General features: G+C 38.5%; 2 protein-coding genes across 2 annotated transcripts; both read right to left on the reverse strand.

Annotated features, from left to right (window-relative positions):
* Positions 1-18,899: 18,899 nt before the first annotated feature.
* On the reverse strand, positions 18,900-25,979 carry VIP (vasoactive intestinal peptide). Its single transcript, XM_061378514.1, has 6 exons — positions 25,671-25,979; positions 25,106-25,227; positions 23,464-23,604; positions 21,390-21,509; positions 20,644-20,752; positions 18,900-19,178 (listed from the first exon to the last, which is right to left on the reverse strand). Exons 2-6 carry the CDS (start codon positions 25,216-25,218, stop codon positions 19,170-19,172), a joined length of 492 nt encoding a protein of 163 aa, XP_061234498.1. The 5' UTR covers positions 25,219-25,227; positions 25,671-25,979; the 3' UTR covers positions 18,900-19,169.
* Positions 25,980-38,537: 12,558 nt separating this feature from the next.
* On the reverse strand, positions 38,538-62,572 carry MYCT1 (MYC target 1). The gene is made up of 2 exons (XM_061378518.1): positions 62,323-62,572; positions 38,538-41,964 (listed from the first exon to the last, which is right to left on the reverse strand). The coding sequence occupies exons 1-2, from the start codon at positions 62,570-62,572 to the stop codon at positions 41,432-41,434; spliced, it is 783 nt and encodes a 260-aa protein (XP_061234502.1). The 3' UTR covers positions 38,538-41,431.
* Between the last annotated feature and the right edge of the window lie 9,517 nt (positions 62,573-72,089).

Below are 72,089 nucleotides of genomic sequence, written 5' to 3' on the forward strand. Positions count from 1 at the left end.
CTAGCTTCTTGGAGTTGTCACATTCAGGTGAGGCATCTTCTCAAGGCCATGTATGTCACGTTCTTGATGCTGTTAACATCAGTAGCCAAAGCTTGCACTAACTTCAGAGGGACGTGATCTTGCCACATCTTCTGAAGAGGAAGGAGAAATGGACTGGAAGGAGGACTGGGAAGAGGCCTGGAAATGGCCAGTCTTGGTGTGGAAAGCAAAGCTCCAGCCAAACAGCATTTAAAAATTTATAATTAAAAAAATGTCAAGAAAAGATAAAGCTACAAATGCAATAAAATAATCAAAGGAAATAAATACTGCATTAGCAAAAATTTGATCCTATATCATTTAAATACACAAGCAGAAAGCAAATCAAGTATTCTGTGCAGCCACTGAGGGATATACAGAAAGTGGGAAGTTAGTTAATGACGTTAGTATTGCTCTGAGCTTGAATAAATTCTTTGCTTTCGTCTTCATGAAATAGGCCAAAAGTCAGATTCTGAGGATTGGGATATTTTCCCAAGTGGGAGGGAAGGGAATGGAAGTGTTGAAAGACTGTGAGTACATCAAAGCAGAAAGGCAGTTAGATATAAGTTCACACAGAACTAGATACAGATAAATTGCATCCCAGATTATATATTTTTTTTTAACCTAACAAGACGTAGAAAGATGTAGAGATTTTCAGTTAAGAAAGTATAATATATTTAGGAATCAAGAGCACAGAAATTCAAGAACAAAATCACGTCTGTCATTATATTGAAGCTTTTTTGTTTGACAATTTCTTTATTTATTTTCTCAGTGGGACATAAGAGAAAGCCTCTGCTACGAGGCTCAGTGAGGTGAGTTATATATTGATGAAGGAATGAGAGACAGTAAGCATTGATCTGAAACCGCCACTGTGGCGTTTTTAAAAGTAGTTTGCAAACTTTGTGCGGTCTCAGGTATTAGTTACTGTTAAAGTTAGCTTGTTAATATCTTATAACTGGATGAAATTTACCTGAGTTAGATACATTGCTGTAGAATAATGACAAAAGATAATCCACAGATATCCTATTATGATGATTTCAAAGGAAATTTATATCTTTTTAGCTCACTTAAGTGTATGAGTTAAACAGCATTTGCTAAGTTGGCCCATCCTATGCAAAATATTACTTTTTTCTTTATAAACCAAAGCCAGGGAGAACAGATAAAGGGAGAGAGTTAAAAAAAGTGTGGTTCCCCAGATAACATGAGCCGGTATACTACCCAATGGACTATACTGATGGAAAGAAGCCGTAGGAAACTGAGCACCTACTGAGCACCTTTGCATGTGAGGAAGTTGAAGTAGCCAAAACTTAGTATTGAGGAATCTAATTTTTCATTGTGAATATCATGTACACTTGGTATTTCAATCCACTGAGCTTTGATTAGATGACTGCAATCCTTTCTGCTCATGGTTTTTCTGTAACAGTTACAAGTCATCTTTAGACATGGAAAGCAGTCCATGTTCTCTTAATATGAACTGAGTGTATGAGCACTAAGTGATCTATTCTTCCAGATTAGTTGTTAAATTCAGTATTCTAATAAGTGGATGTTACCTTGCATTTCAAGTCATGCTGCAGCCATCAATTCCAAGGAATCAGCATTTTGCAGCTTGTTTTTGTCTTTTGTTCCAGCTAGAGGAGTGGAGCTGAGTAACAGGATGCCTCTCTGGTGTGTTAACACCAAGCACTGCTCTACAGGACCTGTCCACTTGTAACTCTAGTTTAAGCAGTAAGGGAGCTGGGTTTTTTCAGTGGACATTTTTCATCTTTTAACATATTGTAAATGTAAAAGGCTGGTTCCCAGCAACTACAACAATGAACTGGCAGCTGAGGATATTGGATTCAGTTTCTGGCTTTGTGGGATGTTAGATATGTCACTTATATTCTCTACTGCTTAGTTCCTCTTCTGTGAGATGATTTTAATGATACTAGCTCTGCTTCCCAAGAGTGCTGTGGTTGAGATGTTATGAATATCTTTAAAGTCCTCTGAGATCCTTACCAATGCACTGTAATATCAACATAAAATATTATTAGATTTGAGAAACAATGAGTATCCAAATAGTTACTAATCACAAGATTAATAGTGTATAAAATTTTATGTTGCCTGTTAGCAGTTTACATGTCAAATAACATGGTTTTATACCCATACCTGCCTAGAGAAAGAGAGGTTTTGACGGAAGACATTTTTTCCACTCTATTTTTATGTACCATGTCTAAAACATTTCAAATAAGAAGTGTCTGTTCCTTTCAGAGATCTCAATAGTCATCAGTGATTTTATTTTTAATAAGTAACGTATTATTCATCACTGAGGTGGTGACCAAAATAACGCGCATCTCCCACTCAGGCAAATTTTATGAAAAGTGAATTTCAAGCTTCTCACAAAACCCCATGTCAATTAAAGCCTTCTTACTACTTTCTCAGGAAAGGCTGTCCAGTACAGTTTTCACTGTTTCCAGATTTAAAATGCAAGTGATCGTGCAGTTTTCCTGAAATTCTCAGCTTGAGTCTGACTCCAGATTGGCCAAAAGTCATTGCCATCTGATGGCCACCCAGTGGAGTGTTGACGATGTTTTGATTGCCATGGTCTTGTCCTTCTGACTTCAGAAATGTAACTGTCGCACTTGTGTTAAATCCTCACTCCTAATAGTCTTCCAGCAGAAGTGCGAGAGTTACGAGCACTCAAAGAAAGAAAACTAATGTTTAAATTTATGAATTAAATAAAGCCTTCCTGTGGAAGGTATGCTGCTAGATGGGTACTGAAAGACTTCTGCCTCCACTGCTGCTCTTTGGTTGAAAAAACAAGGCTTCCAGCACCTATACATGGAAATGACTGTCCAAGACTTGCCGGCAGTGAATGACACTCCCCATTTATAGTAGGACACTCAACAGTGCATCCGCAATGCCTGTGTTTGCTAACCAAGGCATTTCCTATTCTAGACCATGGCAATTCATGAGGGTATCTCAAGGGCTAGAACACTTTTCTGAACACTGTCAGGATTTATTTTCTTCATTTTTATTATATTCCAGAATATAAATGACTGTATAATGCCCTTTATTACAAAACTGAATGAGTCTGCATTTTAATTCAAAACAGGTGAAATAAATATAAAGCCTTTTCAGCAGTACCCAGAATCTGTGTTCCTCCCATATTCATTCATTTTTTGTTCTTTGTCTGGCATCGTGAAATTTTTATTACCCTGTTTATAACAAAGCATTTTTAATATGAGAGCCCAAGAGCATTAATTTTCCCTGGCCATTGACTGAACACATACATCCCTCTGGTTAGCACAGTTTGCTAGAAATCTGAGCTTGAATATGCTCTGTCAGTATCTGAGGACTCCTAAGTGCTCACACCCCTAGGTTGCTAGGGCAAAGGGGAAATTCCACCTCTTTGGTATGTCAAAATAAAAACTGGGATGCTGATGTGTAGGTGAGTTCAGATAACAGCCCTGGCTCAACACACACAGATGCAATGGGCAGCAGCATGTCTGCTTTGTAGATATTTATGAGACATAAGCACCAAATTTGTTCTGACTCAAGGGGCTGCTGTACTCTTACTGCAGCAGAACTTCAGACATTTGAGGGAATGTAAAATCTGAATTACTTTAGGGTTTTTTTAGGTTTTTTCAGGGTCAGAAAAGAGTGGAAATGACTTTTTTTCTCTTTTGGCTTTTTTAAAGACTACCATCTTACACGTACTTTCTGGCTTGGATATCAATGAGGTTTTGGGATTTAGGCATAAATTTAAAAATTAGTGAATTAATACAGTGGGCTGAGTATTTGCCAACATTGTTTTGGTTTCATCCAGTGTTAACTGTCTTATGATTAGTCTTTTGAATTCTTACACAAGATTTATTTAATATTTATTGATTTTACTTTTACTTCCTATATTGAATAATTAATTAGATATAATGCATAATTATTATATATTGTTGTGGTTTAAGCCCAGCTGTTAAGTCAGAACCAGGCAGCTGCTCGCTCACTCTCCCCACTTCTTCCTCTCCCTGCTCCTGGAGGGATGGGGAAGAGAATCAAAAGAATGTAACTCCCACAGGTTAAGATAAGAACAGTCCAGTAACTAAGGTATAACACAAACCACTACTGCTACCACCAATAATAATAATGATCAGGGAAATAACAGGGGAAAAGAATACAACTGCTCACCACCCATTGACTGATACCCACGCCTACCTGAGCAGTTCCCTTATGGGTAGCTTCCCCCAGTTTATATACTGGCATGACGTGTTGTGGTATGGAATATCCCTTTGATTAGTTTGGGTCAGGTGTCCTGTCTCTGCTTCCTCTCACCTTCACATCTTCCCTGGCAGAGCATGAAACTCAGAAAGTCCTTGGTCAGAGTAAACATTATTGAGCAACAATTAAAACCGTTGCTGTTATCAGCGTTGTTCCCAGGCTGAAAGTCAAAAACACAGCACTGCATCAGCTACTAGGAAGGAGAAAAATGACTGCTGCTGCTGAACCCAGGACATATATGTATACAACTATTCTTGCTGTTGACCATTTTAAATTTAAAATATTTTACCCTCACTGTATCTATTCCCTTACTTGTCTTCCTCTGTTATGATGGAAAAAAATTATTTTAGCATGTTTTCAGGAAGACCATCATCTTGCATTAGAATGTCAGTGCCTGTTGATAATTTCCTTGTTTATTTTTAATTAATATTATCAGTCATTCAGCATATGACACTCAGAGTAAATGTTAAATCTCTGGCAGAAAAAAATCCGATTGGCACTTTATGTGCCACAATAAAAAAGCACACAACAGTTGGTGTTGTTCAGGAAAAGGATCGTGTTGCTGGGAAATGGAGCTTGATGATCAACTATCCTGACATTGCAAACTACTTGAGAGTCACTGGGCTTATAACACTACCTCAGAAAGCTGAAAACAAAGTACTTCTAACAGGCACTTTGTAGGGAGAACAGCATCATCCATGTTGACCTGGCTCCAAGCAAACCTCTGTACCTGCTGCCCAGCTCCATCTTCCTGCAGTGAGTGACCCAGATCCCTTGCATCTCTTTACCACAGCTTCTCAAGTAGGACTCAAGTAGCCATTGTTCAGGATCAGCTGATGAGTTACAAGCTATACTTTGGCCTTTCCTGAAAGAGATCATCAAACCATAGAATGGCAAGAAGGGACTTCAAAGATCATCTAGTTCCAACCAGCCTGCCATGGGCAGGGACACGTTGTTCAAGTGACGTCAGTCTTTAAAATAGAACTTTATTTTTATTAAGAATCTAGCAGTATTATAATCCACTTAATTATAATCATTATTATCAGCTAATGTAACTAAAGGTGATAAAGTCCACTCAATGATTATTATTACTATTATGACCTGTAATTTTTTTCAGGAAATACAGTTAACAGTGAGGAGTATCTATCATGAATGTGTAAAAGAAAGACGTAGGATTAGCATGACTAACCTAGACTGCCTCTCTGTGTTGATTTTGTCACTGTACGTTGCCTCTCTGTTTTTCAAAAACGTATAAAAATATCTGTGGAAAATAATAAAAGCATGCCCTGCCAAACACATTTACCAGATTACAGGTTGTTGAGATCCTGCACTGCTGAAGATAGGATGTTAGTAACACTATAAAGCCCTGGCAGGGTCCTAAAAAATGCTTTACCCCTGCCACTGTCCCTGCCTTGGCAATGAGCACACCCCCTTGCAACATGTGATCAGTCTAAGAACCAGTTTACAACCAGCTCACTAATCTTTTGTAGTAAGTGTCACCAGCCACCACAAACAATAGTGTTTGATTGAGATGTCTTCTCTTTTGAAGGAATTAAATTGCAGTTTTGTCTTCCATAAAATAAGGCTTACTTGTTTGTGATTAAGATACGTTATACATCATAAATCATTTCCTTGTTTACATGCCTATATATATGATGTGCTTAGCCAACATTCAGATAAACAGATTTCTTTCAAAAAAAAAATCTCGTGCTTTGAGGTCATATCTTCCTACATTGTTTTCTGGCAAGTTGGATTAACAATAACCTTACGCGTGAGTGTAAAGTTTAATAAGATTCACTTCCATGTTACCTGTTAATGACTAGCAGGCAATGCTTAGAGAAAAATTTTATTTCCATGAAAATAATCCTTATAGCTTTCCTGTGCAAATACAGCTTATGACAGAGAAGATACTAGAGGATGTACAGTTACAAAATGGAGGTCTAATGATATTAAATAGCATTGCAACAAGCTATTTTTGGGTTTTCTTAATACTGACCATGACTTAGAGCAAAATAGTTTTGCATATCTTACCATTTATGTAAGATGTTACAGTAACCCCTCTTAAGGGTTTTGCTGTGGTAGACACCAACCAAATTTGAACTATTCATCATTTTATAAATAAGCAAAAGTAAGAGCTTATGAAACCTCTTATTCTAGGAATAAGTAGTATGGAGGGTTGAACAGATGATCTTTAAAGATCCCTTCCAACCCAAATTAGTCTATAATTCTAGGTTTCTATGTCTCTATGAATGGAAGGCCATTTTTATACTAAAGTAATAATGGTCTTTATTGTTAAAACACAAAAGGTTCACACACCTAAAACATATACAAGAAAACCTTACATTAACTATAAATTCCAGGGGAGATTTATACACTTAAATATCTCAGTTGTTATGAAACTGAAAGAGAAGACATTTCAATGTATTAAAAATAAATTCTTTTTACCCAGGTGAAACTGACACAGATTCCCATATAAAATGTTCAGCTATCAATAGTAATGCTCCTATTTTTCTTTGACTTTTTAATATACCTTTCACTTATAGTGTAAACACCAGCAGCATGCTGAATGTATAACAATTAGTTATGAATAATGTAATGATTTTTTACAACATTTTTATTTTATACATTTTAACATTTTTAAAATAGACTAATAAAAATTTATTTCAAGTTTTATAAAATATGGATACAATCTAAAATCCTGAAGCTGTGGAAGCTATGAAAAGTGTCAAACCCATTACTCCTGGTCATGAAGTGCATATAGTATAAATTCAATATTTGCCTATGTTATGTTTAGTTCACCAGTGCACAACTGCAGTTTCACACAATTGTAATTCCTGTGAAATCATTGGTGTTAAACTGGCATAAAATTGGAGTACCAAAGTTTTGATTGCAATAATGTATTGAGACAAGGAGAAAATAAAGATAGAATAAGTGCTAGGAAACCTCCTGTGGCAAGGCCAAAGTCTTAAGGAAAACTAATCAGGCACAGTCAGAAACAACTGGTTTTGATAGATTGTAAACAGTAAAAGTCATGATTTCTCTCTGAAAGTCATCTGACACCTTCATTACTGCTATTGCTTATTTAATCCCTCTCAATCAAGAAGCAAATGCAGCTTTATTAGGCAGCTCATGCAAGTTTCCTTTTTTCTCTGTATTTTTCACCAGTACTTGCCAATTAACACTGTGCATCAACAACCTGCATTTGTAGCAGCTGCTGAGATAAAAATATATTCAGATAGTAGGACAGTATCCAGAAACATGCTCCTTCTAGGAACATGACCAAGTAAAGTTACTATTATAAAATATATTTTGAGCTACAGCTATATGATACCTGAAGGGAAATGTTTATTTGTAGACTTCCTATAATTGTCCAGCTTAATGATGTTTAAACTCTATATTTCATTCTGTAAGTTCCTGGTCCTCCTCTACAGAAATTCAGCTAAGCAAATATCTCAGGTTTGAACCCCACGCATCTTACAAAATACTTAATTTTAATCTTGATTTATGTCATATTGGTTAACTCATCTGCAGAATCTTGGTAGCAGAACTGCTGCAAGCAGAGCAGGCTGAGGAATTAAGGTAAGCCAGGTTTGTAAGGAGAAATAATACCTTTTAATAGATCAACTCTTACACTTTACATAGAAAAGCATTCAGGCTGAAGCTTTTCTTTATGTATGAACCAGAAATATCTCAAAAACTTTCAGGATCATGTAAATGGATTTTGTGAGACTACAGAATTACTGGATTCTGGCCACAGAGATTTGACAATTTTCGAAGACATCATTTCCACAGACATAACAGCTGTAGTTGTAGCTTTATTTAGCTATATGTCTGTAACGTGTTTATTTCCTTTCCAGTGCTGAGCCAGATGTCAAGTGGAAGGCTTGAAGGACATTTTTACTGTTGCTTGCTTGCTTGCTTGCTTGCTTGAAACTTTTTCTGTCTTTCCTCTTCCAGTATGCTGATGCAGGTAAGAACACATTTGTATTACATAAAAAATACCAGTGAAATCTGAATAGATGACTGTAGTTAGCAAGACTGGTTGATGCATTCAATTATCAAAGGAAAATATCATCAGTGTCTTTCACTATGATCGTACATTTTAACCTTTTAAATATTTTCATTGAGAATATTATAAAAATCCTTCAAATTACATGCTATATGTTGTAAGAGAAAATAAATGTATCTTCTTTGCTTTGTTAGTTCACCTTCTTTCTAGGCTGACTGAAGAAAGGTAGATATATTCTCCATAGAACTGAAATGTGTTCCTTAATCTGTCTTTGCACTAAGTAAAATCCATTGACCTGCATTTGGAGATTAATGGGATAGTCTCAGATGGCTTCTTGCACTGAAATTCTAGTAAATAAGTTTGTCCGATTAAAGCTTTTTCTACAAAAAATTGTCATGGCATAGATAATATTATATGGTCAAACTGAGCGGTAATAATTTCTTCTGTGCCTTTAAAGGGAACAGCTCTTGTACTTTAAGATCTCAAAGGAGGCAAGCAGTCCTTCTGATCCAAGTCAGTCTCCATTAAACTCTTGTAATGTACGCTAATGCAGTGCTCCTAAGGGAATGCCATGATGATATTTATCGTCAGCCCGCCTGTTAAGAAAATTCTTGCCAAGCAGGAGAGGAGTCATCTGTATGCGTGGTTGAGCAGCATTTTTATGCTAGCAGATATTGGAAGGCTCTGAGAAGATTCAGATTCAATAGGAATCAAATCTGAGAAAAACACCTGAGGAAAGGGCATTTGGGGTTTTTTCTTTAGTTTGGGGACTTAACTTGACATTTAAAGTAATAAAACCATCTGTAAAATCACACTTTGTCCAGGAGTGCCATTATAACAAGTTGAACTCTTCCAGACTGGATGAAATAACAAGTTAATTGTGATCTTAATAGATTTCCCAGGTGCTTGCTGTCATCAGGCCTACCTTTTTAGCCATCCTCATTGATCATTAATTACATTTCCTCTTTTAATTTCTCTATTTCTTTCCTACTCCTTGAAGAGTATAGAAACCAGTGCAACTAATCACCTCTGAATTATGCATTGAATTATCCCAGATGGTTGGGATATTTCTCTAGGTCAAGAGGCCATTTTAAATACAGAATAATTTCTCATCTTGTGGTAGGGTCTTACTGTGAACCTCAGTACATCCAGAGGCTGTGTTTAAGAGCTACATTCTAATCTAACTAACATGTCCTAAATCCAAAACTACTGTAAGTTAGAAAACAATTTGAGATGACTGACTCACCTGATAATTTTTTTCTTTCCTATTAAATGTACTGAATCCCTCTGAGAGCTCTATCAAATGGACTTCAATTAACTTACTACCCCAACTGCTATGATTAAATGCTATTTGGATATTATTTTTCTTGTACCATGTCATATTATGACATAAGCTTCCAGTTTAAAGGTGTTACTTGGAACAGTGTATAATTCATATATGGTGTGATTGCAATGAAGTTGTGGTATGCAAATGGAATGCAATTAGAAGCAGAATGTGCAGCTAAAGCTGGTGTCTGTTTTCTTTAATATACTAATTCAATACAGTCGTTTAGGAAATGATTCAGGAAAAGCACTCTACAGAAGACTCTCAGCATATCAAAATTGCACATTTGGATCCTGATATGCAGTATTTTTTGTTGTCTTGAATGGGATTCAGTTCAGGTTTTCTCCTTATATGGGCCTTTTTTGGCTTACCCCTAGAATCAGTGGTCTATTCCATCTTCGTATCTATTCCTATTTCCTATGCATCAGAGTTTATTTGGGTTCACAAGAACAATATCATATGTAATCAGGATATATTTTCAGTTTTTGAAAATCTATAGAGCCAGTCATATATTCTTTATCAACAAGTAACTGTGACCTTGTAGGGACTTATAAAGTACACAGAGAATCTAGACCTCAATTGTTGCATTCCTTCCTCTGGAAGAGGAAGAGAAGAAAAAAAAACAGAAAAAAATGTACTATTCCTTTTAGAGGGATTTTCTGAACAGTAATGTGAGATGAACTCTAATGCTATAACGATACAGTGATACAGTGAATCTGAAGGTAGCAGAAAACAAAGTTTAGATTAATCATGTTTATGCTTTATGCTGCAAGGTTTTCATCTGATTGTCATTTCCACTGGAAAGTCTAAGACTTGTCAAGAGTTAGAAAAACAGCTGTGTATGCCAGCGTGTGGGAATATACATGTGTGTATTGTTATGTGCATTGCTAATTTAATAAGCACGCAACAAAGCACATTTTCCCAATGTATGGGATTTATCATGCAACACTGAAAATGGTAATGTGTTCCATTTCTCTACCTAAAAATGCAGACTTCCTTAGTTTTGAGTGATATTTTATATGTATGATTTTTCACTTTCTCTAGAAGTATTTTGTAACCCAAAACATTGATTATTCTCCACATCTTTGCATTTGCTGATAGTTTTAGAAAAGTAAAGCCAATGAAGCTGTAAGATTGTCAGCCATCTAAGTTTTTCTGTATCTGTAAATTTACGCAAAAAACCCAGCCACAATGAAACTCAGAGACTGCTAAATAGCAAACATCCATAATGAAAGCTTTACTATTTGGTAATATGGGACTCTCTTATATGTTGAATTGGAATATAGCACCCTGATCCCTTGGCTGTCCAACACCTAGTCTTTGCTATCACGGGAAAACCATATCAAATTACCAGATTCATAAAAGGACTAAATTTATGAAGTACTGCCTTAAAATTCAGTAAGGAACATACTTCCAAAATTTCAGATCTATGTTATCTAGAAACTTCATCTAATTTCTCACCTAAATTATTCTTTGTTAATTTACAGAAATTGTCTCCCACAAGCATTATCCATTTTATTTGAACTGCTTTCCTTCTACTATGTGTTTATCCCTGATGGAATAAAAAAGAAAGGAACAAAATTATGGAAGGAAATTATGGGGAAAACTTGTATCAGCTTTAAGCTATTCTTTTATTTCAAAGTTGTATTTAAACAAAAAATAAATAAAAAGAAAAATCCAATTCAATACACTACTCCTTTTTAAATATATATACATTGTGTACTTAGTATAGGACTATAATGCTCAATGAACAAATATAGAAGTGGAAGGTTTAGTTACATCATGCAGTTATGGGCACAGTTACTTATGCCTGTAAGATTAAGGAAATCTTTTGAAGATCTCCACAACTAAAAGAAATTTAACCACGAATATGAAGTGTCAAGAAGCACATGAAATCATAATCTTCATAACAATTATATGAACCTCTGCACATTTTTGTTTACATAAGTAGCAACAATGTCCTCCATCCAAGATGTGGGTACATTGATTACATGGCTGAAGAAGGGGCCACATTTGTTCAACATCAGAGAAGTACCACAAGCCTTGACAAGCTGTGGAGGCTGTGCTTAATTCTGTAAGCCACAATAATTCAGAGAAGTCATGGATATGTTGGGTCCTTCATCAAAACAGAAAGATAATGGTGTATTTGGAAAGTAGTTTGCTTGCAATACATTCTCTCCAAATATTTTCTAGACTGGAGATGAGTGGTTCATTAATTAAACAAATTGTCTCCAACCAAATCAAATTATTTGGGACACTCTTCAAAATCCAGTCTTTTGGAGCTTGTTTGCTGGAAGTCAATACTAACAAAAGGCAAATAAGATTGAAAACATTCATTTGCCTGGGTTACAGTTACCAGATTTAAGAAGTCTAAATAAATTTTTAAATGTGTGTTTGAATAGCTCATCTTAAAGCTTTCTTCCACTACAAAGTAGAGTTAGAACATAAACTCTTTTCCCATTTATTTTTATTTGGGTTTATTTTGTTTACTTGTGCAAAACATTAACAGTATGTTCCAGTTTAAGCTCCTATCTAAGCTGCAGAATACAAAGGGAAAATTCAGCTAGACAAGCTGTCCTTGGTAACTAATATTTACACAATTTGGTAAAAATTATTGTCTGAAATAAATTCTTTAATCAGTACATTTCTGAAAAGCTGTAATAGAAGAAAATAAAAAATAGAAGAAAAATAAAATAGGAATTATTTTTCCATCTTAAATGCATTTACGAATTAAAAAAAGAAAAAAAGGTTGCGCAACTTTTGAGCTGAAAATCTCTGAAAATTAGACGAGGCCAAGCCTCTGCTTCTGAAGGTGATACTATAGAAACCGGGGAAAAACAAACAAACAAACAAACAAACAAAAAACAAGAAAAAAACCCCTCCAAATGTTTTACAGTTCTTAAATTATCAAATTTGATTTGATAAAAGGGCTTGGCTTGCTTTTATTTTTTTCAGCAGCAGATTCTCCCACAATCAATAATACTCTACAAAGTTATTTCTTTCTTGTAACGGCAAACTTGTACCTTTATTTTATGCAGGCAAGTTACAATGAGATGCTCTTTGAAATTCCTTTGTTTGTGTCCAGTAGTACAAAGAAGACCAAAATAATAGTGGATGCTTATGGAAATCCACCATGTAAAGAAGTCCTCAATTGATACAGAGCCAGCTAAAAAGAAAGCTCTTTAAGCCTAAGTGTGTGTTGTGGGCTGAATTTGGAAGACTAGTTTTTGAGCCTGACAGAGCTCCTCTATCATTGCACAGCTCTTACAAAGTATAATCAAACAACCTAGATTATAGGAGCCTAAAATCTGCTTTAAATTTTACCAGACCCAGTGTAAAAGTCCTTGAAACCATAATCTTTTTCACTGTGGTCTACTGTTGTAGCTACAGAGAAAAGCTGGGAAGGTTCTCCATTCATTTCTTCACTTTTTAATCAAAGATAATTTAATAATTCATACATATTGGAATTATGTAGCATGCTGACTTTATGCTGAAGTTTATCATTCAGCAAACATAAAATTAGTACAAAACACAGTATGTATTTGAAGCAGAATTTCTGATACATTTCTCTTAGGGAATTCTTAAATGGTAACGTAATTAGAAATATGAAATAAAATATTTATGTGGATTAGTCTTTTACAGAGAAAAGCTGTCTATTGGCCATGCACTTATTTATTAATCAGATCCTGCAAACATGTTTATAAAGAATAGCTAAGAAAAAGTCCCACTGAAATTTCATTCTGACTTTACCAGGTGAAGTTCTGTTTGTTCCATCGCCAAAAAGCAATCTAATTATCTCACATATGATTCTAGAACCCTTCAGAACGTTTTAAATGTGAAAAGCTATTCAACTGGTTTAAGGTGAAGGAAATGAAATTTTGAATTGGCCTTTCTTTGGGAAAAATACATTTAAATGGAGTCTGAAAGTTACAAAATGTGTAATGACTAATTAAATTTGATCTTTACAGAATCAAGACCCTTGTCTATGAAAGAAGGGTACATTAAGCACTTGTATTCTCAGCTGTACTGACCAGAGAACAAATCATAAACCAAAGAGTGATGACCCAAGTAGTACACTCTACTGGATTTCTTTATTCTTGCACAGCATTAGACTAATGATCCAAAAGGTAATTCCTGTTGTAATACTTTAGCTATGGATGAAAGGAGACCGTCAGCCCCTCCTCATCACTGGCACTACATTTAAGCATAATATTTTAATATACATGACATAAACACATTAATGAGTGCTTTGCATGGCTCTCTTCCTTCTTCCTTTTGAAGAATTAGCTCTGGTGACAGGTCAGTTAGTAACCTATGCCAGTAATTACTCACACAATAAGTCAAAGGACATATAGCTCTCTTTATCCTAATCTCCTCAATAACCTGCTAGGCTTTTGCTGTAAATTGGCCTTCATTTCCCTTCCTTACCCTGGCAAAAGCCAGCAAAGGGACAGGGGTGCTGCTGCAGTCAGCTGGCTTCCAAGTATTGCACATGAAAGAAAGGCAGCATGAGGGGTTCATTTGTCATCTCCCTCAATTGCAGGATTAAGGAAATTGGATTAAAAAATACAGCCTATAGCCATGTAAAAGGATGTATCCAGAGATCTAGGTGAAACTACCTAATAACTTAGGCATCTGCCTGTTTAAGAATCCAGTTTTCCTTTACATGCATTTCAAATGGGACTGAATGGCTCTCCCTCCACCCACCTCAAAAACAGTATCGTATTTCAAGTGCTTGGTAACTCTGCTTCCTCATCTTTTGTAAATTCAGAAATGTTTAAGAAGCAATAAAAAAAAAAAAATCCAGACTGAAAAAACCAGCTTTTCCAATGCTTTCTAAACAGAGGCCCTCAAAATCACTCTTCCAAAACAACAGCAATAAAGAAGAGATGTTCAGAGTAATTTAGTAATTTCAAAGCTGCATCTGGTAAACTCTAATTTAGGAGTCTTAAACCCACTCTGGAACCTGACCCCTCCGGACATGGTGCTCCAGAACCATGAATGGAGATTCATTTACAATATAAGACAAGACAGACTTTATTTCTTTAGCCTAACAAAGCAAAGGCTGGAGGGAAATGCAATCTATAAATAGACCTAGGAATGCAACTTCCTGGGAAGAATAATAGTATTCTTACAATGAGGGCACTGGCATGGTCACAAGTGGTTGATAAGTTGTCTGTCGCACACTTGACAGTGACTGGCTGCCAGTTAAATCAATGTTCTAAATAAGTACAGCCACTAGATCCAGAAGCTGCCATGCAGCAGCAGAATTAAGGGATAAAGAACCCAGCTCTGCTCCTGGTAGAATTTGTTAATGAATTGACTTGTGTGATGTGAGGTCATCTTACAGTAAGAGATGACTCCTTTCTTCTCAAAGCAGGAGTCTTTGATCTATAGAAAACAAAAAGCCACATATAAATTAGGTTTAACACCAGGTACTTTTTTGGAAGACACAATCTTCACCTGCTTTATCTCAATATTTACCAGTTCTTTCTTTTTTAGTCCATGTTTCACTTCTCAAGGTCAGAGCTCTGGCACCAGCTTTGTGATGCCAAGCACAATGCAATGCTCCAGAGGGAAATCACTAGACAGGACTGAGGCCATCAGCACCAAACTTGGAATTTTTCAAACACTTCTTACTTTCTTTCCAAGATTCAGACTTTCTGCATGAATTATATATCCTTAGATTTGTCATAAAAGGTCTTCCTAGAATACAGCAGTTTGCTTTCTATGCTCCCTAATAAGAAGCAAAATTGGTTGCTTAGAACTGGGTTGGGTTGTTGGTGTGGTTGTTTTGGGTTTGTGGTTTTTTGTGGGTTTTTTTTTTTGTGTGTGGTTGTGTTTGTTTGTGTGTCAAATGGGAAATCTCCAGTAGGAAGTCAGGGGCTGTATGTGAGCAGGACAGGTTGCTCCTGCAAATCTGCTTGTGCCAGGTTTTCTGCAGTATTCATTTCCATAACCAAGGCTGGCAGTTATTAGATTGCTGCACCATAAATCTAAGGTCTACTGCAATTGTTCCTCTCACAAACATAGGTACACATTCATACACTACCTCTGTAAGCCAAGGGTGAGAGTATTAACAAATAGAGGGTAAGCTTGTGGTAAGTGGAGGAGGGAGAGAAAAAACAAAGAAAATAAAAGAAGTAGTGGAAAGGATTGGTAGTATCACAAGAGGCAATGGACAGCCTTTTCTAGCTACCTTAATACCTTGCAAGCAAATAAATGACTCATGTACACAAATATGTCTTACCAAAACGTCTGTCTTTGGGAAGAGTTCAATACCCTTATACATGAAGTTACACCAATGTTTTGGATCAAAGTTATCCATTTTCATATTTTTAACCAAAAATTTTATCTCAGACTTTTATGTGGAACAAATACTCATAGCCCATCAAAGCTATTAAAAATATCAGAGGAGCTGTTAGGGTTTTATTTATTTTTAATGTATTTTTAGCAGCTGTAATTTTAAAATGTTTTGTCAACTTTTGTATTTCTCATGGTTTTATACACAATCCTGCGGGTTGCTCTTGAGTGGGTAATGATTGTACACATGCACGAAAGCATGCAAAACCTCTCTGTGCTTTCAATACCAGAAAATATCATCTTCTAGTGCCGATAAAGATGCATTTCAAAGTGGTTCTGACCCTTACATTAACAGCTCCATGAGGTAGGTCTGAAAAGCAAACCCCATTCAATAAAACAAAAAAATAATATGTTCTAGCCTCTACGATGGCAGGTGTACCTATCCTGTGTTAGAAGTGAAATTCTGGGGAAACATGATGAAATATTTTTTAAACATATATCCCAATAACCCTCCACAGTTCTATTCCTTCCTTCTGAGTGGTTGTATTCTCTCTGCCAGCAATGCTTTTCTAAATCTCACAAGTATTTTTTTCCTCCTAGCAGTCCTCTTGACATTCTCTTCAGGTCTGCCCCTTTCATTCACCTAATTAATACACTGATTCCACTCTTATGACATTTTGCAGGTGGATTATAAGATTGGCGACATGTCAAGGCTCATTGACAGACTAAAAATTTGTCTCACTGCGTGAACATTGCAATTTCCTCTTCAAATTTATAATTTAACCTTGCTATAACCACTTGCCTGTGGAGATGAGGTGAAGAATGCTTCATCTTCCACAATTAACTAGTTTCAGTGTATTAACTGGTCTGTATCTCCTATAGAATGTCAAAAGTTGCTATGACAAGTTAAAAGCCATCTTTTAACACAAATATTGTCATGTATGTTATTCTGGAGGTTACCATCTCCTTTCACTACTGTATTTTGTTAAACCGTACATAAATTCGGCATGCCATTTACACTGTACTTACTAACTGTCTGAGGAAGCTACCAAAGTATTAGTTATTACATTGAAGTTGTTAAATATTTATTTTATATGTATGATTTCCTAATAAACATCCTTTTTTTCCAGTAATGCATTCCATCTCCTTTGTAACAGAAAATACATCTTCTAAGGTTCTGTGGTTTTGTCTGGAGATTAAGATATTGGGGAGAATAAACATTAAACATGGGAGACAAGTTCTTCTATCAGGTTTCTTACTGGTAAATTGGAAATAAATTAAAGCAAAAGCAAATTTAGGGAAAAAAATCTGGAACCGTGGAGTCCAAAGTTTGATCAGTCTAATTTTTGTTACTTTCAAGTGAGTGAATGAACAGTATGTATATTTAAACAAAATGTTCTGTGTATGAAGATTGTGTGCAGCTTTGTTTCTGGTAAATTTTTTTTTTCACCTTTTTTAAAGATTATTTATCACAGAAATTACAACAAAGTTCCAAATACACTGAAGAAAATTTATGATTAAGTAGTGTGACATCAGTGCGATTGTATCCTTCAAGTATTTTCAAAGCCACTTCTGCACTTAGATTTTCATAAGATAGGAAGTAAGCATGGACCACTTCTCAAAAGAAGACTTCAAAATTATGTCTAAATTTTGTGACCATTCATTAGTTTAGGCTAAAATAAATTCTGCCAAGGCTAGATAGAAATAGCGATTATAGCATCTGATCTGTGTAAGATGGTTTTCTTTTGACATGCAGTTACCAATATTCAAAAAAAACAAAAAACAAAAAAAAAGCAGATCTGAAGCCTACATATTTATGAGAACTAGTCTCCATAAATCTCATATTTTATCGTGTTTGAAGCTTCCTTCTAAATGAGAACAGTAAACTTGTAACTGAAACTTGTAAATCAGTTTTATCACTGTCTATGTGTGCATATGTATGATGTATAAATATACTTGAAAATCCAAATTGAACTTCTAAGTAGGTCTGATAAGTTTTTCTACTTCCATCTCTTTCTAGGAGGTGGGAGGAGAGTCATGGGAGTATTATGCCTGGTATTATGCATTAATATACATTTCTTATGTTCTGCATGCACACTTTCCTTACCATAATGGTCTTTAAAACAGTAATTCTTTAGAACATGATCCAATCGGTTAAATCTACAGTTTTAATAAAATACAACCAGATTCTGACTCAGAGCAACAGTGAATGAGCTGCAAATTTCCAGTTGCATACTTAGCTACAAAGATATAAATCTAAATGGGGACTGAAGGCTTACTTGCTTGTCTTTCTTACAGAACACAGTATATACCTCAGTTAAAAAATACTATCTTCTTCTACTACTACAGCAGAAACAGCACTTATTGGGACCTCTGCTGCTCCAGATACGTGTAGCACTGATTCAAACCAATACTAGTCTGACATGATAATAAAATTAATTATTACCTGCACATTCTGTAAATTACATTCATTCTGAAAAAAAATAGTAAAGTGTCTTCAGATTTGTTTTGTGTAGAAGGAATAGTTTCATTATCAAAGCTACAGACAACTAAATGTAGAATAACTGGTGACTTTAGGATCAAACGAATCAAGGGACAGCATTCTTCGTGTGCTTCACCATCTCCAGAGCATCCAAAACACAACTCAAAAGGAAGGATACATTTCCGGTCTTAATGTAATTGGTATATTGTAAGACATCAAAAATGTGGACAGGAGGGAAAGATGCTGTCGGAAGTCAAATAACTTTTACCACTTTTTCATATTCTCAAGTTGCATTGTAAACTGCTAGAAAAGCATTCCATTTTGCTTGGCAATGACTTGCAGAGACTTTTGTAATGCTGCTTTACATACTTTGCCTATTACTTTCCCCATGTGTTTACACTTGTTTATGAAGCTATCTGGAAATGTATCCCTATCATCATATGGGCTTATCTGGTTGTACCACACCTAAAATAAGCCATTAAATTAGTAATGATGAGCTCATTTCAGCTGCACACTCATTTTCAAATGAATTTATTGAAGGATTTACAGCATATGGACTCACAGACTTCTCATGAGTTAAACTGGCATCCATATGTACAGCTTTCAGTAGAGAACTCTAGTATTTACAATGTAAATATCAACTTTTATTACATAAGAAACAAATATATCACAACTTTCACTTCACAACATATTTGTTCTGGTTTGATGACTAAAGTCATCTCTTTGAAATACTATGTGGAACTCAAAAATAGCTTGTTCTTGTCATAGACTTTACCAGGTGTCCTTCAGAGGTCCTGAAAAGCAAAGGAGAATTATGTTTTAAAAAACATTTTGTAAGCAGTTGCATTGTGAGAAGTATAAAAGCAGATAGAGGACAAGAATAAGCCTTGATCTAATACATTTGCTGCACTTGGGACTAACGGGCGTGAGATGGAGCTATTCACTAGACTTTGGTGGGCATTACAGCTATCAGACAAGGCTGCAGGATGAGGAAAAAATGTTGAAGGATTAGGCAAATATGTTCCTACAGCACAGAATAGCTAAATTTGAAAACAATTGTATCCTTGAAATGGATACTCAAATTCAGGTTGGTTGATACACACACCACATCGGCAAGAGGGCACTGGGACAAAATGACTGGTAATAGTCAATACTGGGTAAGTGATTTACCTCCAGGGAGATCTGGATCATCACTACAGCCCATAAGAAAGGAAAAGACTGAAAATATGGCCAGGAAAACACCTGTGACAGCACCACTACACTCTCTCACTTGGTCAGTGCCAGAAGTTTTAGAAGGTGCAAATACTGCACCAGAAGCAAGTATTTTTGCAACAATCTTCTCTAGAAAGAACATTTATTTCCAGAACCCCATCACTTACAAATTATTTTGTTCCTTAAGGTATAAGCAGTTCATGTTCCTTCTAATTTTTAGGAACTTTGGAGGAACTGCCATGTTTGTGAAAAAGAAAACATTTCCTTTCAGACTTGGAAGGAAATAGCAGTTTGGAGAAACACCTTTTATCTCCCCTCTTCCCCAGATGCTATCTTCAAGAGTAGCCTTCTTTCTTACTTGTAGCTGAGACACAGCGGAGTGTCAAAAAAATAGCCTGTCATCGATTTCATAATACGCTTTTCAGAAAAATAAGCCCGATTCACTTCTACATTACCCTTTCAGGTACATTTTGGTAAAACAAAGTAACGTATTTGTGAATGACATTTAGAAAAATAGTAGTAGCTAAATGGAAAGCAGTAACTGCAGTATTTGCTTGTCAGACGATCCCTCGCAACACACCTAAGATTGGAGTCAAGTGCTTTCTTAATGTTTAGGGCTCATGTTGCTGATCCTCTTAGTTTTAGGGGCAACTCCCTTCCAATAAAATAGATTATTTTTTTTTTAATTAAAAGGAATATCCTTGATTTTGTTCTCTGAAGAAATAATAATCTTTGTAATTAAAAATGAGTCAATTCTGGTTTTATGCTGCAGTGCACACAAGTTGAAACCCCCAAGTGAGTTAAGTGCATTATTAACAGTGCCATTTAATTAGGAATTTTCAATAACAGTAACCATGGGATAACTTAATGTTATTAGAATGATTATTATATTCAGACACAATTCCTACGGAAACATGTAGCGTTTCATGGAACGTGGCTCTTTCCTAGATGATTCCACTTTTCTGATAGGCCACATTTCATGTACGCATAGTCTCATTTTATGGGTCAAGCCAAGTAATAGCAAGAGGACAGAAAATCTGGGCATACCAGCGGGAGGTGGCTCAGCAGCTCATCTACAGAATCGTAGCTTTCTGAAAAGGAAGGTTCAAGAAGTTCTGCTTCGTCTCGAAGTTTAGAAGGGTTTAGCTCTTCTTGGCTGTTGCGGGTCAAAAATAAGATTTATTGCTCTCAGAAGAAAAAGCAGTGTAGCTATTGCACATTTTGTTACACTTGTACCAAAGTGTTATACATCACATGAAATAGCATGTTTAATGGATGAAGACGTGATGTTTAAAAGCAGTTTTCTAAAGGAGTGAGTAGACAAACAGAATATAAGGTCAATAAAAACATATGCTGACATGTCCCACCTATACACTAGGACATACGTATTTTCTCAGACTTCTAAATTTGCATTTTATGCATTTACTGTCAGACAATTTTACAACAAATACTACATTTTCTTCATAAAATTGTTGTTCATGTTCTGCAGCTCAGTCTTTTCCTTAAGAGTCTTTTTTTATAACTAAAACCATTTCAAGAATCTGTCAGAAGCTTTTTAAAATTGCCAGATGCTGTCTCCTCTTTATTCTTTTATTCTAATCTGATTGTAGCGTCTGTTGCAGTCTAGAAGAAAATGCTGTCTGTATCTGAAAACCATGTTATCAATTGTTACAAAGTCATTAATGTTCATTGCCTGTTATTTGTCCTCTCTGTATCTATACATGGGCATAAATCTTTTCTGTCCTAATACCATACAAGTATGGAAAGAATATATATCTGCTTTCTTGTAGTACCTTCTTTTTCCAGTTAAAACTGAATTTAAGTATTTCTTCACAGCCATTTGCTTTCGAAAGCGGCTGTAGTTGTCAGTGAAGACAGCATCAGAATGGCGTTTGACAGGACTGTCCTGGGAGCTGGCAATGCAACAATTACAAAGAAAAAATTAATAGACAATATCCATTTAAAAGAAGATACAATTATATTAGTGAAACAAACTTTATAATGTTGATTAGCTAAGTAAATTCAAAATTTCATTTCGGCTTTAATTTCCAACTGTGACCTTGTATCTATCTTCTTTTGAAAAGAAGCCACTGCTTCTACTGCTAACTACATTTTTTAGTAACAAGAATGAAATTCTAAGGATCAGTATTCAGTCTTTTTAGGAACAACTTCCACTGAATTTGTTCTCCTGCTCAACTCTGCCATGCTCCATGCAATTAGGATCCATATTCAATGATTTCCTGAGTCCCCATCTGAGAGATTCTGTAGGCTGAGTATGGATTTTATGACTCCCTCCTGTCCTCATAGCCCAGCTTAGTCTTTTCAATAATCTGACTTTGTTTTTCAGGTGCAGACTGGCTTAAGTCACAGTAAGTTCTCACTGTTCGTACTAAACTCAGTGAGAATACAGCCTGCCTCTCAGTAAAAGTGTAGCATCACAAACATGCTACAGACATTTGTTTTAAGGAGGTATCAAGTGATAAAACACACCTTGTGAAATCTAAACTTGGAGGACTATTTTTCATGCACGATCTTGAAAAGCCTTGTTGTGTTCTGCTTTAAATGATCTGTATTAGCTTACAGTGTATGAGAACACTCTGTGTTCTGGAACAAAGGCAGCATTGACATAAATACAGGACCTAATTTTCACTTAGGTTTTGAGCATATGAAGTAGGCGCTCAAAGGAACGGTCATGTTGGGTCAGACCAAAGTATTCAACTATTCCTTTCCCAAAAGACCCCAGTAACCGCTGCTTAGGGATGTGAAAACAGGGAACTAAGTATGCAGTGATCCTTCCCAGCATCCTATCGTCCCAACAAAGATCCTGGTCTGGAAGCTGCATGCAGTACCCTTATCTATGGATTTGCCTCATTCTTTTTTGAATCTTTCTGTAATACAGATCTTTCAAACATCTGGCAATATGTTCTTCAGTGGGAGAAAGAAAAGATTATTCTTGTTTTCGCTGTAAACCAAACGTTTCTTAATTTTATTGAGCATTCCCCTGTTGTTATGTAAGTAGTGAGTAATCAGTCATTTTGCATTTACTTTTGCCATTCATCTGCCAAGCTAGTAAAAACATCACCAGAAGAAAAAATTAGCAAATTGGTGTGATAATCATTATAACATTGCCAGTATTTATCATTACTGTTATGTGCAGTGTCTGTCACTCTACCCCTCACAGCTGTATCAGGAATAAATAGCAATATACGCATTTAGTAACAAATACCACTAAGATCTTATATAGGATTTTCTGCTCCCCCATCATTATATCAGTTTGTGTTTCATTATCTCTAAATCACAAAACTGAAAGCTTATGTACAGAAGGGTAAAAAATTGCCAGTGAAGCCAGCTAGGACAAAAATCTACCTAATGTAAGTGTCACCTCACCTAACTCGTTTTCTAATAAGCGAATGCAGATATCTCTTCACAGCAAGTTTAGCCAAAAGATGGCTGTAGACACTGGTGAAAATTCCATCAGCATGCCTTGTATTTCTGAAATGGACAATAAATAAACTCTACAATACAACCTGCGTTCATATCATTTTGATAACGTTCATTTTGTAAACATACTGCTTTCCTTATCTATTGTACACATTGAATTAAGCTAATTTCATAAAACAGCTTCCGGATTTTCACAATATACTTTCTAGCTCTTCCTGGCAAGTGAGTGAATTCATCATGCCAGAATGGCAATGCAATCAGCATTTCTGCAGACATTCCTACTGCAACCAGAGGCCATGTGCTTTTTTTCTTTTTTCTATAATTGATTCTTCCTTTCCTATTTCTCAGTTTGAAAATGTGACCAATCTTTTGACGTAATTCAAGTAGTGTGTCATCATTTGTATTTATAGCAATAAAGAAACTCACCTATCAATAATTCTAGACAGATCAAAATAGAATTTCTCGTTTTCAGGTAGTGTGTTCTGCAAAATGTCTGATTCAGACTTTAATGACCCGTGGGCATGGTTAGGTTCACTGGCTCCATCAAATGGCATTCTGTTTCCCAATCTGTTGGAGAAGGAAACCATGTCAAGTACAGTTAGCTGGGGATGTGCAACACTTCACTGCAGCTTACATTCTGGTTTGTGTCAAAATGCACATCTACCTACTTTAACCTGTGAGGCATTTTAAAGTAGTCTCAGGTATAATCCATGCTCAGTGGCAATTAGCATAACAGATCCTTCCTTCTAATGCATATTTTCTAGACATACGTTGTTGGTGCACATAATTTATTCCAGTGAACAATGCATAACCTATGGCAATTAGAGCTCAAGTGACAACTATATTTTGTATAAACAATGGATGGAATTACCAGCCTCCACCCATGCAAAGTGAAAACCGTCCCTAGAAAGTACTTACCTTCCAATTAAGACTTAAAACATGCATTGATATGCAGTATGAAGCAGTATTAGCCCATCTCTAGAGAAAGTAAATACATCCTCAAGAACTTCAAACTAAATATGAAGTACAGTTATGTATCTTTACATGCGTGATTTTATTCTTTCATGTTTAAATTAATTTGCTAATTGCAAGTTAAAAAAGGTTCACATTTAACCTCTTAATCATGGCAATTGCTCTCTATAAACTGATTTACAGTTATTTCCTATTTTCATAACCTGCTCTTTCTTATGGTTTGTCAAGTTGCTGTTACTGCGTAGCAGTAGTTTGGTATCAGATGTTTCCTCTAGCTGCTCTTATGTTCAGTGGCAGACAACAAGCTCCCACTACTACAGTAAACCCCTGCATGTGATACGCAAAAGTCATTCTAAAACCAGGACAGGCTACTGTCCCTGTAATGTTAGCCATTAGTCATTATAGCTATTAGCACTACTTATGTATCTGAGGCATGTAAGACTTCTGCCTGGTAAAAAAGAAAAGTAAAGTTGTGTAAAATAAGCCAACTCAAGTCACTTTTTGCAAACCAGTGACCATGCTGTTCTGCTATACTGTTTTCCACTGGTCTTTTTACACTTTATGTTCCTCTTGCCTAAATGTAAAATGCACATTTCTGCCATCTGACTTAATTTAGTTCAACAGTTAATAACATCTTCAACAATTCAAATCATGCAGAAGCACAAAAACTACACATCAGTCCATACGGACCACTGCCCCTCGTTTATGATGAAGAATTTTTAGCATTCATATTAGTCGGAGGTAAAGAACCTTTCCCGCAAGAAAAGCCCGGGATGTTTAGATGGACGTGCACCATCTCCTGCAGCATATTTCGACGCACATCCTCTGCCATTGCGTGTCTCGGGGCTTTTAAAAACCGGGTTCGGCGTGCACCGGCCGGGTTGGTCAGGGGCGATCCATCCCGATCTGGGGCGCGGAGACGCGCACCCGAGAGAGCACCCCAACAGGGACCGCCGCGCCGCGCTGTGTGCTGCCTGGGAAATCGGCGCAGTGGAAGACTGGTGCTCCCCCACAGCCCCCTCGACCTCCCCTGCGGAGGGCAAGCCGCGGCGGTGCTCGGAGCGGAGCAGTACGCGAAGCGGAGCGCGGCCCTTACCGAGGGACGGGAGGGAAGGCGGCTCCTCGCGGGGGCAGAGCCCGCGCCCGCCAGCAGAGGGCGCTAAGGAGGGCGAGGGCGAGAAGAAGCGGGGAGGTGCCGCGGTGCTCCATGACTGCCACCTGCGGAGGGAAGAGCGCAGCCGTCACCCACCGACCCGCCCGCCACCACTGGCCCTGCGCGGGGCACCGGCACTGCGCCTCGGGCCGCCGAACAACCAACCCGGTCCCTGCCCTTGCCCCGGGAGGTGCCGCCAGCAGCGGAGTGCCCGTGGAGGGGGAGCTGCAGCTGACAGGGAGAGCTGGCACCCCCGGAGGCGACCCCCGGCCGGGCGCTGGGGGCAGCAGCAAGCGGGGCTTAGAGACCTTAAAACATACATTAATTTTTTAGCGGTCAAAAGGAAGCGTCCCTCCCCGGCTGCCTTGGCGGTCAGACCCGCTTTCGGCGACTCGACGGCCGAGGCTCCTTCCCTGCAGGTCCAGGAGAGGAGAAAAGGCGCGGCGGACAGGGACACCTTCCCCGTCCGCTAGGAAGTTGCCGCTGCGGCGGAGAGAAAGTTACTCACGGAGCCGCGAGTCTGTCGATGGGGCTGGCTGGGCGAGCTCGGAGCAGAGCGGAGCGGAGCGCTGTTGGGGGCCTGCGCCCTGCCCCGCTGCGGGGCTGAGCTGCTCTGGGGCGTCGGCGGCAGCAAGTGGCGGATGAGGAGGAGGAGGAAGCAGAGGAGAGCTCCGTCTCGCCACACGCTCTGAGCTGCCCACCGTGCTGCCGCGTTTTATAGCGTTTACACGTTTCTGCTTCCGAAGAAGCAATCACGTTACTGTGGAGACGTCACCCTTCCCAAGGGGACGGTCGCTTTGGTTAGGACAGTCAGAGACTTATATTTAACTCATGAACAGCCGCGCACTCTACTTCCCCACTCCACCCCCCCCCTACCCACCCACCCCCCCCCGCCCCCCGACATTATTTGATTTATATTAATGAGTTAGTTTTGCTGGTAGCAAGGTCCTGTTGGCAGCGTGATTCCGCCTGGCAAAGCATTAGAGCAGGCAGCTGGCGGGGGCTCCAGGGTCTCCCCGCACCGAGCACCCTGTCTGCATCTGCGGCGGCCTCGAGGGGACGTGCCTGCACCCAAGGCCCATTCGCTCTGGCCCCCAGTGTTTCTCTGTGGATCTCCCTCCTCGGCCCCACGGTTGCTCTCCCTAGCTCTTAGCCGGTGTAGACATACCGACCCGGTCCCTCGCTGCCCCTGCACAAGCTCGTCCCTGTCAGTGGCTTCTGCCTGGGGAGCGTCGTCTTATGGGCCACCCCTCGCAGAAGCCGCAGGGGCTGCGCAGCAGGGACAGTTGTGTTAAACCCCAAATCTTTCTACGGGCTTTAGCTTGACGTTAACAGGCGGCAGGGTGTTTACCAGTCTCTGTTTTTTCGTTTAACGTGTGTGTGTTCATGGGAAAAGAAATTGGCCCCACATCCAAGCAGCGCTTGGTGCATCCAAGCACCGTCGGTGCTTGTAGCCGCTCCGCTGATCCCAGCGCCGGCACCCGCTGTGCTAGCGCGCAAGGGAGAGCGGCTGGACAGCTTATTGAGCCCCCGTGAGCGGGAAGGAAGGCAGTATTCCTGCTAAGGTATCTCTAGCCCACATCTAGGGGCCGGAGTCACTGCCCCAACAAGGAACAATCAAATAGTTTCAAGCCTTCGATTTTCTCCTTTGAGTCCCCTGTCTCAAGAGAGGTCTGGGGGCAGCAGTGAAAGAAACGCGGGGAAAGTGGGAGGGGGACCCACGGGCTGGCCGGCAGGGCAGAGCCGTTCAGTGTTGCATCGTGTCTGTTCAGTGCCTGCCCAAATACCTGCCAAAGGAATTTCTGGCAGCAGGAATTTCAGCTAAAGAGGTCATTATCCTCTTTTCTTTCCTTCTTTTTATTTTTTTATTATTTTTCTTTTCTCTCTCCCTCCCCCCCCCCCCTTTGAGCTTCTATGCCTCTAATCCTCCTACTCAGTAAGTAACGATTGTACCAAACCCATATAGATGATTTCACCATTTCTTCTTACTTCTAATAAGTTTCTGCGATGCTTAATCACATTTTCTAATTCAGTTACATAAAAATTAAGTGAATTAGATTAAAAAATGCCTGGAAATTTGTTTCTCGGATGACAGCTGTGACTAAAACCAGAGTTCCTGCGGTAGACTAATTTCAGGAAATTTTCCCCTTGTTACTACATAACTACAGGTCGAAGAAGCCATCCTGCTCTGGAATGGCGAGATGAGCATCGATAGCACCGCACTCCCCTCACCCCTCAGAAATACCCTTTAAGGGCGTATAGACGTTGTGCTGCCTGCACGACACTGGGAAGTTCAGTGAACTTCACCCTAGAGCTTGAAGGAGGATTGAGGAGAAACCCATCTCCTGGGCTGCGTAAAGCCGCGCCTCTGGGGCTCCAGCCTAGCGGGCAGGCACTCTAACGCCGGGGGTGCCACTCTAACCCGTTCTCCAGCCCCCCTCCTGCCTCGGCTCCACTCCAGCCGCGGCTCCGCGCCCGCCACGGCTCCGCACCCACCACGGCTCCACTCCCGGTTTAACCCCGCTCCCGCCGAGGGCGCCGCTGCCGGAAAAGCCCAAATGCCGCTGTCAGTAAGAACCGGAGAAGAAAGGCAAAGTTTGCTTTCAGAGTGCCTTGGCTAGTTCAGGCTGGAGAGGGGATGCTCGCAGGAGTCCTGCAGGCTGCGGTCCCTGGAAGGGAGGAGAGGAAGGCAGCCGCCGACTACATCTGAGAAATAGGCGAAAAACAAGTCTGCTGTCAGTTGCTATGTATGTGCTATATGGGCGGCTGCATGCTGTGAGGAAATGTATATAGGTTGCACTGCCAAAAAAATTGAGAATCACTGCTAAATCGGTACTTTTTTTACCACATCATACCGTACCACACCATAGAATCATAGGATCATGGAACCACAGACTCAGAATCGCAGAATCATAGCATGGTTTGGGTTGGAAGGGACCTTAAAGATCATGTAGTTCCAACCCCCCTACCGTGGGCAGGAAGACCTTCCACTAGATCAAGTTGTTCAAAACTCATCTGACCTGGAACCAACCATCCCACACCATCCCACACCACACCACACCACACCACACCACACCACACCACACCACACCACACCACACCACACCACACCACACCACATCACACCATACCATACCATACCATACCATACCATACCATACCATATACACTTAATGATCATAGCTGGTAAATCTGTTTTGCTGTAATTTCATTCTTCTTTTCACAGGCTGTACACTAGATTGGGCAAGCAAGTGACATGCTATAGGACTGGCTAAGATGGTCTCAGAACCTCTCTAGGGGTGGCAGGATTACGGATAAAAATCCCCACTCTATAGCCCTTTTAGTGATCTGAGCAATCTTTAGAACATCTACCCTTACAATACCATCTATTTTCCCTGTTCTATAGAGAAGAAACTGAGTCATACGGAGATTGAGTGCATTCCTTGTTTACACAGGAAATCTCCAGTAAAGCTTTCAATCAACCCCAGATGTCCCAAACACTTTTTGAATTGCACTACCAATTGTCTGCATTTCCCCTCTAGGCCTACAGCACCAATTGCCTCCTCCTCTTGAATCAAGACAAGTTGGATATGCTACCTCTCCCTTACTGCTTAGTCTTTTCTCTCATTTCTCAAGCGAATTCTAATTGAGGGAGGTTGTTTTAGGATGACTGAAAAGGGTTTGGGATGGCAAACCAAATTCTATCTTCCAGTTTACCCCCACTTCTTTCACTGACAATTACATACAGTACTATTCCAACATCATTTGGAGATGTTTTGATAAGAGAAAATAATTAAAAATAAGATAATTCTTTATAAGCAGACAGATGGAGAAAAGCTCATTTTCTATAGGACTCCTAAGTGTAGGACCTTGAGTTCTCTAAGGTCGAGGCAGATGGACTTTTCCCAGGTGTTAACTCCTACTATCTTCTACTGACAAAAACACTACCTTATCAGAAAAACATCACTTGGAAAATAACAGTGCTTATCTATAATAATGTAACTCTTGGAAAGTCAAAGAGGCAAAGAGGCTGTTGCAGAATTCCTGATGCACAGCAGTTCCACATTTACTGAACCTATTATATGCTATCAAATATCTTTTGGCTACCCTTCACTCTTGCTTTTAGTTTTTTTAATGTTTCACTTCACCAAAAAAAAAAAGTTACAATCACAAAATGGCAATCTTTGAGACTGATAGAAAACCAGTTGGACAAGATTGAGCTTAGAGCAGAAGCTTGTCTGAAAGTTTGTCTCACCATTTTCATACAAACTTGTGTGATGCATATATATAAATCAAATATTACCTAAAATAGCTACATCATCTGGGCAAAAGAGATTTAGGAGCTTTAGGTTTGTTAGATTTGATTACTATTTTTAGCATGTAAAACTGCTCAAATTAATAGACTAAAAAAACTCTTGAAGTCAAATCCTGAGATGAAAGAGATCTGCTTCATTCCATGGAGGACCTGCTTAGCATGTACTGGCTTTATAACGTAATTGTATTCTAAAAAGAGAAATTACATCAGCAATAGAAATACATGCCCAAAGAAGGACAATGAAGCTGATGAAGAGCCTAGAGCCCAAGTCTTATGAGGAGCAGCTGAGGGAACTGGGGTTGTTGAGTCTGGAGAAAAGGAGACTGTGGGGGGAGGACTGCATTGCTCTCTACAACTACAGAAAGGAGGATGAAGAGACGTGAATGTTAGTCTCTTCTCACAAATATCAAGCAATAAGACAAGAGGAAATGGCTTCAAGTTGTACCAGGGGAGATTTAGATTGAATATTAGGAAAAATTTCTTCACGACAATAGTTGTCAAGTATTGGAACTGGCTGCCCAGGGAAATGGCTAAGTCACCGTTCCTGTGTAGATGTGGCACTCAGGGGTGTGATTTAGTGGTGGACTTAGAAGTTCTAGGTTAACAGCTGGACCAAACAACAAAATGTTGCTCTAGGACTTGTGTATTATATCAGAAAAGGAAATTTCAACTGAGTCATGAGCCTTACGAATCATTGGGTCTGTAGAATATCCCTTGTGCATTACGTTCCTGTAGACGAATTCAGAAACTCTGCCTTTGATCCCATGTCCGTATCACATTGATCCATGAGTTTTTAGAGCTTACAAAGCAGATTGATGGAGCACTACAATTCAGCAGCTAGCAGAATAGCTTTTCTAACTTCCACAAAAAAAGATAACAGAAGAAATATCAAGAAATTGTATGTGAAAAGTAAAAAACACAAATAAAAAGTGGTAAACTAACCTAAACTAAGGAGAAAATCATCAGTTCATTCTTTTAGTAAGTTTTATTTCAGAAGCACAGTTCCATCATACTTTTAGCCTGAGTCAGTTCTACAGACTCAGAAATGTGATAGTAAAAAGAATAAAATACACACAAATATTTTGCAATTGTGAACTCATGGCTTGTCTCCTGCAGCAGAAACATTGAGCAGAAGAGTTCTTTCCTCCTTAGTTCCCAGGCTGTGGCTGGGGTCACACAAGTGAAACAGAGGAACTTTCATTTCCTCTCTCACCCTTCTTGAACCTTGCTTTCAAGTCACAAGTGTGGATTCTCAGAGAAGCGTTGTTAACTGGAGTATATTCCTGCAACAAGTAAATCGTATTTACAAATGTGCCTACTATGTATACCACTTGCAGAAGTCCTTCTGGCTCCTGGTATTACTTTTGCATTATGACCCTGTGTTAATAATTTTATAAATCTGGTTTGGTTATCTTGGTTTTTTTTTGGGTTTTGGTGTTTTTCTGTTTGTTTGCTTGTTTGTTTTGTTTTGTTTTGTTTTCACAAGCTATGTGAAATACCTCCTATTCCTTCCAGGACTGTTACAATCTTCAACCTTCAACAAAGGACCAGATAATGCTTTTCTCATTAGAAATGTGCTCCTACTCCTGCAACTGCCCCAGCCTGTTACTCTTCAGACTCAACTTCCTACCCATTTTCAGCCAACTCTTTGCTTCAGAGAGTTTCAAGGTTTTCTACATAAATCAACTTGTCTATACAAAACCAGATTCTCTATGGTGCAACTTTAAAAAAATCACTTTATTTTTCATTATATTCCAACATAGGTAAGATTCTCTAAACTAACGTCAAATTACCTGAACAGATATGAAGAACAATCTTCAAACCTGCATCCCTACATTTTTCCCATGATTTCAGGCCCGTTATCTGTACTATATGATACTTTATTGATGTCTTTTTTCTCTTCAAAAGGGAATTCCTACAAATGGAATACAAAATTGAATTAATCTCTAGAATCCCTTCAGATTACCTGTTAAAAGTTAAACCCATACAACAGCTTTAAAGTTAGAAGGAAAACCTGAGAGCAAACCATGCCCAGGGCACCTTATCTTACTCTTCCGATTCACTGTTGACACCTTATAGAGTCTGGCTGCAAGTTCATCGAAAGCTTGGGGAATCCAAGACACTAATGATGCTGGTGGCTAGGAGCACATCTCAAGTTGCAGCTAAGCTGCTAAAAGTCCCATTGCCTTCCTACCTACTACCTGTACTGACTGCAAAAAAACCCATGAAGTATTAAAGAATTGAGTCAATTCATACATTTGTAAATGTATGATTGGAGTATTTTATGGGGTGGATATCACATCATCTGTGCTGAAAGGACTGTGGTACTCAAGTTTTGCATAAACCTTTTTCCCTGTATGGTACAAGATCATGATCCTAGACTGTGTGGCCAAATCCTTTTTATGTTCCCCAGCAAACACTGCTCCTATCACACTGTCTGGAAGCTTGTGAGAGTAGACACATAATCTCAGGATATAGAAAAAGCCACGTCAGTCAGGCTGGAAGGCGCATCTTAAAACGCTAATTATGCCAGGATAACTTTATCCCTTGGACTGACCTAATCATCACAAGTTCTTTATTTACCAAGCTGAAAAAAGCAACCATCTATAAGCTATGGCAGAAACAAGCTAAAAATGCCTCAGTCTCAAGCAATTACCACTATTGTCTTCATGAAAAAGAGCTGAGAGAGGTTTTCTAAAACTGTCCATGTGTATAAAGGGCATAGTGTAACGTGCTGTCTCTTAGCACTACTCTAAGCCTAATGTACGTTATTATGGTCATAAGAAAAAACAAACCTATATTCATATTTAGTTTCCACAAAAAAGCCATATAGAAGAAAGTATCAACCTGTTAGTTTACCATCCACAATAAATTGTATAATTTGGATTTAACTGGTTTTGATATAGTTATGGAAGAATTTCAGTAGTGCTCATGAACAAGAGGAATACAGTCACAACATAGTTTATCACTTAGTTCAACTCCACAGGTCATCAGAGCAAATAATAAACGACTTCTTGTTTAATTGCCTTCTTGGCCAAGACATCAATGGCTCGTTATCCTTTTTGTCCTACATAAAGCAATTAAGAATGTTCCAGTGAACACTGCTCTGTGGTCAATATAATCTACTTTATTAAGTACATATAAATAGATCCAATAATAGTAGGATTTTAAGGGACTTTGTGAAGCAGGGATCATCACGAAGATAAAAGACATCAGTTGGGCACTGCAACACCTTTCATAGCCATTGTATGTGCTGTCATTACGTATGCGTATAATATATTCTGCAATCTATTAGCGATTTTGAATTTGACAGATGAATGAAAGTGCCTTCTATAGAAACCAGAGAAAAATTCAGTACTGGTGATAAAACAACTAATGCAGTATTTTCATTTCTATTGAATGTTACTCTTAAAATGTTGCTGTTAAACCTAAGCAGTGGACCTCAGCACCCTGAAAGTTGCTAAAACCTATGCTCAAATTTCAACAAAGCATCAACTTATAAAATACTGATCTATTGTGAAGTTATATCAATAGCTGCACAGTAAAATAACTGTATAACTTGCAGCATATAACTGGAAGATTTTTTTTATTATTATTTAATGGTAGAAGATAATTATTTAGTAAAAGCTTTAGTCGAATTCCATCTCTCCAAGTCAGAGATACATTTTTGTCTTACCTGACATGTTTTCTTGTTTAATAGAAATATATTCCTTTGATGTGGAATCACACAATGTCACAAGACAAAATTATGTCACACAACACTGTGTGGAAAGGGCAGCAAAGTTCACCTGTCACAGGTATTCTTCCTAGCTCTTGTTTTGAGATATGTTCTCTGGTTTCTTCTAGCTGCATCAGGTGACAGAATTTCCACATGGAATTTTCCAGAATGATCAGAAGTTCATATTTGAAGGGGACTTCTTTGTTTATTGACATTTCCCAGTGCACGTTGACGTTTTGAACACAGGGATCAAAGGCCTGCAGAGTGAAGGAGTAACAGGACAGTTGGCTCAAGCAGGTTAGTGTCTCTCAAATGTTCTTTCAAATCTTGGAACAAGTACATCAAATAGTATAGCTATGCTTTTTGAGACAGTGGGTAGCATAAACTGAAGCTGAATCTGTAGCCCTGTCTTGGTCTTCATTCCTTTACACACAGTGCTCCATCCAGATTTCTATGGGTTAGAAAGCACATTCTCAGCAAAACTTGTGGCCCAGGTGTTTGTGACTGAGAAATGTCAAGCATCAGCCTCTCCCAAGCAGCAACATCTTGACTGATAACTGTCTATCTAGGAAAAACTTCCTGATTGTCAGCTTAGAAGCTGAAGAGTTTGTTTAATGTTCAGGTATTCATATTTTAATCATACCTACCTATTATGTGCACTTTCAAATAAATAAATGTAATGCAATCATAAGGTTGCATACAGTTCTTCTTGCACAGTTTATGCACACAGTAAAAGATACCCAGATAAAAGTGTCCTATTAGTGAAAAGGTTGAAAGGTCCCTCAGCAATGCATGTCATGTACAAATTTAAAAATACAAAAATAAGCCATAAGCAGGAGTCACTAGAACTTCCAGACTCCTTTCTGCCTTGTTGTCCAGACAGCTCTAGGCGAAGCTGAACCCAAAGCGTGATCTCTCAGGATCTATCAGAATATAACACACTTTCTCAATTCCTCGTGCTGTTTAGAGGCAGTTGAGACCAGAGACAATATTTATGTCAACCTGTAAGAGATTGTCCTGCTGGGGAAAATTTGTCTTCAGACAGTCTTGATTATAAGCAGGATAGCTGTAATGTTGGCCTCAACAGCTATAGGAGAAACTGGTTATCTGACACTAGAACTGTCTTTGATCAGCTTTGCTTTCCAAACCCATTGCTGAAATGCCTGCCCAAATGGTATCCAGAAGTGATCTCTAGCAGAGTGAGACACTAGAAAAAAAATCTACTTAGTCTTTCTTCTGTCATCCTATTTCATAGGCACATCATCTACAGAGATGAGATGATGAAAAAAATCAACAGAAGTGCTGATACTCAAACATAGCTGTGATTCAGGAGTTCTTAACCCTGCTCTCACATCAAACAATAGAAAGGAATATCCAAACACTGATTCACCATGGCCTCCATTGACAGCTTCTCATGTGTCTGCACAAGGACATAAGGATAGCCCTTACACAGAATGTATTACATGCTCAAAGAGTGACTGGGCAGGTGAGATGGGCAAAGTAGCCATCTGTTTTCAGAGAGAGGAAACTTTCACTTGTCAGTTACAAATTTGATTCTTAAATTAGGCTTAAACTAGTTCTTAAACTAAAATGATGAGGTTTATGGAATTGTAGTCTGATTCAGCAGTTATTAAATATATGAGTAATCTCACTGCAGTCGATAATAGAGCAGTATAAATTGTCAGTGGTTAGCTAGAACATTTGAAGGGTTTGGGTTAAGTCTGAATAATTTGTTTTCATGGATTGGTCTTGGGTAGCAAGTCCTTCAGTTGTATGCATAGCACACCCCATTTACAATCCACTTACTATCCCTAAAGAACAGCAACATATAATACAGTATATTTCTTACTTCCTTTTGATTCACTATTCAATTTCACTGATAAATGAAGTTAGCCTTGAAAGTTCTGATCACTAATGACTCAGATTTTGAGTACAATGTCAAGCTCAACAAGATTGAAACATTCTTGGTCCGTTTTTAAATCTTTGCGATGCTCAACACTGGAAGCAGCTTTTAAATCACCTAGCCTCCAAACGTCTTTTTAAAGAAGCAGGCACATCTATTTATACTGCTGTTAACCAAGTAAACACATTTAAATGTATGTGATGATATCTAGCCTTCAGTACCCATAAAATGTCTCTGAGAAGGCATGCAGATGCATATACTTTGTTACAAATTAGGGGTGACTGAATCAATAGAGACCCTTTAAGGCATTTTTCAGGACATTAAACACAGTCACACTTCACTAACTATGCAAAGTCATGGTAAATATGTCATTCTCCAACTTTTGTTGAAGCCTGTCCTAACCTACACTGAGCTTTCTCAGTCCCTCCTCTATAATTTCGGTATAACTTCACTTCCACTGGGGATATCTCTGGCCTAAAGCAGGTTCCCTGGATTTGTGGAGGAGATAAAAATCTGCAAATGCTTAGCTTTGGTCTCAGAGAGTTGAAATTTTTTAAGCTAATATTTCAGACATAGTTGCATGATGTGAGAACATGTTTAATGTTCAATCTCCTTTCCGGAAGTGATTCAACGCCTAGAAGCAGTCAGAGTCCTTGAAAGATTTTATTTAGTGTATACACAAGCACCTAAAAATATGTTTTGAGCAGGCAGGAATTTTCACAGAAGTCAGTTTTATGTTACCCAAAATGTTCAAAAATATCTGCACTATGAATTAGCACGTTGTAGAGTTATAAGAATTTTGCAAGGAAATTCAAGGTTTTACTGAATAGCGTTTGTCAGTTTGTGCTAACAAGAAGATGTCTATCTTTCCATGCCCAAGGAGAAAAAAAGTAGAAAAAAGCAGTGCTTTGATGCTGCAAACTAGTCTGGAGAGATTATCACCTGCAACACAATCAATTCCTCAAAGTGATTCTCCTGATAACAAAGTCATCTCCTCTGTTACTTGGCAGAACAACAAAAGAATTGGATGGACTGAAGACTGTGTTTTTATCACACACACAGAGACGGAACTTACTATGGAACTAAATAGAGAAGCACTAAATGAGGAAAAAAAAATATCTACAATCCCACTAGAAAAGGTTTAAAGGGAATTCTTAAAGATCACCAGATACACAGCACAGGTACAGAGCATGGGCAGGGAATGGGGCTCCTTCTTGCCTCTCCAGCGTGCTTCAACTCAAGCCCTAGACTGGTCAGTCTAGAAGCTGAAGATTCATCCCATTTCAGTGCACAGCTACTCACTGGCAACTTTTCCATACATATCCCAAGAATGCAAATTACTGACAGCTGTGATTTGTGCTCCTGTCAAGATGGAATAAGAAAGCAGCATCACCTTTCCCATGTAGTAATCAACGTATTGTCATGGAAAAAGTGCGGATCAATATGGATGTAGATCCACCCTGAACTAGATAGAAATAATTTTGCATTCTGGTGTCTTTCCATACTGTCCCTAGTCATAGGCACATCAGACAGTTATGTCCTAAATCAGCAAATTCAATTTCCTGTTATCTCAGTCCCATTGCTATGCGTAATCCCTTTCATGATTAAGCTACTCTTGTTTAAAAGAACTCCTTGCTCTAAAATAGTGCAACTGCTCCTTCACAGCCCTCAGCACACAATCACTTGATTCTGCTGCTAAATAGATGAAAACATGTCTCTGATGCAGAATATCACCAGGAAAGCAGACAGGAAACATATTTACTGAAATAGCTCTGCGAACCAGTCCACGCCGATCAGACACTGCCATCCTTTTGCAGTACCGTCGTCAGAAATCTGATCGGAGCCAAAAGCTTCCATACAAGTTAAAAGCAGAAACAAGCTGTGCAAACCAGACTTCTCTCTCAAGCTGCTTCCTCAGGCTGCAAAATGTCTGAGGACAAAAGCACAGAATAAAGCACAGCCCCCACCTAGCACAGTGGGGCTGGAGATCCTCAGTGGAGTCACTGGCACTGCTGCTACAATGTGGGGAAGAAAATCAAGTTGGAGAAGTCTCTGTTGCCCTGTGTGCTTCAAAAAGAGCTGCTGGCAGTACTAGTTCACCTGTTCACTGATGCTGTAGTTTTCTCAAAATTCTAGCCCAGCTGGATGAAAAATTCTGAGTCAATTTTAGTCACTCTTAATATTCCACTGAAAAAGGGATTAGGGTCTTGTCAACCTTTTCCGCATTCGAAAAGGTAAATAAATAATTCCTCACAAAGTCACACATAAAACTCCAAACACTGAACCCGTTTGAAAACTCACTTCTATTAAGAGACCCAAATGAAGATATATGTAATTTGCTCAAGGTTTAAAACACTTAGAAGGGCTGGTTTCAAGATTCTTTTCTCTGTTATCGTGAAGTTATGTCAGTGCTTTTTTCCTTAATCTGCTCTGGACTTGTCAGAGGCAAATTTCCAATTAGGGTTTCCTTTCCTTTCCTTTCCTTTCCTTTCCTTTCCTTTCCTTTCCTTTCCTTTCCTTTCCTTTCCTTTCCTTTCCTTTCCTTTCCCTTTCCCTTTCCCTTTCCCTTTCCTTTCCTTTCCTTTCCTTTCCTTTCCTTTCCTTTCCTTTCCTTTCCTTTCCTTTCCTTTCCTTTCCTTTCCTTTCCTTTCCTTTCCTTTCCTTTCCTTTCCTTTCCTTTCCCTTTCCTTTCCCTTTCCCTTTCCTTTCCTTTTTTTTTCTTTTCCTTTTCTTTTCCTTTTCTTTTCTTTTCCTTTTCTTTTCCTTTTCTTTTCTTTTCCTTTTCTTTTTTTTTCCTTTTCTTTTTTTTTTTTTTTTCCCCTGAAACTGTACTGCATCATAGACATCACCTAATTTCATCAAGCACCTATAGGTCAGGGATCTGGCATGTGTCATTTCACCTCCGAAAGGATATCTCCAGTAAATGTAGTTTTCAGTTTATACTTAAGAATGGATGTTGAGATGACTCAAAAAACTACAAGTGAACTTTCAAAACTTTATTTGGCAAAGATGCTGCATGTTCAGCATGTTACAATATCATAGTCAGTAGCTGGCTGAAGAGGTGATCAGCAGTTCTTTAGTAGGGAAAAGTCAAGGAATACAGCATGAGCTACTTTTGTAAATAGGCTGGAACATAACTATTCTCAGACAGAGAGCTGTCAAGTTTTGTCTTCTACATGAAACCAGAACTGGAGCAATTGTTTTTGTGTACATGCACAGTAACAGAATAGTGTTTCTTTTTATGAACAGAAGTAGCTCTGCTCACTTCAGGACAAAGTGTCAGGATATCTGCAGGCTGGTCAAAGCTCTCCCTATCAGTCCCTGTGTGAATTCTGGCAGCACCTTTTTAATCACTGCTTGTTACTTTGAAAATGTATTACATGCAAAATCATTGTGAAACTTCATTCATTGCTTGTAAATAGTTAGAAATCTTGAAACCTGTAGCAATAATTTTATTTTAAATTCATTTCTTCTTTCCAGTGTTTTAAATTGAAACAAAACGCTAGAAAAGACCATTACAATGAGCAAGTATAATCTTTTGCATATCAAATACCCAATGATTCCCAAATCCCACAGTTTGGTTTTAGGGTTGTGTGTGCAACGTGCTTTGGTCTTAATGTAATAAAATGTATATGAGTCCATTTAAGCATGAACCTTATAGTGATTGCTCATTTGCTTTAAATAAGCCTTTGCTCAAACAATTTACGAATTGAAGTCTAAGTACTTGGAAACCAGTGGATTTAAAAATCTGTAAGCACTGTTATTTTTGGGAGATACTCTCACTTGTAATCCTTGGGAATTGTTCTCATACGGCAAATTCCAAATTCAACTTCATGTAATGTCTTCAGGTTTGGGGTTTCCCCCCGCATAAGCAGAGGCAGGACCAAGTCCTCATTCACACTTCCAGCTACATTAGCTTGAATAATTAAAGATTATATCCTTTCCTTTAAAGAATCTCCTATGAAATCAACACAAGCCTTAAGGAAGGGCATGAGCTTGAGATGATAACATTTATTTCACATTCTGAAGCTTCCACAGTGCTTGCAAAACATTAATTTCAGGCATAGTTTAAACTAGTAGTTATGTATCTGACAGTCATGCTGGTTATGCACCAAACAATCTGTGGTTTTAATCTCCCTAATGCCGGGAGCATAAAAAATATGCTTTGATATCCAGTACATATTTCAAGAGGAAAAAAATACAGCACATTTAAGCTTCCCTTTCTACATTATATACTAAATATAGTATAATACAAATAATAACATGCTGTGGAATGTTCTACTGTAAAATGATTTCACTTTCAAAGAACAAGAAGTTTTGGCCAGCTGGGCACACACTGTAGGCCAAGGAATTCTGTCTTTTGCAGGCGTGCTAAAATAGGTGGCATAACCTACTCTAGAGCTAGAACACTGTGAACACACTTGTGCATGCAGTAATGTTCACCAGCCTCAGTAAGACTCTAAAGGAAAAGAATTATTATTGATGAATGAAATAACACAACTTTCTTTCTCCAGAGGACTGTCGTTTTTCTACAATGAGCCAAATGCAGATTTGCAGTCTTTTATCAGTAAGTCCTCAGTGTACTAAAACTCATAGTGTCTGCAGTGAAATGTTCTGTAAACTGTAAATGGTTGTTTTTCTAGTAAAACATATATCTCCTCAGAAGGGAAAATTTTGCACACTAAAAATAAAACAATGAAAGCCATTCAGTAAATACATGCAAAATAATTTGCCTTTACATTAAGGAATACTTGTGGTTTGCAGTAACACTTGTAAGCTCAGTGTTTGCAGCAATATTTGCAAGTGGGGTGATAATGGGCTGGAAGATTCAGAGAACAATACCAGTACTTTCTAAGTGATGCTGAGCTCAGCAAAGGGATGCCTGGCTGCCAGTCTCCAAAAGTCTGGAAAGTAAGATGCTAAGCATTTTGTGTGTTCTCAAAAGCTGCTGAATCCTTGTCCACCCCCAAAGACAGATAAGGACTTGTACAGAAGCACAGGAGCAGCCCCCTAAGAATCAGGAGTCCTGAACTATAGTTTCCCAGCCCTTTTAGCAAGAGCAGGCTTATTGTGAGGAGTAGGATTGCTTATCTACCTGTAGAAATTCTTTATTTGAACATGAAATATATAACAGGAAAGTGACACAGTGAGACTTGAATCAGGCCTGATTTGTCTGTGCCATTTTCAAATCCTGGACTTTTTTCACATCAGTGCAATTAGTCTCTACTAAGCCAGGGGTTATCCTGACATGATGCAAGCATGAGAATCAAGAATATATGTTAGCCTCAATTAAATATTCCATCTTTATCTTCATATTCCAGCTAACTGTACAATCCCAGTATTCAGCTGTAGATGTCTAAAATCTTGCTTTAGTGAAAGATTTCAAAGATTTATTTGCCAAGAATAATTAAACCGTGCAATTTGAGAAAAACAGTTTGAAATAAGGAAATGAGTAATCCCATAGCAAAACGGGAAACTTAATTAAAAAAAATAGTTGTCATTCATGCTCCCTATCTGGATAACCAGAACTAGAAAAATGAAACACAAGGAGTTCTGCTCCCATACAAACCTTACCAGCTATTAAAATGTGTCCACCTGTTCTGATGGCCTAAGACACAAATTCTTTGTAAATGTTACCATGAATTTTGTAAGCTATTAAAAAGTTCTCTTTGCATGAAGCTTTATGTCCTTCAACATTTTCCCCACACTGTGGGGAATTTTATACAAGCTACCTTAATATGGAGTCTTTTAAGATCCTCTACAATCAGCAGAACAGGATGCCTACTACCACAGCTGGGACTGTGGCATTGCAAGTTCTGTGCCTACGGTTCCTCAGACAGAAGCTCTTCCATGGTTATAGGAAGAAGGTGAGTAATGGGAGGTGTTCTCTGAAAATTTAACACCCTTGAGAAAACACATAGAACCAGAATTTTTTTGTTTGATTGCTTGATTTAAAGAAACAGAATAATGAAATTTGCAGAAACGTGCATATCAGTAATCCCTAAGAGGACTTGTTTCTTCAGGAAATGATCCCTCTTGTGGCACCATTTTCTTTCATCTAAAATAAACACTGGTTACAGTTAAAGATACAACACTATAAATATGGAAGCATATGACAGATCAGTAAATTAGAGCCGGCAGTGCAAAGACAAGTTTCCCTTGGACAGTGGGATATTGCGCACTAAGAAATCGCCGCTACCCGCCTCTGGGCAATATATGTTCCCTCCACAATGGCAGCTGGAGACTCCTCAGAGATCTTCATGCACAGAAAATTGTTGAGATGATTGAGATTCCTCATAAAATGCACATGCATGTTTGCTTCAGGGACCTAGCTCAGGAGTCTGGGAAAGCTTTTATGATGGTTTCGTAGGCAGGAGGGGGGGTTTGTGTGGAGTGGCAGATGCGGAGGCTGTTGTTAGACCAGTGGAATTCAGGTCGGCTCAAGCTGTTGGTAGTGCTTCCTACAAGGGTTGTGGTGGTATTTGTGGGAGTGAGGGTGATCAGCTGACTGTTTGTTTCCACAGGGAGAGGAGGACACTGCAGGAAAGGGTGGAAGGTAGATGCACGAAAGCTTGACTTCCTGGGGAAAGAGTTGGCCTGCTCCAAGGACGCTTGCCGCTGGAAGGTGAGGCTGGCCAGGCTGAGGTTGCTCCGACGTTCACAGCTGCTGTTGCGATAAAATCCAGTCCTGCCAGTAGTATTGCCACGGGAGGAGGGTCTGGACCGACAGCTGAAGGTTGAGGAGTTCCCCTGGGAAATGTGGGCACTAGCTCTGCGACGGGACAAGCACGTAAACAATGCCCAGATAATACCTCCAATCACCAGTCCGATCACCATGGACACCGTGAAGGCTATTGTTATCTGTTCTGAAATACAACAACAATACGCAGCAAAGTTATTTCATTAACTCTGAGGGATTTTCCTGCCAGAAAATGAGTTGAAGATGGCAACCTCCTTAAAAGATGAATAAAATCTAAGGTCTTTGTATGTAATATACAAACTTTACAACACAAAACCAGCAGTTCAGATTGCTTTCACTTTATGGTGTTTTTTATTTTAATTTGCATAATTCAACAAGATACAGAAAGTAGCTTGCATTTAATACCAGTTTCTGTATCAATGCAAGGGAAAAATCAGCCTCTTCCAGAATCAGCCACCCACCAGCAACAAGGTGTGCTATAAAACTGCCAAGCATTTGCTTCTGTGGGCAATACAAGGTGCGGATTTATGCAAACTTGTCATCATGTTTATAGATGTTGATGTTCTATGTTTATGTGTTTGCAAACTCACCTATTACAACAGTGATGTAGCTTCTACCGTGTTTTTAAAGGAGTAAGCCTTATACTTATTAAAGAACGAGAACATGTTCCATCCTTTTACTGCTGAGTAACAGGTACTTTAAATCCTCATACTAATTAATGCAAATTAGTATATCCTAAATGGTCAGAGATAAACATTAGTAATGGTAAATCACCTGAATATTTCCCATCCTCAATGCCCAGTTTAAAGATGCATTAGTCTGCCATTAAGTAAATTTCTAGCTCTTTTATAAATGCTTTCAAGAATCAAGCGAACTGAAAACAAAGAAAAATATGGCTAGGATTGGTTTCTCAAATGAGATTATTTCCTTGTATATTTCTAAGAATAGGACTGTTCCTTCAGAAAACTTCACCTACTTTTGCAGCTGAGCACCAGCTTTTTTGCTGTTCTAAAAACTTTGGAGATACACTTTTAATTCCGCATAAGGCCTGAAATGAACAAAAACCTTTATAGATCCCCTCAAAATTTAAAAAGGAATTGGATCTTTAACAAGAAGGAAGACCACATTGACTACTGATGGAGCACAGAGGGAATAAGGGAAAAAGAGCAACACAACAGCTCAAAACATGTTTATTCTATCTGTCCTTTATTCTATAATGTTCTATCATGCTTGTGAAGCATTTGTGCTAAAAAGGAAATTGTATTAATTAGACAGAGAAAGGTGAGTAACTTTTGCAGCATATAGAAGCTCAAGCTAGCTAACGCTGTGCCTGTTTGATCCTCATAACAGAAGATAGCCACTCCAGGACTGGGATCAAAATGTTAGAGCCCAAAAAGGGCAAGATGAGAGTAGGCTCAACATTTTCTTGCAGGGTAACAGCTGTTAAAGAGTTTCCCCTGAATTTATGGTGCTGCACAAACAGTCCTTTTTCAGAAATAATGACACTGAATCCAGGCTGTGAGAATTAGCCACAGCAGGTGCTGAACAGGCAAAGGGAGCAAGTGGCTGTTGGACAGCCATAGAGACAAGCACACAGTGGAGGGAGAGGAGAGGTGCCAGGCATAGCTAGTGGGACCAGCTTGCAGGCAGAGGCACCCTAGTATGTGCCAACAGATGCCTTTGCTCAAGTCAGGCGTCAGTGCCTATCAAGGCTTAAACTTAAGGCAGGTCACTGCAGGAGGGTGAAAGCAAACATTTATTTTCTTTTCAGCAGGGGAGATGTAAAAAATTACTGGTATAATTATATTTTAAGAATTAGTTATTATTACCTTCCTTACCTACCTTCTTACTTTTCTCCCTTCAGTGAAAAATTGTTAGCTGTGTGATTCATATTTCCAGTCCGGGAAAATTAGCTCCTTGAGCACCAGAAAGTTTAGCATAGAATTTTCCCAGGGTTCTGGGTGGGGACTCCGAGCATCATTAAATTGGAACACAGCCTTTGCTGTTGCCCATCAGGCCCTGACAGAGGGGCAGTATGTTCTCCCAACATGCCTTTGCGGGTGTGGTTCCATGCAAGTCCAACTTTATCATAAATTACTGACATCACCATGAATCTCCTATCCAGGTTTATTCACCTAATATTTCTTTTAGGATAGCCTTGAAGTTCCATGAGGCCCTCTAATTAAGCCGTGATACTTGGAAGGTTATACAATCCTACTGTTGCTTGCTTGTAACCTCTGCTTTCAGATAGTCTTATAACCATTATCCTTTTCAAATGGGAGAATAAAGACTGGAGAGGATAATGCATAGGATAACGTTGCAGAGCACTCCTCCCTCTTGGGAGCACTTTGTTGCCCTTTTGTTCGGAGGTGGATCAGATTTGACCCTAAAATATAATTTTTCTTCAAGCCCTCATTTTTACATCTAAGAAACTCTTGACTAGGCAGGCTAAAGTCAAAGGGTGATTGCCTTTTCTGCTTTTTGCAAGAACCCACAGGCAGCATCCTGCACTGCAACTTCTGGCTGCAGATCAGAGCTTTGTCATCATTCTGCCTTTTACCAACATCTTCAGAGACACAGGAGGCCTTAGCATGTCCCTTTTGGTCAGGAATAGCCTATTATGCCATTTTAATAGACTTAATACATTCTGTTACTGAAATTTTCTACTTATACTCCTGGAGGTGGGGAGGGACAGCCAGGACTTTGTGACCTTCAGTTGAGTAAATCCCAGGGGTGTCCTAAAGACAGCAGTTCCCAAGTACTAAGGCTGCAGTCTTGAGTACCCCCTACTGCTGTCCACGCATGGCTATGGGTAAGTGGAACAAGAACTAGTCCTTTCTTAGGCTGATTTCTTTTGCACTTCAGCTGAAATGCTAGTTAGGTTATTATATTTGAGACTGCACAGGGATACCCCAGGTACAGGGCTCTGTGCTGCCATCTGGTATCTCAGCTCCTATTTGGGCTCTCAGTTCCAGCAGGCAGGAGGCAAAGAGGATCTCTGTGGAGCTCAGCAGCCTGGAGAGTGAGCAGAAGCACAGCAAGCCGCATCAGTGTACCTGGCTCTGGGGTTGCCATGCACCATGGTGAGGATTTGTCCCTATATCCTTCTAGCCATAATTTTCACCAGCTGCACAATCAAATCAGCATTCCACACTGTTAAAAGCAGATGAGGGAATTGACAAAAGTATCGAGTGCAGCTCTTCAGTCCTTCCCACGTGCTGTTACCCTGTGCTGGAGGTACAGCATAAACAATTATCCCTTTGGATAATGTCTTGCTTTTCTCTTTTCTTTTCTTTTCTTTTCTTTTCTTTTCTTTTCTTTTCTTTTCTTTTCTTTTCTTTTCTTTTCTTTTCTTTTCTTTTCTTTTCTTTTCTTTTCTTTTCTTTTCTTTTCTTTTCTTTTCTTTTCTTTTCTCTTTTCTTTTCTTTCTTTTCTTTTCTTTTCTTTTCTTTTCTTTTCTTTTCTTTTCTTTTCTTTTCTTTTCTTTTCTTTTCTTTTCTTTTCTTTTCTTTTCTTTTCTTTTCTTTTCTTTTCTTTTCTTTCTTTTTTCTTTTCTTTTCTTTTCTTTCCTTTCCTTTCTTTTCTTTTCTTTTCTTTTCTTTTCTTTTCTTTTCTTTTCTTTTCTTTTCTTTTCTTTTCTTTTCTTTTCTTTTCTTTTTTTCTTTTCTTTCCTTTTCCTTTTCCTTTTCCTTTTCCTTTTCCTTTTCCTTTTCCTTTTCCTTTTCCTTTTCCTTTTCCTTTCCTTTCCTCTCTTTTTTTCTCTTTTCTCTCTTTTCTCTCTTTTCTCTTTTCCCTTCCTTCCTTCCTTCCTTCCTTCCTTCCTCCCTCTCTCTTTCTTTCTTTCTTTCTCTCTTTCTCTCTCTTTCTCTCTTTCTCTTTCTCTCTTCCTCCCTCACTCCCTCCCTGCCTGCCTCCCTGCCTCCCTTCCTTTCCTTCCTTTCCTTCCTTTCTTTGTTTTGTCTTTCTTCTTTGATTCTTTTATTTTTTTTACCTCTATATATGAATGTAAAAATAAAGGGTCAAATTATTCTGTGGGTAAACTCAGCTGGCTTTATGCTGACTATTGCAGTTGCCATATAGTACCCCAAATGCTCTCATTCCCATTTGGACCTACATTTATTCTTTTTGGTTCTAGAAATATCACCAGACCCATTTGTTTCAGACGCTTTATTCTTTCTATTCCCACACTCTCTGTGACTTCAGTGGGGATTGTGGATCACACTAATAGGCCAAACTTGCTTTTATGTTCACTCCCTGCAGAGGATGAATGTCACTGAAATGTAATTCAGTTCTAAAAACCAGCGTTGAAGAATTGTAAATCTACGCCCATTGATTTCCTCTTTAGAATGCCCAGTGATCATAGCCCTGAGGTACATTGGAGAAAATATTACCAAACAGAGAAAAAGATCAAAGGCAGAGTGGGACTTGCTGCACCTGGGATTTTGAGGGGAACAGCTGACTTTCAGGGAGTTGTTTTTCTCTTTCTTAATCTGGCAGGGCAGAACTAGCCTTTCAGGAGACTCAGAGCAATACCAACACAAAGTGTCTCCCACGGGGCCACTGTAATATTCTATGGTTTCCTGAGAACTGTTCATGTCATTCTGTCCTCTGCTTTTAAGGAAAAAAGAAATTGGGATAAAGTAGGGATGCTTCCAGTAACAATAACTCCCTAGGTGCTGGTTGCCTAAATGTGTTTTGATCTGTATGTTTCTCAGGCTGCTCACACTGCTTATTTTATTTGATTATGCCATAACCAAAAGGATATAGTACTCCACCTCAGTCAATTTTCTCCTCTCTCACTTCTAACACCAACTGAGGTGAAGGACAAAGGATTTTTTCAATCAAAGGATTTTTTCTGTCTCAGAACAGACTTTGAAATACAAATCTAAAAATAAAAGGATAAGGAAACAAAGATGCTGAATATCTTAGCTACATTACCTTTCTTATCTATGGTATTTCCAATGTGTTCATGAAAAAAGGTTGAAGGTTCAGAACCCACAGTAACACCTATGACTACAGGATGCTACCACCAGATCTGAACACCAAGTCAGCATGTGTCTGTTAGGACAGCATCTATCCAGATCAGGCAATTCAGTTTGAAGTCCCTCTATTCTCTCCTCTCTGATTTCTGCATGCAGCGTTAAACAAATGAAATACTAAAGGTTTGTACAGGGGATTATTGGCCCCGCTATGAAAAGCTTTCTGTTGGTTGTTGCAGCTTTCTGTAAAGCTTTCATAACTTTCCCTAAACTATATATATGAAGTGTTAGTATATATCCTACCAAGTTGATAGCCTCTAGCAAGTCCTTAACACTTTATAGAATCCTCACAGGAGAAATTTGGACATGTTATTAGTAAAGATGATAGACTGGCTGATAAGGTATTTTTCCTAGCATTTGGCTCTGAAATAATTTCTTCACATCCAGCCTGAACATCAGCAGCAAGGCCAAACAAACATCATACAAACCTGTAAATCTTCTGAGAAGTGAACTACATTCTCTCTTTCCTTATATTAGGATATACCTCACCAAAATCTAGCAACACAGTGCCTCCATAGACTTGTCAGTTCCTGGATCAACAAAAATCTTCCTATAACAGATTTGCTTCCTGTGGTGGAGAATCCTGCTCTATCGTGGAGCTTAGCAGGATCCTTGGAGACATACTCAGGTCAATCCCTTACTTTTGTGAGAGTTTGATCTTCCTTTCATGTGTATGGACCACATCAGATAGCAAGGCATTCCTTTGAATTTGAAACATGTTTGTATTGAGGATCCATTTTCCCAAGGAATCTCCCTCTTGCCCTCATCTGTGGCTGCAATGGGCTGGAACAGCGTTTTGCTCCCAAAAGTCAGGAAATCCTCGTTTGCATTGTTCCTATAACCTTATGATAAATTCCCCGAGGTGTAAAATTAAGATGGACACAAGATCTGCCTTGGCCATACTCACAAAATATGCATTTGTAAACTTTTCAGCTGGCCATGCGTGTGAAGGGATGGCAGTACCTTTCAAAATCATGTCAGTATCAGCTTCAATGAGAGCATCACAGAACAAGAACCAGGGTGGGGTGGGGGAAAATAGGACAATGTGCTGAATGCAAAGGGAAGAGAAATGGAAAAGCATCTTTTAGTCAAGCTGTGCACACATGACTTGAATTTGAACTGAATCTTTGCCAATAATAGCCGATAAAGCTAATAAAGAAACAGTTTTCCAAGCATCTGGTCTGCTCATGCTATTGCTAAGCATAAGTAGGCAGAGAACACTCACAGTGTGAGATGATACCTACGCATTTTATTTGATTTCTAGTGGGTGACTTTCAAGTATGACAATTTTCTTTATGTTTTGGAGCTGTTAATTTTTTGTTATTGCTTTACTAAAAGAGAAATAATGAAGCAGTATTATCTTAAAGTTATTAGAAGAGGAAAGGTAGCTTGTCAGTCAAGGATGGCCTTGTTCAGCATTCAAACTCAACTTGCTAGAGATGTTTTATTCATATTGCGTTAGACCAGGATTCTGCAATTTTACTTCAGCAACTCAGAGTGATTCTACCATTTTTCTTTTCTTTCACCTGTTTAAAACTAGCATGGAGCAGTGCATACCTGACATGAAAAATTTATTCCATGCAAGCTTGCATGCAGAATGCAAATTCACTGATTTCAGCAGTATTAGCAATAAGATGTATGAGAACATTCCACCATGTTGTATAGTGCTAAAGAGCTATTTTCATAATTTCAATCAAAATTTTAGAAGTATGATTTTATTTCCATTTTCATTCTTTCCTTCTCACATTTTTGTGAGCTCTCTTTTCTTTATGTGATTTTATATGCCAGTGACTCAAAACTTGTCTATGTAAGCATTACTCCCCTTACATGCACACATGCTTGCGCACATGCCATCAGCTTGACATAACCTAAAACTGAAAAACCTTGACAACTGGTAGAGGGTTTGATCTCAGACATGGAAAAATCCAGCTGAGCCTCTGTGTCATCCTATTTTTTTTCCTGAAATGAAAGCTCAGTGTTAAAAGCTGGTATAAAACCATACAAACACATATGCAAATTCATAACTGAACATTGCACAGCTTAGTGTAGAGCACCAGCTAGTGTATTAAAGCATGAATTGCATTTTACAAATGACAAACCTAGTAACCTGACTAATAAGAATTATTCAGACACTATATTACTAGAGTTTCAGTGTCTCAGCTTTTCAAGTGAGGCTCAGGGAAGTCACAGTAGATGTTCAGAGCACAGCCTCATTTATGCAAAATGAAACAGAAGCAGCCTGGGTCCATCAGTTTGAACAAACTCATAGCACCTTTCTGCAGCTATAGCAAATATATACCTCTAAGCTGAACAGGCTGCAAATACTCCTCACGTGTTCTGGGCAGTAAGTTTGGAAAGGAAAAAATACTCTAGGCCCAAAGAGCTACCACTTTTCCCCACTATAGAATGTTTGAAGTTATTTGAACTATTTTATGCTGGTTCTACCAACTCCAAGAGAACTTAGTTTAAAGCTAGAGCTGATATCAGTAGCCAACTTCTCTGCTGCTGTTGCCATGCTGTGTTCACAAATGCAATTCCTTTGCATCTGACAAGTGTTGACTTACTGTCTTCCCGATCTTTGTCACTAATTGTATTAGCAAAACAACCTCTCATTAATCATTTGTAGGCAGTCCATGATTCAGTTGGGTGGGTGAATCTGTTGCTGTGTAATATCAACCAGCTGTGATCTTAGTCATGGCAGAAGTTTAAGAAAGGTCACACACAATTCTTGTGAAAAGAGTGAGAGTGATATGGGACAGTACAAGGTGGTTCAGGTAGCTGTGAAGTCCAGGAAACAAGCAGATGAGGATGGTGGCATCCACAGAATCTGTGGGGAAAAAAAACTGCAAGAAAATCAGAACGCAGGACACGAGAACTAACAAAATCAGTAAGATAGTTAGGCTGTCAGAAATGTCAGGGCTCTGCATTCAGACGCAGCTTGCTAGAGAGATGCTTTATTTGGATTGTTCTAGTGCAAGGTTCTTTTCTGCAGCAACAGAGAGTAATTCTCGCACTTTATCTAGTATCTAAACAGTTGGGTTTATGTCCACGGCAGATAAAATAAAAAGTAGAGCAAAGGCAATGTAAAAACATGTTTCTATCTATAAGGGCAGGTAAGAACTAGAATAGATAGTTCAGATAGGTGGTGCATTTACTTCCATTAAATATTTTAAAAATCAGTATCAATCAGGAGTTGTTGTAATATCGTTAATCCTGTCTTGAAAAAGGAAGGTAGAACAGATGACCCCTCAAGGACCATACTGACGGTATTTTGTGCAGTTTCTAAGACTTTCCTCGGTCATGTAAGAAAATAGGCTCCAGAAGCGTCTGAAAAACTGCTAAGTAAATGGAAAGGAAAAAAACCAAAACCCCTGCAGTCTGTGCCCTTGGACTAATTCTGAGTTTGAAATGCAGAAGCGACGGCTGTTCATTAGACAGCAGTTACAAACGAGCAACCTACCCAGGAACAAGATTGCCCTCTGCTGGAACTTTATGCTGGAAAGCTAAACAACACTTAAACCAGAAAAACACTTAAAACAGAAAAAGCCAACAAGAAACATTCTGACAAAAGATTAAAGAGAAAATTAGTAAAAACTCAAAACTCAGAAAAACTGTGAATTACACTGACGTAAACACGACCATCATTTTGCAGAGGCTTAAAAAGTAAGGTAGACTGAGGCACAGTGTAGGAGTTCAGAAGCTTAATGAAGCAAAGCTAGCACAGTTTTGTGGCTTTTGCAAATATTTGTGTTGATGGAGAAGCAAGAGGCTAAGTGTGTTCTTAAATTCATATTTCTCACTATCCACAGTGATGTCCAAAATGATCTCCCTGCACCAGAGTGCATTTGCTTTGTTTACTAATACGCTAATTTATTGTGATAAAAATCCAGAAGAGTGGAATATGCCATCTCAGTATTGCACAAACCAACTCAGAGATGATGATGTTCCCTCGATATTACTGGCAGTTGATTTTTACTGGAATGGTAAAGATAATTGTAATAATCAGGAGGAAACATCTAAGATAGAGATGTCAGCATGTTTAATGTAATGCCTTTGGCATAACTATATAAACCAAAGCAAAGATTCCTTTATGCAGACAGAGATAGAAACTTTGTTACTGTGTAGTTTCATTATGGTTCCTAATGCATTACAAAGGCTGTAACATAATTTTAATCTTTTCCACATGTGCAACAAGCAATCCTCTGGTGAGGCATTCTTGACTAACCTCACAAAACCAAAGCATAGCCCTGAACTGAACTGTCTCTGCATGTACCTCATCCAAACAGTAAATCACAATTTGCTACAGTGCAATATGGCATTATAGTTATTACTTAATTGATATGATTATTTTACAGAGCCTGAGTATAAAATAATTTGCTATATGAAGAGAACATGGGTGAATGGTGTGAAATCTTAATTAGGATTTCCTAAAATTCTTAAAATTAAGAAGGAAATACCAAAGTATATGTGCTACATTTAAGAAAACAGAAGACATCTAGGGTTAGAACAAAGCACAAGGTTTCCAGGTTACTGGCAGTACTGTACTCTTCAATTAGCTGTCTACAGTTCAGAAATTTTAGGTTATTTTTCTTTTTACTTCCTGTGTGACCATCAGTCGGTTTCAGAGATCTCTTTTGAATCAAACTTTTCTATGAATGTTAATTTCAGTGTGGGCTAGAAGACCTAATTAAGTAGTACTTACAAGAATCTGTGCAACCATAAACTGATAAATTCTGGTATCATTTCTAAGTGAGTTGATTACAGACCTGGAGTATTAGTCAGCTCTTGATGACCCTTGTCATCCTGATGACAGGTGATGCAGGCTGGAGACTCAGTGTGAAGTGAGATATTGGTGCTTGTCCTACATGAGACAGTGGTGTTTGAGAGGCTGAGTTTGCACCAAGCTGGTCCAGATCTTACTTGCTTAGAGACTCCTGCACTCCAAAAATGCACTCCAAAATCACCTGAGCCAATAGCTGTCTCCTTCTTCATTTACCCTCTGTCTGGGTAATTTATGCAACTTCCACAGAAGCCATGTGCCTGCTTGGTTGTCTCATTATTTCACTACCCTGGTGGAATCCATATAACACTTCTTTTTTTTTTTAAGCAAAATTTTTAAAATTAACATATGGCAGTTAAATGGTCAAATATGCTATAAGTGTGTGTTAGGGTCCTGGATTGTGAACTCAAATGTCTGAAACAGGGAATTCGCTTTCTTCTGCAAATAAGATGCTGGAGAAGCGATGCAGAGGGCTTTGCTAAGAAGAAGAAGCTGCCTAGCAGTTTGCTTCAGGAATCATGTATCAGAGCCCAAACAAGGTTTTGCATTGCATTGAACTGATTTTTTTTTTCTCCCCCAATTATTTTGCTGAAAATTTCCTAGCCATTATTTCATAACAATCCTGTATATATTTGTGGTGTTGATGGAGTTTTGGTTGAGATTATCTAACAGATAAATCTTAAGTTACAATTGTCCCATTTTCAATACATGAAAATCAAACTCTCATTTCCATATCCTCAAGTAGAAGTGGAATAATTTATGTTAGGAGAATAATCTAGGATTGCTTAGTGCAATCATGCCAAGTGCAAGGTCCTACACCTGGGTCGGAGCAATCCCAGACACAGCTACAGGTTGGGCAGAGAAGAGATTCAGAGCAGCCCTGCGGAGAAGGACTTGGGGTGCTGGTCAATGAGAAAATGAACATGAGCCGGCTGCAGTGTGTGCTTGCAGGTTATCCTGCCCCTTTATTCTGCTCTCATGAGACCTCACTTGGAGTACTGTGTGTAGTTCTGGTGTCCTTAACATAAATTGGACATGTATCTGTTGGAACAAGTCCAGAGGAGGGCCACGAGAATGATCAGGGGACTGGAGCACCTCCCGTATGAAGATAGGCTGAGAAAGTTGGGGCTGTTCAGCCTGGAGAAGAGAAGGCTGCGTGGAGACCTCATAGCAGCCTTCCAGTATCTGAAGGGAGCCTATAGGGATGCTGGGGATGGACTCATTAGGGACTGTAGTGATAGGACAAGGGGTAATGGGTTAAAACTTAAACAGGGGAAGTTTAGATTGGATATAAGGAGGAAATTCTTTCCTGTTAGGGTGGTGAGGCACTGGAATAGGTTGCCCAAGGAGGTTGTGAAGTCTCCATCCCTGGCAGTGTTCAAGGCCAGGTTGGACGAGGCCTTGGGTGATATGGTTTAGAGCGAGGTGTCCCTGCCCATGGCAGGGGGGTTGGAACTTGATGATCTTAAGGTCCTTTCCAACCCTAACTATTCTATGATTCTATGATTCTAAATTTAACTACGACATAATAGGTTACAAAATCTGAATTAGTACCTTTTATTAAGTTTGTATAGGAAGTGAAGCTTCTACCTTGAAAACAGGAAGAAATGAAGTTGTCTGTACTGTTATTGATAGTCTCTTTTTTTGTTTCAGATTTTCTTTTTATTTTTTTTCTGTCCTGGGTTCAGCAGTAGCAGTCATTTTTCTCTTTCTTGGTAGCTGGTGCAGTGCTGTGTTTTGACTTTCGTCCTGGGAACAGAGCTGATAACAGTGAAGTTTTGGTCTGGTCAAGGACTTTGTGAGCCTCATGCTCTGCCAGGGAGGAGGGGAAGCTGGGAGGAAGCAGAGACAGGACACCTGACCCAAACTGACCAAAGAGGTATTCCATACCACAGCACGTCATGCCCAGGATGTAACTGGGAGTTACCCAGAAGGGCTAGGGACTGCAGGGTTGGAGGAGGTATCGATTGGTGCTTGGTTGCGCTGGGGGGGGCAAGTTATCGGTCGCCTGGTGCTGAAGTGTTGTATTCTCTTCCCTTGTTATTTACTTTATCATTGCTATTATTGGTGGTAGCAGTAGTGATTTGTGTTATACCTTAGTTACTAAACTGTTCTTATCTCAATCCGTGGGAGTTGCATTCTTTTCGATTCTCCTCTCTGTCCCTCCGGGAGTAGGGGGAAAGGGGGAAGGGGGGGAGTGAGTATAAAAGCTGTCTGGCTGGGTTTGAACCACGACATTTTCCCAGACAAAGGATAGGGTTATGACATGAAAATAACCTCAAAAAGGCAAAAAGGTCAGTCATTAGTCCTGACTGTACTTTGTGATCTTTTGTGATAGTGCACATCTCATTTCATCTGCATACTCCAGACTAATCTCTGTAAGGGAGATGATACCACTCACAGCCACTCATCTGGTTCACTAATATTTTTGACTCATGGTTAAGTAAATTACAATAGTAAAATCAGAAGCTGTGTATAAATACTGAGCATTTTTCTTCAACAGCTCATGTGACGATAAGCAGCACCACATATTCAATACAGTAGGTGTAATTGCCAAAATATGTATGTGTGTTTAATTAATATTTAAATAATACTCTGAAGAAACTTCCCCTCTTCCTCCTGTTACCTCAGATCTGTGTCCTTTCTGCTAATGACAGTTAAGCATTTGATAAATCAATGGCTGTATGGAGGGGTTAGGAAAGCAAGAAAGAAGTAATTAGGATGATACAAAACATTGCCTGAGGATGACAGACTCACTTTAAAAGAATAATTTATACACAAGAAAGAAATCATGCTCTGAATAGACATAGTGCAAGAATAAAACTGATCTCTTCATGACAGAGTTTGTTGCTTTCATCCAACTACAGTAATACTCTTTTCATTGGGCTTGCCAGAATAATGGCAAGGAAAAAAAATCAGTCCCTCGTTAACTTCTACTTTTATCTCTCTGACAGGGCTGCAAATAAGATCTTGGAATGGATTTATATATTACCTTCCTAAGTGTAAGGTCTGACTATTGATATAATCCCCTTTGCTTCAGTAATGGAAGGGATAACTTCCACTTGCTTTTCAAATGTTTTGCTTAACTGATAGCAAAATATTCATAATTGTATTAAATTTTTAATAATTTGCCATTCTGACTCTTAAGAAGACAGTATATGATTTCTTTGATTAATTTTTATGTAGGGTTTATACAAAACAACAGTAGTCTAGTAGTTGATACAAAACGGTACCTCCAAAAGCTAGCTGGAAAATGAAACACAGCATAAAGCTAAGACACATTTCTGCCTCCTAGATAAATCAGCATGGGCAGTGTATGCTTAGATTTGCTGTATGATCTTGACTTCTGTCCCTGATGGAGCACAGAGGAAATGATGGTTTCCTACAAGCTTGGCATCAGCATAAGTGGCATTAGAAGGTGCAGTGCAGCATCTCTTGCCTGGCTGCTTCAGGCTCACTGTAGCAATACTGGAAGACAATGAAACACACACAGCCACTGCAGGCCAGTACTGCCACATGCATAAGAAATCCAATACAAATCAGCCCTTTTCAAGCACAGCTGAGAGGGAACAGAGACATCGTATATCCTGAAGCTGAAAGGGGGAAGCTGAGCAATGCCTTCCTTTTTTTAGTTACATCACAAGTTATAGATTTGTTTCTTGCTTGGTATAAGAGTATTTCTGGAGGACTTCAGAGGAGATGCCAAAGATCCTGAGTATTACAGAGGAAGGAGATTCACTGCTGTCATTTGCCCCTGAAGGGCTGGTCTTCAGACACAGCTACTACCATTGCTAATGCCTCACGATCACATGCTATCTTTTATCTTTCTTCAGTTAAACCCACACCCTTGTAGCCATTTCTCTCAGCATTAGCGCTATTTAAATAAAAGCTGTGTCCTATTTGAGTCACTGACTTAGGCTGCTCTGCTGCTGTCTTGTGACGCATTCCAAGCCAGCTCACACTGTGGTCAGGGGAGCTGGAAACAGGAAGATCTGGTGACCTTGACCTGGTAGGTAGGACAATAACCCTCTTCCTTGTAGATACCTTAACAGGTTCAGTCAGAGGAAAGGTGGTATGTGTGAGTCTCCACTGCACCAGCAGCCCTCTAGCTACCATGATAATTATAAAAATTAAATCAACTTCTGACCACTTGAGCACTTGAGAAGTGATTTAGTAATGTGACATTTTCTACCTCTCTATCACAGGATTTTCATGTGGATCAGTATCTCATCCGAAGCAGAAAAAAGGAGATTGCCATTAGTCAGGGGAAATCTCTGTTGCTGCAGAAGCCATGCAGCAAAATTTACTTGGATGCTGCTGGGCCTGGGAGGAGGCATAACCCTACAGCCCCTCTCCAAGAGGTGAAGAAAAGTCTCAGTTCCTATTTAGGTGAAGCTGAGTTTTACTGGTGTTGCCATTATTTGTTTTTGTCTGTGTGCTATGTTCTCAGGGTCTGTCTGAGGTCCCAGAATGTGGCATTTGTAATAGACAAACCAAACTGGTCCTTGTCCTAAAATTTCTGCCTAGCTGTACAGGATTTTTATCATCCTGATTTTTGTAAATTCACTATCCAGATAAATCACTGTTCATCATTATGAAAGAAGTTACTCATTCAGATGAAATCTTTGGTTAAGTAATCTGGAAGTATGGCTTCACTACTAAATCGGTGACATCATGTAACATTTCACTGACGATCAGAAAGGAGAACTTGAGGTACACTATATTAAGGCTAGAAACAACTTATTAAACATTTGGATGATGTACCATTACTGTAAAGATCTCATTGTCTTTCATAGTGTTTTTTTAAATGTATTATATTTTATATCTGTGCTGTACATCTGTTTCTCAGATAAATGCACTTGAAAAAACTCAGTGTGTTTACAGAAAACATTTGCAAAACCAGAACCGTCTTTCTGTTTGATTCTGTGTCACATTTTACCTCACTTTCTCTTGACAATATCCCTATGAAGCCACACAGGGAAGTTTGTCTGTTTTTTTAAAATAGGGACCTGCAATGTGGAGGAGCCATCTGTCTTGTCTTCCAGAAACTAACAAGCAAATACATCCCTCCTTCCTATTTTATTATTTTTTTTATTAGACTACTTTACATTGGGTTGTCCAAATTCACATGCCACTTACTTATACTAGAACCAATTGCTGAGGGCATTTGGATTATATGATCTTCAAAACAAGCTACTATCAGTAGATATGCTTGGCTGTGAAATGGGGATGAAAGACAAGCTGCTTTTTGTTATTAGAGGTATGGAAAGGTAGCTTTGAAGATGTACAACTTCTGCTTTTTTTAAAGGCTTCAGCTGGAATAAGTAAAGGAGAAAATATTAGTGAGAAGATGGAAGGTTAGGAAAGTAACAGAGAACTAGCAGGGCTCTAGGAAACCTCTAATAGCAAACCTGGAAGAATGAACCATTTGTTTGGTTGGAAAAGATAGGTGGGGAGCTGGAAGGAGGGTTTGTTCACATGCAATTTGCTCTCATTTTAACTCTATCAAGATGGGGACAGAAGTCTGCTCAATTACTTGAGTCCTTCAATATCACACACCAGGAGACAAAGCCCTGAGCTGCAAGTCCTGACTGATGCATCAGTATCCTTGATAACCCAGACTTCAGACTCTGAAATTCAAGTGTTAAGCAACCAGACTTGTTAAGGTAGTGCATGATAAAGAATCCTGGGCAGTCTGAGCAGGAAAGTTATTGTTGCAGATGTAGTCAGTGTATCCCAGATGAGGAGATGCAGATTCAGTATGAAGATGGCATTTTATACATACACATATATATATGTACATAATAATTATGTTTATATATATTATGAAGTCAGATATATGGATCCTCTCTTCTTCCGGTAACATTTGCTAAGCCCATTCTGTTCCTTTCCCTTTCTCTTACCACATATTGATGTATTTGCCTTGCTTTTAATTCTGATTCTTATTGGGTAATTTTGTCTATTGCTTACATGTCATTTTAACTAAATGCAAAAGGCAATGAGGATAACAAAAATCAAAATGGACAGACAGTTATCACTGGCATGCAATTTTAATTTATTGTTGCCGATAGTAATATGAACGGAGAACTGCTCCCTTAGTCATCAAAAATATAGTGTGGTATTTTGGGTGATGGCAATATTCATACTGGCACACTAAAAGGCTCCATGCTCTTTCAGTCTGTTTTTTGAATATCCTGCTACTTGGATAAGCACTGAAAGTAATTCTTCCCTAAAACACCAGAGCAGGACCACATCATGAAGTTGGAGGAAAATATTTTGCCCCTCTTCTCCCATTGGGACTGCTTCCAACAGCAGCCTGTAAAGTCTGAAGTTGTCTGACTCCAGCAGAGTGATTTCAAAAGAAAGAAGCTTACTTGCTCCAATTTTTGCAGGCATCAGTGATCTAACCCAAAGTCTCTGCAGAAAGAGAATATATCTCTTGTGAAGACATTTATTCCTTGTTCTGCAAGGAAAAAAAATCCAGTTTATCAACTTAGAGTATCCTCAATTACCTTTTGGCTGATTGTCACAAATTAAAATACCATGAAGTATATGCATGCTAGGGTGAAATTCTGAAAAGTAAGAAGAGGGGATGCAACAGAAGAAGCAAGATAGGAGTTCAGGAAGTACATCCTTGAGGCTGATACTGCATCTGAATCCAGAGCTTCAGGTTTTCCTCCTGCTTTGTCAGATTTCAACCCTGAATATTTTCTTTACTAAGAAAAAAAATCTCCAGTGTTGTAAAATACGTATATTGGCTCTGTGTCACACATTCAGTTCCTCCTATCTGTCAGCAAAGGAATTGCATCTTCAGCTAAGCAGTCCCTATTAGCAGTGCCCAATCTACCACGATAAAGGCCCTCTGGGGTATTTTGATTTATGCTGGTCTTTTCCAGACATCAAAATAGGAAGAGTAGTAGCCTCGTAGAAGCTATCACTGTCACATCTGCTATCAAGAGTTCCACAAGTGGCTCCAGATTGTGGCCTTTGTGTGTTCACATTTCCAGCAGGACAGCTGAGTCTTTATATGCTGCTGCTAGAGGTAGACTGCAAGGGTACAAAGTGTGTGAAAGGGAGAAAAGGGAATGCAAAGAGACCACCCAGTTATGCTGGGAATGGCACTGATAGAGTCACTAGAGTGGAAGCCAACAGGCTTAATCTAGTCATCACACAGGTAGGCAAATTCATCTTTTTCTTACTTGCAAAGAACTAGACCAGATTTGCTGCTGTGGCTTCTATTCTCCCACAGCTACTAGCAACGAAGGATCCCAGAAGAAAAAAGGGGTCCCATGGCTGTCTACGTTGGACTTTCCTGTATTTGCTATCTTTGTTACTGTTCGTACTTGCCTTTCACAAGTAATATTTTAGTTCATAAAGAGAATGATGCAAAGTCCTTAGACACCATTATTGCTACACCAGTAAAGTGATACCACAACACCATGTCAGATGTTAGGATATACTCATCCCTAATGACCCTCTTTTCCAGCAGAGTATATAGTCTGACTTCTTTCAAGCAGACACATTTTAATGGGAGAAGACCAGTGGCTTGAGGGACAGACAAGGTAAAATTTTACATAATATTTAAGTGCATGAGTGCATTTTTAGCTCATAAGGTCAAGTGATAATGTTTGAAGTATTAGTGCCAGGGAGTTTGCAATATATACAAACGCTGGAAGCCAGATGATATGTGGCATGGTTTCCACACACTGGACAAATAGCACCCTGGATTCTGATTCAAGAGAAAAAAATTGCCCTTAATGTTTTTAATGTATTAAATTATATTTTTACATTTTCAGATAGATATTTGAGTAAAGCTAGACTGAAGAATAGCTGATATGTTGATTAATGTCTGCTTACACTTTTTCTCTCTGCTGCTGTCATAATGATCAAATGTACTATTTAAATTAAATTTCCTGATCCTAAAGTATATTATTATCTGCACTGCAGAAATAGGATTGTCTCAAAGCCATGTATTAGATTTAATTGTGTGCAACTGAAAATGCTTTTAGGAATTATAAGAAATGCACTCATGGTTAAAATGGAAGCATCTTTACTCCCACTGTTAACGTACAAATCAAAATGAACTCAATAAAGACTATATTAAAACAGTAAAAAATGAGATAAGTAGTTGATGCATGGGTACCAAACTGAATTTCTCACTCAGTTATTGCCAAAACTCTTTTTGAAACTGCCAGTTAATAAAATAAAATAAAATAAAACAAAATAAAATAAATTAAAGTAAAATAATATAAAATAAAGATTCTCTGTCTACAGTTCTATGTGATGCCAACAGCACTGAAGTTCAGCAGATGCTGGCTCTAAGTGCTTCTCATCCTATCTTTCCACCATACTGTGGATTCCCACTGTAAAAGAGGATGGCCAGAGGTTACATAGCTTCATAGAGGCTGGCACCTGAAAGATACGAGCTCCTGCATGCTTGCAGGAGCTCAGACAACTTGTTTGAAACAGGTACTCATGTCTACAAAGACCGTGCAGCACCTGTAGTAGGGAACAGCTCTTGCAAAGCGAGAATCAGAATTCAAATTTTATGCTTGTGACACATTGCACAGAGGATGTTTGCTGACAAGGCAAGGAGCTGTAATATGAAACTCACTAATTTAAACCGGAGGAGGAGGTTAATATTTGGGTTTTATTTTTTCTTTCCAGCAGAACTCACTTTGGGCCTGCAAAACTACTTGTTCGCTTCTTCTGTTTTACTCTGCTGCATAATTTAGCATTTAAAAAATACTGGAGAATGATGATGGTGAAGACCAAATACCAAAGAAAAATTCCTGCAAGATCTGCACCTAAGATGTTATGAACTCTCCAGGCTGTCACCTACTATATGCTGACCTTGCAAAAAAATGTGCTATTTTTTTTAATACTATTATTTGCTAGGGGTTTTGCATGAATATATAGAGCAGACTTAGACTACTTAGGCAGTTCACACAGCATGACTTAAATCGAGGTATGTATATCTTGTTTTTATCTACGCAGCTTTATTCATACACACTTCCACCAGCCTGGAGCAGCTGTGGAAAGATTTATATGTTCCTACACATAAATAAGCAGTGGGTAGTTTAGTTTGTTCATTGTTTTAAAATTCTTACCGTCACATTTAAGATGCTATTGTGTGAAGTTACAAATGGAAAATGGACAGCTTCAGAAAACAGGATGCCCATATATTTTCCAGAATAGGGAACCAGCAGTTAGACAATGGATGGTTTATAAAATTGTAAGAGATTAAATATCATTATGAATAGCTGCTTTAACAATTTTAAAACATTTATTTTTTCTCAGTTAGTCCTTCTCAGCAAACATCTGCGCACATGTTAAAGTTTATACTTAAGCCGAGTCCATAGGAGCTGCTGAGAAGTCACACAGGCATGGAAAAGGACCTCACACTCACAGCATTACATAGTGGGTGGCTTACAAAAACAGTGAAACAACCTTTAAAGCATAGTCTGAAAAACCTGCAGTAACAAGGAGATGTACATTTTACACAAGGATTCTTAAAGTACATGCTGATGAAAGCACTTTCTTTTTTGTTCTGAAAGAGCCATTTTAGAGTTACATGTAGTTCCACTCTATAAATATTACAGTTATTATTCAGAGTCCAGCAGACAACCTCCAGACAACAAGGGACTCTGAGACACTAATGACAATATTTTTTCCACAGCTGACCTTCAAGTATTTCTAAAGATGCCCAGTATCATTATCCTCGTCTTTAGACACAAAAATGAAGTAAGTTGCTCACGATCTCCCAGTAGGAAAATATGTGTCACTGCAAGAAACATGGAAGGCATTCGGCAGATTCTTGTTCCTTATGCTAAGGAAATGAAGGAACTTCTTTCAATCTTCTTGTATAGTTATTTTCCATTCTTTTCCCAGGGTACTTTTATGCAACAAAAGTTCTATTTTGTTAATGTATATTATTTTTTAGTTTTAGATCATGCACAGATTCTTGTAGGGGCCACTGCTCAATACCAGATCATCTTATTCACTAATGCTAAATGCTAATACATATTAATGTTAAATATAGGAAGAAAAAAAAAGCTTTTTTGAGGGGAAGGGCTTTCCACAGCTGTTGCACAGAACTTTGAATGAATTTCAGCATTTCATACTTCCACCTCACACTCTATATGTTTCAGTAAATGAACCATTCCCAGATTTGTGTGAAATAAAACAGTCTTAATGAATAATAACCAAAATATACATTGAGGAAAAAGTAAGGAAAATCTGATCATGAGGCATCACAACAAATTTAAAAGAATTTTTTATTCTGGTGAACTAAGAGTTTATTCCAAAGATTGCAACATGTTTAGTTTCTGCTATCAGAAGATGAAACAGATCGTGTCTGCCATGTAAGTACATCCATTAAATGGTTGAGAATATCTACCTGATCTGAAACATACTGAAGTCAATAGACACCTTTTCAACTGACTTCAGTAATTAACTTTGTCAAACAATCAATTCTGCCCTGGAAGTTCCTGCTGTCTTGATTAGCTTAAAAACATGATAAAACTTTGTCAAAGAAACATTTGGAAAACAATCTTTTGCCCTGCAAGAAATACAAAATCTATTCATTACTTGGTTCTTCCAACATGAGGCTTTAAAGCATGTAGATGCATTTTTTTAAGGCAATCACCAGCTAACGTCAGCTGCTACTTTAACAATATTCCAGAAAAAGAAACAAAATCCTTACCCCAAAACTTTGGTGGCCATGTGATTGGAGAGAAAGTACTGTTTCTATCCATAACATCCAAATAACAAATACAGAATTGTATGTCCACAGAGGAGCAATGGGTTTCTGAATGTTTGAGATTTAGCAGTTGAAGCAATACTTCCGTGCTGCCAGGGAACTGTGTTGTTTGCCTGAAAGGAAATGTATGTATCACGTTTCCTGCTTGTGGACTCGAATTAGCAAGTGCTTGCCTTATCTTGGAACACCACATGGTTCCCCAGACGGGGGAATAGTTTCCTTCTCGTCATTTCCTTAGCCAGAGCAAATTGATTCAGAACAATACCAAATCTCCTCCTTCTCTGAAACTTTTCAAGCCCCAAAATGTACAGAGATAGAGAGATGAAAATTCCTTTTTCTTTCCTTTAATGATTTTCTATGTTGAAGACCTTCCTTAAACATTCAAAAGAACTTGTATTTGGTGGGAATTTTCAATAAGGAAGAAATGTGTCAGGAGACTTTTAATAAACATGATTTCATTAGTATATTAATGTAGACATGAGGGGTTTTAAGTCGCTGTTGTTTCTCTTCTAGTATGAGGAACTAGCTAGGCCTGACAGTGTAACTGTAGGCTTTAGTATTTTAATGAGTGTACTTCAAATTTCCTTTGCCAGTTCTCTTCCTTTCCACACCCCATTCTAAAATATGAGTTCCCTGAACACAAAAAGACTTTGAGCTATTTGTTTAGACAGTTTTAATACAATGCAGTGTTAATTCCTGTTGGAAATTGTAAGTACTGCTGCTAAATGTAACAAATAGCAATAATAACACCCCTACAAAAGAAATTAACCAAGATATTTAATGACACAGACCCAGAATGAATTGAGAATGTATGATATCTTATATAAAATATAAGATATTGATTTATGGGATAAATGCTGTAAGACCTGATTTTAACTGTTTCCCTCTTAAATTCATTGCAGATAATGGATGCCCATAAGTATGCTGCTGTGAATAACCATAATCAAATACATTTAGTTTTCACAATGAATATCAGGAATCTCCAAAATTTAGGAATATTCCAATCTTCATATTTTTATATGGTATAATTTTGATGTTGATTTTTTCTTTGTTTTTTTTTTTTTTTTGTCTGTTATATTTGGGACTTTTTTTTGCATGAAAAATATTTTTAACAATACTGAGAAACTCTGATGGTTAATGAAAAATTGATGACTTTCAAAGCTGATTCTTTGGAAACACTAAGTTAAGCACCTGAATGAAAAAGATACAATTTTCAAATGTCTGTGAATGACAACTTGATAAGAAATGTGATTATTCAATTTGGTCAGGACACAGATACCAAAGCAGACAATAAATGTATACAAATTAAAGAATTGTATGACTACAGTTAGTTTTGTGTTCTGGAAGTAGATGGACATACAACAAAACTGAATTACTGTAAACTATAAAATGAGGAAATGTAGTTATTTTAGTTTACTGGATATTTCTATTGAGATAGATCATTGTAGAAAAGAATTAAACACTGACTTTAATGTAATCGAAAAGTGGCTGAGTTCAGACATGGCCACTTGTACAGACAATTAAATCTTCCATATTAACAAGTGCACCAAATATGAACCTTAATGCTTTGTGAGAAAGTCAACAGCAGTGCAAAGCAAAGTGACAGTTTCTCTCTGGATGTGGTATTCCAAGATGGGAATTCTCTCATTTTTCTCAAAAACAAATGGCTCATATGAACAACTGTCGACAGCAAAGGATCAGAGAAGCTGGACCACCCGAAGTGTTACCTGGGCTGTACATCCACAATGCTTATCAGCAAATTTTAAATGATTCAAGGTGAGGTAGGCTTGCAATGACTTGCCAAACAGGAGGGTCTCTCAGATCAAACTCTTACCTACTATTTACTCTTGCAAAAAAAGAGAAAGAATTGCAAGTTTATGCAGCACAACTTATCTAAAATGGGTATAGTGTATCAAATCCTGAGACTGAATCATAGAATCATAGAATGGTTTGGGTCGAAGGGATCTTAAACACCGTCTGGTTCAAACTTCCCTGCCACAGGCAGAGACACCTTTCACTAGGCCAGGTAGCTCAAAACCCTGTCCAACCTGGCCTTGAACACTGGACAGGGATGGGGCATCCACAGTTTCTCTAGGTAACCTGAGGAACCTTCCTCACCAAAAAGCTAAAGCAGGTTGATATATCATAAAAATTGTCTTAATTTATTATGTCAAATATTAGACTAATTTTGTTTCTGTTAATTTTATTTCTGAGTACTTCAAGTATTATAGCAAGTATAATTTTTCATTTTTCTCTATTGAAAAGCATCTTTTCCTGAAAATTAATTCATCATAACTTGAGGTACCCTCATGGGTAAAAAATGCTCATCACCATTCATTATACTGGCAAATATAACATGCTGTCACTTCTGACTGATGGGAGACAGAGGTATGTAGAGGACAAGCTGTCAAATACATTGCTGATGTGAGTTCAATTCCAATGAAATGAGCAGTCTTTTACTCCTTGAAAAGATGAACTGAATTCTGTCCTTAAAGGTTTTGATTGCATTGATTAAGTGAGGGGAGGTGCTTTGAATTTACAACAGCACAAGCCCTAAGCCTGAAGGAAGAGAAGAACTTTCAGGGTAAATAAATGCGATGGGTATCATCATGTATTAGAAAAATCGTGGGCAGCCAAACCGTAGGTAGACATGGTAGTACTGGTAGGTGGAGAGTCACCTGCTTCCTTGGCTATGTGCAGCCTTCGAGGGAAGACTTAGTACCATTGCCAGCCCACCCCAAGGGCAGCAGTTGCTTTCTCTAAGACATTTACTCTTTCCCTGCCTATATATTATGATTCTTCTCTTTATCTTTGCCCTCCAGTAAACCCCTGGTTGGCTAGATGCTTTCTGATTAAAAATACGGAGTGCAGAGATACTTTACTGGGTACCTAGATGTGAATTTATTTGAAACCACATTTTTTCAGCTAGCCAGGGCTCATGGTAATGATGTCTGGGTATGATCAGTAACCCCTACAGATTGAACACAGATCTTAGCTACTGTCAATCACTGCCAGACAGAAGGGTCATACCACTGTCACTAGGAGTGAAAAAGGACCATTGTGTCAGAATTTTAAAGCAACTTGCTGAAAACTACTTTTCACTTTTTGAGTTGTTTACTGTTACTGGCACTTCTTGAAGAAACATAGGTATATATGCTGACTTCTCCTGTGTGAACCCACAACATTTTTTATTTCAGAAAAAGATAAAAAATGAAAGAGAATAAAATGAGCATCCAGCGAAACCTTTTTTTTTTTCACACTTTCCATCTGGAGATTATAATTTAGGCTGGGATTTCCTTTAATTGTTTCATATTTCAGCAGCCTCATAGTTGTCCTTGGTTAGTTTTGCAGCTCGCCGGATGCATGAAGAAAAACTCAGGATTTTTTGTTCTTTGACCAGTGATGAAAAATATTCCTGTCTCCTATCGAACTATTAATTTTAAATGCTGACCATAGAGCAACAGAAACTACAGTTTGAATTTACTGCCTTTAATGACTCATTTCAATCCTCTTCAAGATCAAACAGCAGATTTCTTTAGTTTACCTGCTACAGGTTAAATAGCCTATTTCCACGTGCTGGCTCTATCAGAATGCACCTTTCTCTATGATAAGCCTACTGTGAATTAAAATAAATATGGCTGCAGTAACATCATCATCTCAGAAAAGACTTCTGTTTCCAGGAATGTATTAGATGTTGCTAAATTTTCTCCAGATTTTTCAGAGAAAGAATTGTGGCTAGGAAAGGCATAACAATTTCAGACATTCAGTATTTTGTGGAGATGTGAAACCCTAAGGACATAACATAAAAAGAAGGTCCCTCACTGCTAGTTATGTACCATTACATGATTGGGAATGCAACGTCACTGTCCAGAATATGAATGCACTTCACATTTACCAGAATACATACAAAATTTTTAGAACTAATATTCATCTCAAAATTCTTAAACCATGTTTTCTCCCTAACATGGGAGCTTTATATAATTCAGTGAAAGGTGACTGAGTGACATAAAAAGAGACAGACACTTTCTGCCAGCCAGACACTTTCAGATTACCAATATTTCTCATGGTATTTGTGATATTGAAGGCTGGTTTTGTGTATTTATAGGTGTGTGGGAAAGTGACAGGGAGGGAATTGAAAAGGGTACAGAGCAGTATCTATTTTATGTTAATGCTTTTCAGCACTTGTTAAAATTAAGGTGAGGAAGAAATAAAAGGTTTTTTTGAGACAGGTTTAAATGTCTCAAATACTTAATACTAAAAGGGACAGTGGGTCCGGCTTGAAGCAATAGTGGTAAACCATGTGGACACAAGCCAAGACAGTTTTAGCATCTCTGCACTGTATCCCACCAGCCAAGTAATAACTAGGGTGTATGGTGCTAAGGGCTGACATTACAGGGCTTGTGCAGGTCCAGCTGTGCACTAGGGTAACAGGGGTCACCCCTGGAGAAAGAAGGAGGTGAAAAGGGGAAGGGCAAAGATTAGTTTTTTTGGGATAACAGAAAGTCAGGAACTTCCTCTCTCACTGTTTTGTATCTGACAGCTTGCATGATATTTTGTGATTTCCTGCATGAAGATGGTGGTTCGGACCTCAAATTCAAACTTTTATTTTTATCAGGAGACTAAATTGTGAGTAACCATCCCAGACAGAACAAAACAACGTCATTATCTATCTCTTTTCTTATACATAATTAGTGGGGTAAAATGGGGGCATAAACTCACCCAGCTTCAACATCCAATCTGAAGCTTGATAAGTTACTGTAGAGGACATATGATGTGATTGCTTGTAGGGGCAGAGGACTGGACTCAGCAAGCCAAAAAAACACTTGGTTCTCTGTTCTACAAATGCACTTTGTGAACCAATTCTTGTCCAGCAGATGAAAAGGAAATCCACCAATATGCTTTCCAAAGTTTAGAAAATATTTATCCAATGGCCAAATTTGCCAGTTTAGCACAAATTTACAGTATAGGAAAGAGATCTGCCATTATGTCCTTAGAGTACAGCATCTTCTAGTCTTCACCTCTGATTCTAGATGTAAAAGGACCAGGCAATAGACCTCACAGTCTTTCTGTTCAGTTCTGCTCCCTGAGCCTCTTGAGCAGTGCTGAAAGCATAGCATTTAGTAGACTCATTATGTTAATTTGGGTTGCCATTCTACTCTTTCTACTGCCCGTTAAGAAAGGAACCAAGTAAGAGGAGGGAAAGAAACAATCACCGAATACAATTCAGTATAACAACAAAATCATATTTTAACACTTTGGCAGTAACTGATAGAGCTCTACAGTTGACCTAGAAATTTTGCATTCAGATACCAGCATTCAATAAAAAATATAATCTCTTGCTGTTGTAGCCTGCCCTACCTGCTGCTAAAAAGATGGAATGAAAGGGAATCTATTTTTCCCACTCTCTAGGGTGGTCTGAAATTTTTAATTTCATTGATAAATAATATTCACAGATATATCTATATGTATTCACACTGAGAGATACTTCTCTTTCAGAAATATCAGTTTGCTGGTGTGAGCTGCATGTATCTCATTTACCTTTACAGTATGTGAACTGTTTAGGAGCACAATTGCATTTCTCCCAAATTGTCACACAGAATTTAATGAACTTGACTCATCATAAGGCATAGCTTTAGAATAGGAAAAAAATGTTCCTGTGTGCTACCATTTGAATGCGGACTTGCAGATCTGTGTGAATGCTCAGTTCCTCTGCAGCTTTACTGTCCCTAGGTGGACAGAGACTGTTAACTGTAATCCTTTTGCTAAGGCATAAACAAGGACTTACCATTGACATGGTCTTCATTTCATCACACAGGCATATCAAGAAATATAGCATCCTGGACTCAAGGTATGCTTCCAGGACCCATTTTTATATTAATTTTAGCAGAAACAGATTCACTGCTGTCATTTAATTATGTGTGTTAGATAACAGCTTAGTCCAAACACAACATTGCTAATAAAAATATGCCTCCACATACTGGGATACCATAATAGGGCTGATAAGCATCTAGAAGGTATTTGTATCTCCTGTATCTGAAAAATCTTCCAAAAATGAAATTAGAAGGATGGTGAGACCAAAATCTTTACTCTCCATGTGTTTTTAGTAAGGTTGTTTCCAAAGCTAATTCTTCTATAGATTCCAATGCTTTAAAAAAAGACAGAAAAAAGTATCAGAGCCACTTTATACATTTTATGACAGGATTTTTCTCCCAGTCTAATGCATTACGCCTGGATTTCTTCATTATTTTTTCCAGACCTATGTCTGATCTACCAGGCTAGTCATAGAAAAATAGTCTTTGTGAAATCATATACCACCACAGACACCATTTTGGTTTGATTTAGTTAGGTTTACTGTGGGTATACTGTTTAATTTTCATTACTGCATTTTTTTGATAGATGAACAGATAGAAAATTTTTCTTCAATTTTTCTAGGCAAATTGCTTATGACAGTAAAAATCTGCTGAGTCGCATCATAGGTAAATAATTAATATGAGGAAAACCAACAAATTTCATTATAGCCCCTTCATCAGTTTACTAGCACCATAAAAAAAATATTGTAGACAAACAAACCTTTTTAGAACTTTAGAGCAAAAGGAAATCCTATGGGGAAGGTTAAGAATGGAGTCATGATGAACAATTGAAGGAAATTGCCTTTCAGTAGTTATGAATGTTTAATCTTCTCTTCCTCTGATTGACATTGCCACACCATAGTCACAGAGTATCCATTTATTGCTATAAATCCAGCAAGCTTGGATGTATATGGAATGCAACTCATGAGGAAATTAGCTGGACTTGTATTTCTCTGTTACAGTACTTTCGATTTGCCTACAGAAAATTAAAATGTACATGATGTCAGAATGTTCTGAAGTGTATAAAGCAAAGATTAATCAGCGGAAAAGTATGAAGAATGACATAATACCTCATAACACTGTAAGTAAAGGTTTTGAGGACTATACAGTCCATGGCCAATTTCCTGTACACCTGGGTTTGTTATTATTTATTATTCTTATTATAATTTACCCAAGGCATCACATATGGCAGTCACAACTCTGTTGAACTTAAGTACTGTACAAAAAACTACAGTGAGACTAGGCAATTTGCACTTCTTTGTTGTGCAAATGATTGTTTCTTGTACTCAGCAGAAAAACACCATATTGAAAAGCAGAAGTCCAAGCATCCAGTCATCAATATTTTTTCTTTTGATGATTTTCTTTGCCCTTCCCCTGAGAGCAGCATTCAATGTTTAAAGGCATTTCACAGGGTGCATATTTGGCAGGTCTGTCATCCTTGCCTTGCATGTCAAGCTGCAGTTCATTAGAGCAGGCCCATTACCACTGCTGTGAAGACAAGATGCTGGCAGCAAGCTGTTTGTCAGTCTCACCTCAACATAAGCTGAGAAGTAGCCAAAAGCAGGTACTTGATGTGTTTTTAGTAGGAGCAAGATAAAAGTGCTGTCGACAAAAGTATTTCCCTCAGCATACCCATGAGTCCCAGAGAGTTTCTCTCCCAAACTAACTACAGAAATTTTGCTCTGACAAAAGGCCACTGTAGTCATTCCTTCCATATATTCCTTCCTTATTGCAGCAAATCTAAACATCCCAGCACTCTTCAGGGCCAAAAACCATCCAGACCTTTGCCCTCACCTTCATCCTCACATAGCTATCCCTAACAATCCCTGATCTCTCTCTCTCCCAAGCACCCACAAAAACATCTTGTACTTGTAACCTCCATGCTGCTGAGCACTCCAGTCCCTCAGCAAGCTAGCCAGAGTGCTCCACAGAGAACAGAAATGCAATTATGGTCCTTTGGAAACTGGTGAATAATTAATTTAACCATTTTCTATTGCAGGTCATTAATTTTTACAGCTCTCAGATGGCTTGCTATTACGGAGAGTAAGCTTAATAAATCTTGAGCTGTAAGGGTGAGAAGTTGTGGACATAAGCATCCAAGCACAGAGTGACTGCAGAAACTCCAGATGTAGATCGTTTACCGGTAAGCACAAGGAGCTTGATACTGGTTTCATTTAAGTTTTAATGCATGCTTTAGTTTTACACTGGTGAAATTCAGCAGAAATGGGAGATGAGAACTTTTAAGATGTAAGACTTCTGAAGCAGATTTTTAACATACAGAAACCAACATCAGTAAACCAAACTACTTGATTTGCACAGCTGATCTGAGCAATTAAAGAGATCAGGAAATAAAATTGTGAGAAATGATGAAAATGTAAGGGAACAAATTGCTTACAAAAGTGAGGTATATAGTTCACAAAAGTAAAGCAATCAAAAATATGCTGCCTTGACACTGGCCAGTCAAACTTAAGAAAGAAAGTATTCAGTAAGACTAAAAAGTGGTATTGAAGGGGATACACTAGAAATGACTGCTGACCCTTTCAGTTAAGATCACCTGATCATAACCAAAGATCTCTGGACTGATTAGGGAACAGACCTAAGGCATAAATAAGACTGTCCTGACATGGCATGGATTGAAATTAAAAAAATAGGCAAAACTGTGGAGATTTCATTAACTAGACAGCTGTCAGAAATGGTAAGGGGAAGCAGTAATAGAGGAATAATGTCAGCAAGAATGCTTTCACTTTTCATTTTTGAAGACAAAGATAATCACATGCCTTTTGAAACAATGAGTGTGCTAGCTCTCGAGTATATTATGAAAGATTCTTATTTGGTGATGACAACTTATATCTGATCTTCAGATAATATCAGAGAAAATACCCTCTGACTGTTTGATTAATCACTTACTGCTGCCTTCTTTTGAAGAACAGTCAACAAACTAAGCAGGCATATTTGATACTCCTACTCCTCAGAGACAGAAAGAAATCTGTTTGGATTTTTCTTGGGATGGATTGATTCAACTGGAATTGGGCTGAGAATTTCAAGATGAGAGAAAAGGGATAGGAAGCATTTAATATGGTTTTCATCAGAAGACAACAGAAAACAGAAAAATCCCAAGGATTCAAGAGGAACAATACGGGGTCCTCCCTAGTTTACTCCGAAAATTATCAGGTAGCTCATCTCTAAAGCTGCAAGTTAAGGCACAGACGGAGGACCAATGAACCAGGTTAAGCTGGATCAGCAGAGGTATTTGTGGGACTAGAGAGGGTTCAAGATTGTTGGACCACTGGATACATTATCTGGTTTGAAGTTAAAAATTAAGCATCGTTTCAGAGCCTTATACTTACACCTATATTCTCCCAGAATCTGGCAAAACAAAAATGCTTTGGTAGTAGTCAGAGGGAGCTCCTGAATCAAAATAAAGACCTAAAACATTAAATATAAATGTCTCACTGTCATTTGGTTTTCATCATAACAACTGAAACCTTGAAGCTTACAATACTGAAATACTGAAGAATGGAAAATCAGAGTGGCCTGGAGTTGTCAAAGCCTGGTCAGGAACTAAATGACCAGAAAGAATTCAGTGAAAAAGGGAGATATAGCCAGTTCTACAAAACTCTCATTCTCTCACCTGTTTAAGCCACTAGCAACTATATTGCTAATTCTTTTCTGTGTCCAGAGGACATAAGCCTGTAGCAAGTCTGTGCTGCAAGAGTATTGGTGATCCAGGTAAACCTGTAGCAGGTTGCTTTTTTATTTCTGTGGTGCTGCAATTCAGACTCAGAGATGCCAGTCAAACTGTTGGCTGGTATAGTCATCCCCATCAATGCAACACAAAATCAGGCCATTCTGTTCTGGTAG

Source organism: Neopsephotus bourkii, unplaced genomic scaffold (assembly GCF_033783945.1).
Source record: "Neopsephotus bourkii isolate Nb327-2 ecotype Australia unplaced genomic scaffold, CSIRO-AGI_Nbou_v1 NB_1767, whole genome shotgun sequence".
Lineage (NCBI taxonomy): Eukaryota > Metazoa > Chordata > Aves > Psittaciformes > Psittacidae > Neopsephotus > Neopsephotus bourkii.

Bases quoted from the DNA above. Each gene is read 5' to 3' on its own strand.
- VIP (XM_061378514.1), bottom strand. From the start codon at position 25,218: ATGGAGCACCGCGGCACCTCCCCGCTTCTTCTCGCCCTCGCCCTCCTT. The intron at 23,605-25,105 runs GTAAGGGCCGCG...CTTCTCCAACAG, and splicing joins GCCTTCCCTCCCGTCCCTCG to ATTGGGAAACAGAATGCCAT. The intron at 21,510-23,463 runs GTGAGTTTCTTT...TTGCATTGCCAG, and splicing joins CTGTCTAGAATTATTGATAG to CTCCCAGGACAGTCCTGTCA.
- MYCT1 (XM_061378518.1), bottom strand. From the start codon at position 62,572: ATGTGGTGTTCCAAGATAAGGCAAGCACTTGCTAATTCGAGTCCACAA. The intron at 41,965-62,322 runs GTAAGGATTTTG...GTTGTATTTCAG, and splicing joins ATGGCCACCAAAGTTTTGGG to AACAGATAACAATAGCCTTC.